The sequence below is a fragment of the Bufo bufo genome, chromosome 8 (genome assembly GCF_905171765.1).
Source record: "Bufo bufo chromosome 8, aBufBuf1.1, whole genome shotgun sequence".
NCBI lineage: Eukaryota > Metazoa > Chordata > Amphibia > Anura > Bufonidae > Bufo > Bufo bufo.
The window spans coordinates 68,381,946-68,454,034 of NC_053396.1; the positions used below are offsets into that span (position 1 = coordinate 68,381,946).

General features: G+C 44.9%; 1 long non-coding RNA gene across 1 annotated transcript; it reads left to right on the forward strand.

Moving 5' to 3' along the window:
* The first annotated feature begins 13,774 nt into the window (after positions 1–13,774).
* Positions 13,775–39,420, forward strand: LOC120977889. Its single transcript, XR_005773993.1, has 3 exons — positions 13,775–13,787; positions 21,170–21,174; positions 39,065–39,420. It is a non-coding gene; the product is annotated as an uncharacterized LOC120977889 (long non-coding RNA).
* Positions 39,421–72,089: the final 32,669 nt, after the last annotated feature.

Here is a 72,089-nt window from a genome sequence, read left to right on the forward strand (position 1 = left end):
CTTGTTAAATAGATATTATTTTATATATTAGCTATATTAGGCCTTGATTTTCAGATTGGGTGAATAAGCCATCTAATACTACTGTTATTGTGGTATCCACCTTGTTAAATAGATAAGCTATTCCCATTTGAATCCAGAGGGGAAAAAAAGCAATCTGGTGTGAAGTTTTTAATGTTTTGGAGCAGCACTTATACAAGCAGACAAACAACGCAAGTTTGAGCATTTGGGTTTGTATGACTTTAGATTTTGTGACTTGAGATTCAGGGACTTTAGGAGCGATCTACAGTAAGTCAGTTGCTTATCATTGCATTGTATTGTATTTTTTTCCCTTTCTCTTTTCTGGTGTAATCCCCATTACTAAGTATGAGCTCTATTATTTGCAGCTCAATCCAGTTCACATCTTGTCTAATGTATGCAGTCCTGGAACAGCAGTTTCAGGGTGCATATCTTTGTTCAAAATGTGAGCAAATTACTCATTTGGAATCGCATATTGTGTATCTAAACGAGCGAGTCTCAACATTGAGAAGCATTGTCAATTTGGAACAGAGTTTGTTGCTCACTGAGCAGGCACTCTATGGGGTATATGCGGGGCAGGGTGGTAGCATGGAGGCTTAGGAAAGTGACGTAGGTAGCTGGATAACAGTTAGAAAACTGGGTAGAGGGAAGAGTGCCAGGGAGGCTAGCCCTGATCTGACACACCCCAACAAGTTTGCAAGGTTGGCAGATGAGGGGCATGTTGGTTCAAGGGGAGCACTGCTGCAGCCAGACACTTCCTCTGCCAGTCAGGAGAGCAGGGCAGGCCAGACAGGTGCTGGTAGTGGGAGACTCAATTATTAGGGGTACAGATAGGGCGATCTGTCACAAAGACGGGATCGCCGAACGGTGTGTTGTCTTCCTGGCGCTCGAGTTTGACATATCGCGGATTGGGTTGACAGATTACTGGGAGGGGCTGGAGAAGGTCCAGCAGTCATTATCCATATTGGAACCAATGACAAAGTTCGAGGCAGGTGGAGCGTCCTTAAAAATGTTTTTAGGGATTTAGGTAACAAGCTTAGGGCAAAATACCTCAAAAGGTAGTGTTTTTCGAAATACTACCTGTACCACCAGCCACTCAAGAAAGTCAGTGGGAGATTAGGAAGGGTTACAAATGGCTCAAGAACTGGTGTAGGAAGGAGGGGTTTAGGTTCCTGGAGAACTGGGATGACTTCTCTGTCGGCTACAGGCTCTATCGTAAGGATAAGCTCCACCTCAATGGGGAAGAAGATAGCTAGAAGGTTGGAGGAGTGTTTAAACTAGGGACTGGGGGGGGAGTAATTACATTATAGGAGGAGAAGTGCAGATATAGACCTGGGGCCAGGTAATGGAACTGGGGGAGGAATGGAAGGAGGGACTAGAACGGTTCATAAGGAAAGGTGTAGGGTAAAAAATATACATAAACCTCTCAATTGTTTGTATACTAATGTCAGAAGCCTGACTAATAAAACTAATGAACTGGAATTATTGATGTGTGAAGAGGACTATGACATAGTGGGAGTAACTGAGACATGGCTAGATGATAGCTATGACTGGGCGGTTAACGTACAGGGTTACAGTCTGTTTAGGAAGGATTATTAAAACTGGGGAGGGGTTTACCTTTAAGTAAAATCAGGTCTAAAGCCCACGCTCCGGGAAGATATAAGTGAGGGACATGAACATGCGGAGTCACTGTGGGTAGAAATACATGGAGCCAAAAACAATAATAAAATACTAATAAAAGTTTATTATAAGCCACCTAATATACCAGAGTCCACAGAAAATGTACATCTAAACGATATAGATGAGACTACCCAGATATAGACTGTGAAACTGAAACCTGCACATCTCATAAAGGAAACAGGTTCTTGGCAATAATCAATGACAATTAAATTTCCCAACTGGTTCAGGACCCGACTAGAGGGACATCCATACTGGACTTAGTACTAACCAATAGACCAATAGATGTGCAGGTTGAGGGACACCTGGGAAATAGTGACCATAAAATAATAACTTTCCAATTGTCATTCAAAAGATTGTTTCTTCAGGGAGGAACAAAAATACCAGACTTCAAAAAAGCAAAATTTACCCAACTAAGAGAGGCCATAGGTCTAACTAAGGCTACTTTCACACTAGCGTTCGGGGCTCCGCTTGTGAGCTCCGTTTGAAGGGGCTCACAAGCGGCCCCGAACGCATCCGTACTGCTCTAATGCATTCTGAGTGGACGCGGATCCGCTCAGAATGCATCAATCTGGCAGCGTTCAGCCTCCGCTCAGCAAGCGTTCGGGTGTCCGCCTGGCCGTGCGGAGGCAAACGGATCCGTCCAGACTTACAATGTAAGTCAATGGGGACGGATCAGTTTGAAGATGACACAATATGGCTCAATCTTCAAACGGATCCGTCCCCCATTGACTTTCAATGTAAAGTCTGGACGGATCCGTCTGAACTACTTTCACACTTTTTTTTAAACTATAATGCTGACGGATCCGCTCTGAACGGATCCAAACGTCTGCATTATAGGAGCGGATCCGTCTGTGCAGATACCAGACGGACCCGCTCTGAACGCTAGTGTGAAAGTAGCCTAACTGAGACAAAGTCCTCAAAAATAAAAATACAGCCACAAAATGGGATATTTTTAAAGGCATCCTAAACTCTGATTGTGAGAGGTACATACCTTATGGGAATAAAAGGGTAAGGACCAATGTGGATAAATTAAACTGTAAAGAAAACAATAAATGACAAAGAGAAAGCATTTAAATAACTAAAAAGGAAAAAAATAGAATATGTAAAAAACAAATAAAAGCAGCCAAACTAGACAAAGAGAGATTCATTGCCAAAGAGAGTAAAACTAACCCTAAAATGTTTTTCAAGTATATAAATGGTAAAAAGTATAACTCTGAAGGTGTCGGCTCTTATCTATAGCATAGATGCCCGTGATGAGAACATATTCCTACTACTTTACAAATCATTAATCAGACCACACATGGAGTACTGTGTACAGTTCTGGGCTCCAGTGAACAAGGCAGACATAGCAGAGCTGGAGAGGGTCCAGAGGAGGGCAACTAAAGTAATAACTGGAATGGGCCAACTACAGTACCCTGAAACATTATCAAAATTAGGGTTATTCACGTTAGAAAAAAGATGACTGAGGGAGATCTAATTACTATGTATAAATATATCAGGGGTCAGTACAGAGATCTATCCCATCATCTATTTATCCCCAGGACTGTGACTGTGACGAGGGGACATCCTCTGCGTTTGGAGGAAAGAAGGTTTGTACACAAACATAGAAAAGGATTCTTTACGGTAAGAGCAGTGAGACTATGGAACTCTCTGCCTGAGGAGATGGTGATGGTAAGTACAATAAAGGAATTCAAGAGGGGCCTGGATGTATTTCTGGAGTGTAATAATATTACAGGATATAGCTACTAGAGAGGGGTCGTTGATCCAGGGAGATATTCTGATTGTCTGATTGGAGTCGGGAAGGAATTTTTTATTCCCCTAAAGTGAGGAAAATTGGCTTCTACCTCACAGTTTTTTTTTTGCCTTCCTCTGTATCAACTTGCAGGATGACAGGCCTAACTGGATGGACAAATGTCTTTTTTCGGCCTTATGTACTACACTGCTCAAAAAAATAAAGGGAACACAAAAATAACACATCCTAGATCTGAATTAATTAAATATTCTTCTGAAATACTTTGTTCTTTACATAGTTGAATTTGCTGACAACAAAATCACACAAAAATAAAAAAATGGAAATCAAATTTTTTAACCCATGGAGGTCTGGATTTGGAGTCACACTCAAAATTAAAGTGAAAAAACACACTACAGGCTGATCCAACTTTGAAGTAATGTCCTTAAAACAAGTCAAAATGAGGCTCAGTAGTGTGTGAGGCCTCCATGTGCCTGTATGACCTCCCTACAATGCCTGTGCATGCTCCTGATGAGGTGGCGGACGGTCTCCTAAGGGATCTCCTCCCAGACCTGGACTAAAGCATCTGCCAACTCCTGGACAGTCTGTGGTGCATAGAGCGAGACATGATGTCCCAGATGTGCTCAATTGGATTCAGGTCTGGGGAACGGGCGGGCCAGTCCATAGCATCAATGCCTTCGTCTTGCAGGAACTGCTGACACACTCCAGCCACATGAGGTCTAGCATTGTCTTGCATCAGGAGGAACCCAGGGCCAACCGCACCAGCATATGGTCTCACAAGGGGTCTGAGGATCTCATCTCGGTACCTAATGGCAGTCAGGCTACCTCTGGCGAGCACATGGAGGGCTGTGCGGCCCTCCAAAGAAATGCCACCCCACACCATTACTGACCCAATGCCAAACCGGTCATGCTGGAGGATGTTGCAGGCAGCAGAACATTCTAAACGGCATATCCGGACTCTGTCACGTCTGTCACATGTGCTCAGTGTGAACCTGCTTTCATCTGTGAAGAGCACAGGGCGCCAGTGGCGAATTTGCCAATCTTGGTGTTCTCTGGCACGTCCTGCACGGTGTTGGGCTGTAAGCACAACCCCCACCTGTGGACGTTGGGCCCTCATATCACCCTCATGGAGTCTGTTTCTGACCGTTTGAGCAGACACATGCACATTTGTGGCTTGCTGGAGGTCATTTTGAAGGGCTCTGGCAGTGCTCCTCCTGTTCCTCCTTGCACAAAGGCGGAGGTAGCGGTCCTGCTGCTGGGTTGTTGCCCTCCTATGGCCTCCTCCACGTCTCCTGATGTACTGGCCTGTCTCCTGGTAGCGCCTCCATGCTCTGGACACTACGGTGACAGACACAGCAAACCTCCTTGCCACAGCTCGCATTGATGTGCCATCCTGGATAAGCTGCACTACCTGAGCCACTTGTGTGGGTTGTAGACTCCGTCTCATGCTACCACTAGAGTGAAAGCACCGCCAGCATTCAAAAGTGACCAAAACATCAGCCAGGAAGCATAGGAACTGAGAAGTGGTCTGTGGTCACCACCAGCAGAACCACTCCTTTATTGGGGGTGTCTTGCTAATTTCCTATAATTTCCAACTGTTGTCTATCCCATTTGCACAACAGCATGTGAAATTGATTGTCACTCAGTGTTGCTTCCTAAGTGGACAGTTTGATTTCACAGAAGTGTGATTGACTTGGAGTTACATTGTGTTGTTTAAGTGTTCCCTAAATTTTTTTGAGCAGTCTATGTTACTATGTTACTATGAGGGGGGAGTTGCAGACTGCGATGAGGAGAAAGCAAAGCTATTAAATATTTTTTCCTCCGCTGTATTCACTGAAGAAAATAAACTGTCAGATGAAATGCAGAAAGTAAAGTAAATACCCCATTAACCCTTTCAACTTCGGGGCAGTTTTCACCTTTCTGCCCAGGCAATTTTTTGCAAATCTGACGTGTCACTTTGTGTGGTAATAACTTCAAAACGCTTTTACTTATCCAGGCCTTTCTGAGATTGCTTTTTCGACACATATTTTACTTCATGACTGAGGTAAAATTGAGTCCAAAAATGTCATTTTTATAATACCAAATTTACCCAAAATGTTGAAAAATTTGCACATTTCCAAATTTCAATTTCTCTACTTTTATAATAGTAATAACTCCAAAAATAGTTATTACTTTACATTCCCCATATGTCTACTTCATGTTTGAATTATTTTGTGAATGCCATTTTATTTTTTGGGGATGTTAGAAGGCTTAGAAATTTAGAAGCAAATCTTGACATTTTTCTGAAAATTTCCAAAACCTACTTTTTAAGGACCAATTTAAATCTGAAGTCACTTTGTGAGGCTTACATAATAGAAACTGTAACGGACCGTTTCAGCAGACAAGGGGTTAAAATCCGTTTAGGCGATATGCCCCTTTCTGAGAGACAGGCACAGCTACTGTAGAGCACCAAACTCCCGAACTGGATACAAAATAGCACTCCAAACTGGGACCTCACGAATAGCTGCTAGCAGACGAACAGGAATCAGCTTACACTCCTGGCAATCAGTCTCTAACAGCATACAGTGGATCCCCCCAATAACGAGACAAGGCTCCGTGTTGAGGGTCAAGCAGTGGTCTGAGGTGCTGGCACACCCAGCCTGGTTTTTATTACAGTTGTTGCAAATACAGGTCCGCCCACAGGGAGGTATAAAACAACCAAGCCCATCTGGTGTACACGCCCCTAGGGGACCAGAAGGAAGACTGGGACACAGGACAGATATGCAGCACTGCGGGATACACAGAGACAATACATCCCCACAATGCATCATGGTTTCCTCCTCTCTGCCCTGGAGACACCCGAGGAGTAATCCAATTATCTCTCAAGACAAAGGGAAATCACCAATACACATGTGGGGACAACAGAACAGAAATCACCATTTAAACATACAATGTCACAACCCTTTTCAATACACAGACATTTAACATCCCACAATGCCACAAATTAGACCAGGAGTTCAAGTTAGTTCAAGTCCTTTGTGAACAAATGAGGCTTGGCTGATGAGAGGGCCCATAGTCCTGGGGCAAGAGGCCAGCAGCCAGGCCCCTCCAAAACCCAGTGGCGAGGTTGGTTTCGCCACACATCTCCCCCTCCCAGGGAAGACTAACCAGGTACCTGAGTTAGTCTGGCAGTCCACCCACAACCCAATACTGGACCTGTTGGATTTGGTAGCCTGTCTCTGTCCAGTGAGTCCACCAAGGTTATGTTGGTAGCTGGTACTCCCGGTCTCTGTGTTGCTCCCTGGCTTGGAGTGGAGGTTGCTTTGTGGGCAGGTATCAGCGGTACTCTGCCCTGGTGCCAGCGTTACCATGGAAGAAGCTTGGTTGGAGCCTGGTTGTTGGAGGGGGAGACCGACTGTCTCTACCCCCTGTGCTGTAAGTGCAGAGACCACGGTCCCATCTGCACTGTGGTGGGGCTTACTGTCTCCCCCTGGTGCGTTAAGCTGCCGCTGGGGAGAGGGGGTAACGAGCTCCTCTCCCATACATACTTCCAGCCGCTGGGGAGGGCGACCGACCGTCTCCGCTCCCAATACAGTGTCCTGCTGCTGGGGAAAGGAGACTGGGCTCTCTATTCCCTGCTGGACACTCTGCCGCTGGGGGACAGGACCGACTGTCTCTGCCCCCTGTAACTCCGCCTGCCGCTGGGGAATGGAGACTGGGCTCCCAATTCCCAATAAATCACACGGCCGCTGGGGAATGGAGACTGGGCTCCCAATTCCCTGTACATCACTCGGCCGCTGGGGAATGGAGACTGGGCTCCCAATTCCCAAAAAATCATGCTGCTGCTGGGGGGCAGGAACAACTACCTCTGCCCCCTGTAACTCAGCCTGCCGCTGGGGAGGGAGGACGCTGCTCTCCTCTCCCTGCATTTCACACTGCCTTCCCGGCATATCACCCTGCTGCTGGGGGGCAGGAACAACTACCTCTGCCCCCTGTAACTCAGCCTGCCGCTAGGGAGGGAGGACGCTGCTCTCCTCTCCCTGCACTTCACACTGCCTTCCCGGCATATCACTCTGCTGCTGGGGGGCAGGAACAACTACCTCTGCCCCCTGTAACTCAGCCTGCCGCTGGGGAATGGAGACTGGGCTCCCAATTCCCTGCAATTCACACTGCCGCTGGGGAATGGAGACTGGGCTCCCAATTCCCTGCAATTCACACTGCCGCTGGGGAGAGGAGACTGAGCTCTCTCTGTCCCACAACTATAACTTCCGATGGAGGTCCACCCAACGTGGCAGCTGACCGTCACCTTCTGCCCGGTATAGTAGGGTCTTGAACACTAAACTCCTCACAAACTTCACGGATTTCTCAGCTGGATTGGGTCCGAAGAAGTTCAGCCGCAACCACATCATACGGTCAAATTCCTCCACAGAGTATCTGTACTCCACTGCTGGTTCCATCCTGGTGCTTTTAGGGTCGCTGTACTGAGACATGCGTTGCCCTTAAGTTGTAAAATCCAAAGAAATGGTGTCTCCTGTAGCTGTCCTTCTGGCTGTAGGAACGATCCCACTGCTTGCCACCAATGTAACGGACCGTTTCAGCAGACAAGGGGTTAAAATCCATTTAGGCGATATGCCCCTTTCTGAGAGACAGGCACAGCTACTGCAGAACACCAAACTCCCGAACTGGATACAAAATAGCACTCCAAACTGGGACCTCACGAATAGCTGCTAGCAGACGAACAGGAATCAGCTTACACTCCTGGCAATCAGTCTCTAACAGCATACAGTGGATCCCCCCAATAACGAGACAAGGCTCCGTGTTGAGGGTCAAGCAGTGGTCTGAGGTGCTGGCACACCCAGCCTGGTTTTTATTACAGTTGTTGCAAATACAGGTCTGCCCACAGGGAGGTATAAAACAACCAAGCCCATCTGGTGTACACGCCCCTAGGGGACCAGAAGGAAGACTGGGACACAGGACAGATATGCAGCACTGCAGGATACACAGAGACAATACATCCCCACAATGCATCATGGTTTTCTCCTCTCTGCCCTGGAGACACCCGAGGAGTAATCCAATTATCTCTCAAGACAAAGGGAAATCACCAATACACATGTGAGGACAACAGAACAAAAATCACCATTTAAACATACAATGTCACAACCCTTTTCAATACACAGACATTTAACATCCCACAATGCCACGAATAAGACCATGAGTTCAAGTTAGTTCAAGTCCTTTGTGAACAAATGAGGCCTGGCTGATGAGAGGGCCCATAGTCCTGGGGCAAGAGGCCAGCAGCCAGGCCCCTCCAAAACCCAGTGGCGAGGTTGGTTTCGCCACAGAAACCACCCAAAAATGACCCCATTTTAGAAACTACACCCCTCAAGGTATTCAAAACCGATTTTACAAACTTTAACCCTTTAGGTGTTCGACAAGAATTAATAGAAAATGGAGATTACATTTCCGAATTTCACTTTTTTGGCAGATTTTACATTTTAATCAATTTTATTCTAATAACAAAGCAAGAGTTAACAGCCAAACAAAACTCAATATTTATTGCCCTGATTCTGTAGTTTACAGAAACACCCCATATGTGGTCATAAACTGCTGTACGGGCACACGGCAGGGCACAGAAGGAAAGGAACGCCATATGGTTTTTGGAAGACAGATTTCACTGGGATAATTTTAAGTTGCCATGTCACATTTGAAGACCCCCTGATGCACCCCTAGAGTAGAAACTAAAAAAAAAAAACATTTTGGAAACTAAAGGATAAGGTGGCAGTTTTGTTGGTACTATTTTGGATACATATGATTTTTGCTTGCTCTATATTACACTTTTTGTGAGGCAAGGTAACAAAAAAAGCTGTTTTGGCACAGTTTTTTTTATTTTTTTTATTTACAGTGTTCATCTGACAGGTTACATCATGTGGTATTTTTTATAGAGCAGGTTGTTACGGACGAGACAATACCAAATAGTTTGTTTCAGTTTTACACAATAAAGCATTTTTAAAAAAATATATTGTTTAGTGTTTCCATATTCTGAAAGCCATAGTGTAAGGGCTCACTTTTTTTCGGTACAAGATGACGGTTTGATTGGTACTATTTTAGGGTGCATATGACTTTTTGATCGCTTGGTATTGCACCTTTTGTGATGTAAGGTGACAAAAAAATTATTTTTAGACACACTTTTTATTATTTATTTTTTTACGATATTCACCTGAGGGGTTAGGTCATGTGATATTTTTATACAGCAGGTTCTTATGGATGTGGCGATACCTAATATATATACTTTTTTTTATTTATTTAAGTTTTTCACAATAACAGCATTTTTTAAACAAAAAAAAAATCATGTTTTAGTGTCTCCATTTTCTGAGAGCCATATTTTTCTTTATTTGTTAGGCGATTGTCTTAGGTAGGGTCTCATTTTTTTGCAGGATGAGATGATGGTTTGATTGATATGACTTTGGGGTGCGTATGACTTTTTAAACGCTTGCTATTACACTTTTTGTGATGTAAGGTGACAAAAAAATGGCTTTTTGACACTGTTTTTATTTTATCTTTTTTACAGTGTTCACCTGAAAGGTTAGGTAATGTGGTACTTTTATAGAGCAGGTTGTTACGGGTGCGGCAATACCTAATATGTCTACTTTTTTATTTTTTACATTTAACACAATAACAGCAGTTTTGAAACAAAAAAAATCATGCTTTAGTGCCTCCATAGTCTGAGAGCCATAGTTTATTTTTATTTTTTGGGCGATTGTCTTAGGTAGGGGCTCATTTTTTGCATGATGAGGTGATGGTTAGATTGGTACTATTTTAGGGGGCATACACCTTTTTGATCGCTTGGTTTTGCACTTTTAGTGTTGTAAGGTGACAAAAAAATGTTTTTAGCACGGTTTTTATAAAAAAAAATTGATGGTGTTCAGGTGAGGGGTAAGGTCATGTGATATTTTTATAGAACCGGTCGATATGTAAACGGCAATACCTAATATGTCTACTTTTTCCCAATTTTTTTTAATTTTTTTTAACTTTATTTTGGGAAAAGAACGCTTTTTTTTACTTGAAACTTTTAATTTTTTTTGTAAAACATTATTTTTAAAACTATTTTTTTTACACTTTAATTTTTGTCCCACTCTGGGTCTGATCCCCTTTAAAATGCATCACAATACTTTTGTATTGTGATGCATTGGCTATAGGTGTATTACAGACTGTAATCAAAGGATGCTGTATTTCGTATCTGGACTTCTGTAAAGCATTTGACACTGTACCACATAAAAGGTTAGTATATAAAATAAGAATGCTTGGACTGGGAGAAAATGTCTGTATGTGGGTAAGTAACTGGCTCAGTAAAAGAAAACAGAGAGTGTGGTTATTGGTACTAGTGTTGAGCGACATGTCCCATATTCGAATTCGCGATATTTCGCGAATATTCGAAAGAATATTCGTCAAATATTCGCGAATATTCGAATTCGCTATTTTATCGCATATGCGATAATTTATTGCATATGCGATAATTAGAATTTAGATGCATTTAACATACTCCTCCCCGACAAGCGTCACTTCACTGTGTGGTTAGAATATACCATCGGATCTGAGTTTTCCATACGTTCGTGAAAACTAAGTTCCGACGGTATATTTTAACTACTGTGGCAGGGTTAATAGCATTTTTCTAAAATTCGCCTATTTCTTATATTCGCTTATTCGTTTATTCGCTAGTATCGCTACATAACACCACCCAAGTTAATAATAGTGTGATGCGTGCGTGCGCACGCATTATAGGCGTGGTTGAAAACTAAGTTCCGACGGTATATTTTAACTACTGTGGCAGGATTAATAGCATTTTTCAAATATTCGCCTATTTCTTATATTCGCTTATTCGTTTATTCGCTAGTATCGCTACATAACACCATACAAGTTAAAAATAGTGTGATGCGTGCGTGCGTGCGCACGTGCTCGCGCACGCAGTATAGGCGCGGTTTATCGCAAGTGCGTCAGATCCATTTTAAGAGTGAATCGATTCTTGACCAGAGAAAATGGTGGGCAGCAAATTCCACGATGAAGAGGATGAACTCCTGCTAACTGTAAGTACAACACTTCATGTGATAACTTTTTGAATGCATGTTCGAACCATATCTGTATAGTATAGTAATTATTAAGCAATAGTATATTTAAATATTCGCGCATGCGCAAGTATGCGAATATATGTACGCACTAAATATAACTTTATTTTTTATCATGTCTGATTAGATAATCATCATTGTTGTAATAAGTATTATTTTGATATCACAGCACTTTGTAGCAAGTATGTATGTATTTATGTATGTATGGACAGCAAAGAAATATCATGCACATTGCATATACATTTTCCTGCCACACACTGCATACCACACACTGCATACCACACACTGCATACCACACGCAAACACAAACGGGCCAGATTTATCATTACTCTGACAGCTCACTCCACTTTCACATGTCTAAAGTCAGTTTTAGCCAAGTCAGATTTATGATCGGCCATTTAAGACTGTAATAAATGTGGTTTGACGGTAGCAGTTTATCCGTCAGTAAGCAGCTTTACAAAAGTCGCACGTCCTTACGAAAAACTCGCATGTACTATTAAAAACTCTCATAAGATAAGCATGGTCCTCACTGGAGTGAACTAGCGCATTTTATTTCCACTTTTTTTCGACTTTTTAAATAGTCCCAATAGTAAACGTGTCTAGAGATTCATTTACATAAGAAAACACGCCCACTTTCAGAAAACTGGCGAGCATAGTGCAGAGCAGAAAAAAGTCGCAAATTTTTGCGCAGTTTTAGCGTTTGCGCATTTTCTTGAGACTTTTTCACTCCATTATTCGGACTTGAGCTAATGATAAATCTGGCCCCATGTCTTATTGGTCTTGAGAAAAATTAAACATTTCTTCCTGCCATTATTTGCTGGTTCATTTAGCGTTACCCAGGGTGCACCACGGGGAGGCGAACCAGATGTACACCCCATACCGTACCGTCACTTCACTAGACAGGTACATCTCAGCTCTGCTGGCCAATATCCGATTGCTCAGACCCCACACACATACAACAGGAAAACAATTTGATCTTATAACGTGAACATTAAATATAATATTTCCACCTTCTAAGGGCTCTTTCACACTTGTTCTTTTCCGGCATAGAGTTCCGTCGTTGGGGCTCCATGCCGGAAAAATCCAGATCAGTTTTATCCCCATGCATTCTGAATGGAGAGAAATCCGTTCAGGATGTCTTCAGTTCAGGACCGGAATGTTTTTTGGCTGGAGAAAATACCGCAGCTCTGGGCAAAAATCCTGAACACTTGCCGCAAGGCCGGATCCGAAATTAATGCCCATTGAAAGGCATTAATCCGGATCCGGCCTTAAGCTAAATGTTGTTTCGGCGCATTACCGGATCCAACGTTCAGCTTTTTCTGAATGGTTACCATGGCTGCCAGGACGCAAAAGTCCTGTCTGCCACGGTAAAGTGCAGTGGGGAGCGGGGGAGCAGCACACCCACCGTCCGCGCGGCCCCCGGGGCGCCCCAGAGCGACGCGAGGGCACCCCACGCGCATGGACCACGCAATCGCATGGATTACGCAATCCATGCGCATGGGGCGCCCCGACGCCACCCCGGAGCGCCCCAGGAGCCGCACGGGCGGCAAGCACACTGCTCCCCCGCTCCACACCACTACCATGGCAACCAGGACTTTAATAGCGTCCTGGCTGCCATAGTAACACTGAACGCATTTTGAAGACTGATCCGTCTTCAAATGCTTTCAGTTCACTTGCGGTGTTACGGATCCGGCAGGCACCTCCGGCAACGGAAGTGTATGCCGGATTCCAACAACGCAAGTGTGAAAGAGCCCTAACAAATACTTTTTGCTGTGTTTTGGATGATATTTATTAATAATCCTTGTATTTCCTAAATTTTGTAATACATGTTTGCATCTTTATCCTGCAGCGCATGTTGAAGAAGGGATATGACAGGACCCGGAAGCAGGCCGAGAAGAGGGCAATCGTCGTGGGGGTCGTCAACGTGTTAAAAAAAAAATTTGGACGGAGCCACGACGAATTGCAGATTGTGAAGAAGTGGTCTGATCTGAAGCGGAGGCACCCGGACTGGGTCGATGAGATCAGTCGCAGAGTCTGCCCTGGTACTTTTTTTTTTATCACCCGTTACAAATTATTACTTATTTTTACCTGTTGTGAAACATAGCAAATCATCCCGTTACCTCATACATCTCTCCCTCGCTGTGAGTGTATATATATATATATTTATCCACACAGCGCGGTAGTGATGTATGATGTAACCGGCTGATTTTGTACTTTGCACACACACATAATAATAAATATATGTGTGTGTGTGTATATCTAGATAAACAGCAATCATCAATCTGTATTAGGGCTGTTTCACATGAGCGGATGCCGTGTGTGACATCCGCTCCGTGAATGAGAGCCAAGACCCGATGCAGACAGCAGAAGCACGGATTGATAATGCTCTTTGCCTCTCTGTGATCTCTTTACTACGAAATCACAGTGAGATAAAGTTGTCATTGTGATTTCGTAGTAAAGAGATCACAGAGAGGCACGAAGCATTATCAGTCATATTACTGCTCCGTGCTTCTGCTGTCCGCATCGGGTCTTGGCTGTCATTCACGGAGCGGATGTCACGCACGGCATCTGCTCATGTGAAACAGCCCTTAGGCCCCTTTCACACGGACGGATTAGGTCCAGATACGTCCAGGGTGCGTTCAGTGAAACTCGCACTATTTTGTAAGAAAGTCAAATCTGCGATTGCGTTCAGTTTTTTTACACACGGGTGCAATGTGTTTTGATGCGTTTTTCACGTGCGTGATAAAAAACTTAAGGTTTACAAACCACATCTCTTAGAAACCATCAGTGAAAAACGCATCGCACCTGTACTTGCTTGCGGATGCAATTCGTTTTTCACGCACCCCTTTTCACTTCTTTGGGGCCAGGGTTGCTTGAAAAACGCTGAATATAGAACATGCTACGATTTTCATGCAACGCAGAACTGATACGTGAAAGACAACGCTCATGTACACAGACCCATTGAAATGAATGGGTCAGGATTCAGTGCGGGTGCTATTCGTTCATGTCACGCATTGCACCCGCGCGGAAAACTCGCTCGTGTGAAAGGAGCGTTACAACAAAAGTCCCCATCCATCATTACATTACATACATCCCCCACTTAGGTTAGTTTCAAAATAGCGGCATGGACGTCGCCAGGCTGTTCCGTCATGTGAACAGCTTGTCGGATCCGTCCTGCCGCTAGTGTACGTGTGGCCCCATACTACAGCTCCATCACCATTGACTTTCAAGGGATCGTGGCGTTATTCCTGGGCATGAACATCTGCAAACCATGACGACGTGTTGTAGTTTTATTCTGTGCACCTCTCGGCATGTTTTATCGTTGCAGACTTTGTATGACGCCCCGTTCCCACTACAGTCAATGGGTCCGGAGCGGTATTCCGGAGACACACGTACACTAGCGGCAGGACGGATCCGAGGATCCAGAGCTCTCTGCTGCTATTGTGAAAATAGCCTTACTTAGCATTTCTTATTAGTTCTGACTTGTTTCTCTAAAGGCCCATTCACACGTGCTCAATTTCATAATTTATTTTTCTGAACTGACTTGAGGACCCATTCATCTCTAAGGGGGCCGCAAGATGTGCGTCCCGTCTCCAGAAGAGCGGACCCGCATGTGGCGAAACCAACCTCGCCACTGGGTTTTGGAGAGGCCTGTTTATCCGCCTCTTGCCTCAGGATTATGGCCCATACTAACTTTTAAACCCCTGAACCTATTCAAGTGAATTTTGGATAGGTTTGTCCCCAAGTTATACTGTTTAAATTTATGTAAGTTATATGTATGGCCAATGTAAACTCACAAAGTTGGAACAATTTATAATAAGTGTAACTTGTCAGCTTGGGAGGAATATGCTGGGTGTGTTTCTATTGTGCCATTGTCCCATTGAGTGTTTAAAAGGTGATGTCTGTCCTGTTGTCTGCACATGTGTATTGGTGACTTCTCTTTGTCTTGAGAGATAATTGGATTACGCCTCGGGTGTCTCCAGGGCAGAGAGGAGGAAACCATGATGCATTGTGGGGATGTATTGTCTCTGTGTATCCTACAGTGCTGCATATCTGCCCTATGTCACAGGCTTCATTCTGGTCCCCTAGGGGCGTGTATACCAGATGGGCTTGGTTGTTTTATACCTCTATATACAAACTAAGAAGACAGGTTGGCATTAGCAGGAGGTGCTCAAACCCACATGCAGTTGTGCATATATATAGGGGAGCAAATCCTGCACTTGTGGCCCGTTGCTAATGGCAATCCCCAGCAAAATGCATACAATGGAGGATGCCCGCGGCGAACCACAAGTACCACAATAGACATCCTACACAAGGTAACAAGTGCGGATGTCATAATTAATATAACAATATAACAAAACAATAACAAACACAGGTGCACTCTGCAGTCTCACTAAATCCTCAAACTGATTTTAAAATTGAGAGATTAGTCAACATGTCCTACGGTGTAGAACATGTCTAAGACATGTTCTACACCGTAGGACATGTTGACTAATCTCTCAATTTTAAATCCTCAAACTGATTTTAAAATTGAGAGATTAGTCAACATGTCCTACGGTGTAGAACATTTCTAAGACATGTTCTACACCGTAGGACATGTTGACTAATCTCTCAATTTTAAAATCAGTTTGAGGATTTAGTGAGACTGCAGAGTGCACCTGTGTTTGTTATTGTTTTGTTATATTGTTATATTATTTATGACATCCGCACTTGTTACCTTGTGTAGGATGTCTATTGTGGTACTTGTGGTTCGCCGCAGGCATCCTCCATTGTATGCATTTTGCTGGGGATTGCCATTAGCAACGGGCCACAAGTGCAGGATTTGCTCCCCTATATATATGCACAACTGCATGTGGGTTTGAGCACCTCCTGCTAATGCCAACCTGTCTTCTTAGTTTGTATATATAGATTCCTGGAGGTGTATAAACTCCTATTTAAATGTGCCTGTTTTCCATCTACAGGTCACATTTAGGTGCACCTGTGAGGCCTGGGACATATCAGCAAGTCTTGAGTGGGACTCACAGACTCCTCCCTCCTCCCATTGCAAGCATGGCCACATGCTGGAGGTAACTGGTGAGTTGTTTGTGAGTCGGCCTTATGCTCCTGTAATTTGCCCACTGGCTCCTGGTATCGCCCATACGGCTCAGGTAGGAGAGTGTAGGGTCCCGGGCTACTTGAGAAACCTTGTCGTGGTGTCTGGGCTTAGACATGTTCTACACCGTAGGACATGTTGACTAATCTCTCAATTTTAAAATCAGTTTGAGGATTTAGTGAGACTGCAGAGTGCACCTGTGTTTGTTTTATACCTCCCTGTGGGCGGACCTGTATTTGCAACAACTGTAATAAAAACCAGGCTAGGTGTGCCAGCACCTCAGACCACTGCTTGACCCTCAACACGGAGCCTTGTCTTGTTATTGGGGGGATCCGCTGTATGCTGTTAGAGACTGATAGCCAGGAGTGTAAGCTGATCCCTGTTCGTCTGCTAGCAGCTATTCGTGAGATTCCAGTTTGGAGTGCTATTTTGTATCCAGTTCGGGAGTTGGTGTATCCTGCAGTAGCTGTGCCTGTCTCTCAGAAAGGGGCATATCGCCTAACCGGATTTTAACCCCTTGTCTGCTGAAACGGTCCGTTACATTGGTGGCAGCAGTGGGATCGTTCCTACAGCCAGAAGGACAGCTACAGGAGACACCATTTCTTTGGATTTAACAACTTAAGGGTAACGCATGTCTCAGTACAGTGACCCTAAAAGCACCAGGATGGAACCAGCAGTGGAGTACAGATACTCTGTGGAGGAATTTGACCGTATGATGTGGTTGCGGCTGAACTTCTTCGGACCCAATCCAGCTGAGAAATATTTGAAGTTCGTGAGGAGTCTAGTGTTCAAGACCCTACTATACCGGGCAGAAGGTGACGGTCAGCTGCCACGTTGGGTGGACCTCCACCGGAAGTTACAGTTGCGGGACAGAGAGAGCTCAGTCTCCTCTCCCCAGCGGCACAGTGTCCAGCAGGGAATCGGGAGCCCAGTCTCCATTCCCCAGCAGCAGTGTGAATTGCAGGGAATTGGGAGCCCAGTCTCCATTCCCCAGCGGCAGTGTGAAGTGCAGGGAGAGGAGAGCAGCGTCCTCCCTCCCCAGCGGCAGGCTGAGTTACAGGGGGCAGAGGTAGTTGTTTCTGCCCCCCAGCAGCAGAGTGATATGCCGGGAAGGCAGTGTGAAATGCAGGGAGAGGAGAGCAGCGTCCTCCCTCCCCAGCGGCAGGCTGAGTTACAGGGGCAGAGGTAGTTGTTCCTGCCCCCCAGCAGCAGAGTGATATGCCGGGAAGGCAGTGTGAAATGCAGGGAGAGGAGAGCAGCGTCCTCCCTCCCCAGCGGCATGCTGAGTTACAGGGGGCAGAGGTAGTTGTCCCTGCCCCCCAGCAGCAGAGTGATTTTTTGGGAATTGGGAGCCCAGTCTCCATTCCCTAGCGGCAGAATGTCCAGCAGGGAATAGAGACCCCAGTCTCCTTTCCCCAGCAGCAGGACACTGTATTGGGAGCGGAGACGGTCGGTCGCCCTCCCCAGCGGCTGGAAGTATGTATGGGAGAGGAGCTCGTTACCCCCTATCCCCAGCGGCAGCTTAACGCACCAGGGGGAGACAGTAACCCCCACAACAGTGCAGATGGGACCGTGGTCTCTGCACCTACAGCACAGGGGGTAGAGACAGTCGGTCTCCCCCTCCAACAACCAGACTCTAAGCCAGGGAGCAACACAGAGACCGGGAGTACCAGCTTCCAACATAACCTTGGTGGACTCACTGGACAGAGACAGGCTACCAAATGCAACAGGTCCAGTATTGGGTTGTGGGTGGGCTGCCAGACTAACTCAGGTACCGACCGGCGTAAGGTCAGGTATCTGGTTAGTCTTCCCTGGGGGGGGGAGATGTGTGGCGAAACCAACCTCGCCACTGGGTTTTGGAGAGGCCTGTTTATCCGCCTCTTGCCTCAGGATTATGGCCCATACTAACTTTTAAACCTCTGAACCTATTCAAGTGAATTTTGGATAGGTTTGTCCCCAAGTTATACAGGGAGTGCAGAATTATTAGGCAAGTTGTATTTTTGAGGATTAATGTTATTATTGAACAACAACCATGTTCTCAATGAACCCAAAAAACTCATTAATATCAAAGCTGAATATTTTTGGAAGTAGTTTTTAGTTTGTTTTTAGTTTTAGCTATTTTAGGGGGATATCTGTGTGTGCAGGTGACTATTACTGTGCATAATTATTAGGCAACTTAACAAAAAACAAATATATACCCATTTCAATTATTTATTTTTACCAGTGAAACCAATATAACATCTCAACATTCACAAATATACATTTCTGACATTCAAAAGCAAAACAAAAACAAATCAGTGACCAATATAGCCACCTTTCTTTGCAAGGACACTCAAAAGCCTGCCATCCATGGATTCTGTCAGTGTTTTTATCTGTTCACCATCAACATTGTGTGCAGCAGCAACCACAGCCTCCCAGACACTGTTCAGAGAGGTGTACTGTTTTCCCTCCTTGTAAATCTCACATTTGATGATGGACCACAGGTTCTCAATGGGGTTCAGATCAGGTGAACAAGGAGGCCATGTCATTAGATTTTCTTCTTTTATACCCTTTCTTGCCAGCCACGCTGTGGAGTACTTGGACGCGTGTGATGGAGCATTGTCCTGCATGAAAATCATGTTTTTCTTGAAGGATGCAGACTTCTTCCTGTACCACTGCTTGAAGAAGGTGTCTTCCAGAAACTGGCAGTAGGACTGGGAGTTGAGCTTGACTCCATCCTCAACCCGAAAAGGCCCCACAAGCTCATCTTTGATGATACCAGCCCAAACCAGTACTCCACCTCCACCTTGCTGGCGTCTGAGTCTCTCTGCCCTTTACCAATCCAGCCACGGGCCCATCCATCTGGCCCATCAAGACTCACTCTCATTTCATTAGTCCATAAAACCTTAGAAAAATCAGTCTTGAGATATTTCTTGGCCCAGTCTTGACGTTTCAGCTTGTGTGTCTTGTTCAGTGGTGGTCGTCTTTAAGCCTTTCTTACCTTGGCCATGTCTCTGAGTATTGCACACCTTGTGCTTTTGGGCACTCCAGTGATGTTGCAGCTCTGAAATATGACCAAACTGGTGGCAAGTGGCATCTTGGCAGCTGCACGCTTGACTTTTCTCAGTTCATGGGCAGTTATTTTGCGCCTTGGTTTTTCCACACGCTTCTTGCGACCCTGTTGACTATTTTGAATGAAACGCTTGATTGTTCGATGATCACGCTTCAAAAGCTTTGCAATTTTAAGAGTGCTGCATCCCTCTGCAAGATATCTCACTATTTTTGACTTTTCTGAGCCTGTCAAGTCCTTCTTTTGACCCATTTTGCCAAAGGAAAGGAAGTTGCCTAATAATTATGCACACCTAATATAGGGTGTTGATGTCATTAGACCACACCCCTTCTCATTACAGAGATGCACATCACCTAATATGCTTAATTGGTAGTAGGCTTTCGAGACTATACAGCTTGGAGTAAGACAACATGCATAAAGAGGATGATGTGGTCAAAATACTCATTTGCCTAATAATTCTGCAAGCAGTGTACTGTTTAAATTGATGTAAGTTATATGTATGGCCAATGTAAACTCACAAAGTTGTAACAATTTATAATAAGTGTAACTTGTCAGCTTGGGAGGAATATGCTGGGTGTGTTTCTATTGTGCCATTGTCCCATTGAGTGTTTAAATGGTGATGTCTGTCCTGTTGTCTGCACATGTGTATTGGTGACTTCTCTTTGTCTTGAGAGATAATTGGATTACGCCTCGGGTGTCTCCAGGGCAGAGAGGAGGAAACCATGATGCATTGTGGGGAGGTATTGTCTCTGTGTATCCTACAGTGCTGCATATCTGTCCTATGTCACAGGCTTCATTCTGGTCCCCTAGGGGCGTGTACACCAGATGGGCTTGGTTGTTTTATACCTCCCTGTTGCCGGACCTGTATTTGCAACAACTGTAATAAAAACCAGGCTGGGTGTGCCAGCACCTCAGACCACTGCTTGACCCTCAACACGGAGCCTTGTCTCGTTATTGGGGGGATCCGCTTTATGCTGTTAGAGACTGATTGCCAGGAGTGTAAGCTGATTCCTGTTTGTCTGCTAGCAGCTATTCGTGAGGTTCCCGTTTGGAGTGCTACTTTGTATCCAGTTCGGGAGGTTGGTGTCCTGCAGTAGCTGTGCCTGTCTCTCAGAAAAGGGGCATATCGCCTAAACGGATTTTAACCCCTTGTCTGCTGAAATTGACCGTTACACCGCACTTCTGGGTCCACATTTCAGTACTTAAAAAAAAAAGAACTAATATATTTTTGCACTAAATATAACTTCATCTTTTATGATGTCTGATTAGATATTCATCATTGTTGTAATAAGTATTGTTTTGCCATCACAGCACTTTTTCTGTAGCAAGTATGTATGTATGGACAGCAAAGAAATATCAAGCACATGCACATTGCATATACATTTTCCTGCCACACACTGTATACCACACACTGTATACCACACACTGTATACCACACACTGTATAGCACACGCAAACACAAACACATAGTCTATATATTAGAGTTTATGTCTTGTTGGTCTTGAGAAAAAATAAAAATTTCTTCCTGCCATTATTTGCTGGTTCATTTAGCGTTACCCAGGGTGCACCACGGGGAGGCCAACCAGATGTACACCCCATACCGTACCGTCACTTCACTAGACAGGTACATCTCTGCTCAGCTGGCCAATATCCGATTGCTCAGACCCCACACACATACAAAAGGAAAACCATTTGATCTTATAATGTGAACCTTAAATATAATATTTCCACCTTCTAACAAATACTTTTTGCTTTGTTTTGGATGATATTTATTAATATTCCTTGTATTATTATCCTCAATTGAGGCCAAGAATAGTCATATTATATTATTGCCGTTGATGTGCGGTCTTCAAAATGCGTCACGCACATTTCCGTTGTCCCTTTTTTTTTTTTGTGGGTGGATATGAAAAACACATTACGGACGTTTAAATAGAGCCTAAATCCGAACGTTGTGTGATTACAGGGCTTCCAGTGCCAACGGTCCGCCGCCGTATCACGACGGCGGATTTAGATGTGGTGGAGGTCTCCGCAGAGGAGAAGGAGGAGGATGAGCAGGCGGGCCCCTCCCACAGTCATGCAGGTGCCACCAACCCACCTGATGTGGGGAATGATGTGGAGGTGGCAGCTGATTAGCCCGGACCCTCAGAAGGGCCGAAAACATCAGGGCCAGCTCCTGCAGAGGAGGATATCCCCACCCCAGCTCCGGATGAAGAGGATGAGGAGTTAATTACCACCCCGCACCAGGAGGGTAAATATGTGCACACATCATTCTAATTATGTATACATCACATATTTAGAAACATTAACCCTCTGTACCCCATGCCCATTTTTACTTTAACGCTAATTTAAATTTTTTCTTAAATATGATAAGGTATCTATTTTTGTGCTAATAACTTTAAAATGAATTTACTTTTCACGGACATAGTTCTATCTTATCGTTACACATTGTACTTCATGACAGTGGTAAAATTTAGTCCAAATTTTAATGGCATCTTTGTACAAAAATTAACTAATGTAAAAAAATATTTGAAATAAAATTATTATATAATCAAAATAAAAATTTCACTTTATGCTACAATATAGATTAAGAGATTAATTAAATTTATAAGTTTACAATCGCCATATGCATATATCATGTTTAGATCATTTATTAACTGAAATATAATTCAATAACAGTTTGGTTATGAAGTCACTTTTTGTGGCCTACATAGTGTAAGCGACAAATAAATAACCCCATTTCAGAAACAACACACCCTCTATTTAATCCAAATTGATTCTATAAAGTTTGTTAATGATTTAATTGTCCAACGGTAATCTATTAAAATGTTAAAAAATAAAAAGAATTTGAACAAATTCTAAATTACAAACTATTTGATTTGAACACATTGTAGTGTTTAAATCATAAAAAAATCTTAAACGTATTACACAGAATATGTATATTTACAAACAGTTGTGCACAAAAACCTTAACTTTGGTCGCACAGCAGGCTTCAGACTGCAAGGAGCACAATATGGCTTTAGGCTAGAGGATTTAGATTAATGGTAATTGGGAGCTGTGTCGCATGTAAAGAGAAGACACCCTTATGTGACCCTAGAGTTGAAAACAAAACAAAGTGACTCAATTAGGCAAACTACACCCCTCAATGAATATACTAAGCAATTAGAATCAATCCGCAATTTTACATAATGAGGCAACGATTGTCTTATAAAAAAACTTTTCAAATTGAATATATAAAAAAAAGGGAATTACACACAGTTTTTTATTAAACAAGTGGTTACAGGACTAAATGCACCCCACATTTAGTTCCACTACTCGCCTATAATTCACCTGAACACCACCACATATGTGAATTTATGTCATTGGCTGTAGAGTTGTAACAGCCTATATCAGCTTTTTCATGGGAACAAAACACTGGTGTCCCCTGCTTCACCTCTAAGGAGACAGGTGCTGTCGTACAGTCTTGTTTAGCATTCGTCACCTCCACATGACACCTCCTTACCCCCCCCCTTCAGCTACGTAGCAGAAATGCTTATGTTTTTGTAATACGTCTAATAGGAGAGATCTAGACATCAGGTGTTTGTCAAAAACTTGAAAAGGCCTTATTTTATATAATCGGCTAGCTGCTCTGGACTAGTAGATCAGCTATTAGACCACGGTTAATGAGCCATTTTGTCCCCAGGGCAAATATTTTTTATTTGGCACAAAAATAGTATGGAGCAATTTTGAAAGTCATGAAACGCTGCACCCTACAATTATATAGCAGGTGATGAAGATTATAAAAGTAACAATAATAATGGGACAACAAAAACCACAGTAATATCAAACAACAGCCATGCACAATAACTCTTTAATCTACATAAACTAATATTATATAACACAACAAATTTAATTTTAAACTACTAAAATGTCACTAAATAATCTAATATATAACTACATTTATTATGGTATACTTTAAAAATGAAACTCAAATTCTCTGCACTTAACTACATACTACACAAAATTCTATAAATGACTCTTATTGTTAATTGATATATTTATTTCTTGTGTTTTCATAACAGTAATAAAGAAAATTTCTGCAAAAATTGCTCTAATGTAAAAGAGGCATGGGAAAATCAGGGAATTACGAGCCCACATCCAAAAATCCCAAAGAATGCTGCAGGAATTCGAAGGCCAATATGGGGAGGACCTGAAGGAACTCGCAAGCCTGCAGGAACAACTGCAAAAGTTGCCTTAATTTTATTCTAATATTTTTTTTATTAAAAAAGTTTTCTTAAGTTATATTGATTCCATACTTATTTTTCTATAAGGTTATGTTTTTGTATAATTTTAACTGCAGACTTATCAGTAAAGGAGCCTTTAGTCCACGTTGAAAGTCAGCAGGGTTCGGACAGACAACAGCAGTAAGTACATCTTAATAGTGTAGTATAAGGCCTACACATAAATATTTTTTTTCATGACAGCAGCAGCAGGTAGTGCTGTATTATGAGGCATATACATAACAAATCAACTTGATCAAGACAGCAGCAGCAGGTAGAGCTAATGTATTCTGAGGGCTACAAGTCACCTTTAAATGTACAGCAGCAGATATTTATAGTGTTGTATTATGAGGTATATACATAACAAATCAACTTGATCAGGACAGCAGCAGCAGGTAGAGCTAACGTTGTATTCTGAGGCATACAAGTCAGCTTCATCTGGACAGCAGCAGTAGGTAAAGTTAACATTTTCGGTTGATTAGTAAATTGAAAAATCAACTTTATCAGGACAGCTGACGTGTTGTATAAGGACTTCACATAGCTACCAAAGGACAAACAACTAGCTTGACATAACTCTGTATGATCATGACAGACAGCATCTGCAGCTGGTAGATATTAAAGGTCGAGTATAAGACCTAAACATATCTCATCCTAACTGAGCAGGACAGGCAGCAGCAGGTAATGTGGATTCTCAAAAGGCTGAATGCTAACTCGCCGTGATCAGAACAGACAGCATCAGAATCCGCAGTAGGTAGATATTAACAGTGGATTATACGGCCTACACATAACTCTCAATGATCAGGACAATAGAAGCAGTCATTGCTAATGGTGGAGTATAATGACTACACAGAACTCTGAAGTATCAGGCCAAGATCAGCATGCAATTGGTAAGTTAAAGTAGTATTCTAATTACTACACAAAGTTTGGCATAACTAAGCAGTAATAGAGAGTGTCAGGTTATTATATTGCAGCAGACAAAATTTTGTAACAGATGGGGCTGTGGAAGAGCGATTATAAAAGTATTTAAAAAAAGATTGAACACCCAACTACAGCATGTGTATTCATCGATTATATATACACTGTTGTCCAACAAAAATAAAATATTTAGAGCAAAAAAAATTTAACAGTTCATTATTATTATATGTTATTGAAAAGCCCAATATAACATTGTACAATAAATCATTTATCTAAAAAAAACGTAATTTATAATAGAAAATTATTGTTTAACGCACATTAATTATCCTTTGTGTGAACACACTATTACCTTTCAAATGTATTATTGAACAAAGCTTTAGATTACAAAATACAAATCTACATTCAAAATGTATTATATATAGAGAGTATCAACCAAATTTTAACAAAAAATAAATTGATACTTTTAAAAAAGTATCTTATTTTAAAAAAAATTATCCAACTATCCATACTTTGATCAAAATTTCAACCTCAATAAGACAGTATTGCATAGTAAAATTGTCTTAAGTTATATTAGTTCCATTATTTTTAAAAATTGTAAAGATCAAATGTGTCTGAAAAAAAAAAGTAAACAATTGACGAGTCAACAAAGAAATAACTAGCATGAATCTGATATAGTGTCCGTTTGCTTAACTGGACATGTCGGAGCATAGCTTCGTCAATAAAGACAACAACATGTGATGCAATGAGTAGAATCACTCACAAAATGGTGACATGGCTTCAAGATTATTATACTGTCAGCAGTTAAAGGGGTTGTCCAAGTTATATTTATTGATGACCTATCCTCAGGATAGGTCATCAATATCAGATCGGCGGGGGTCCGACACCCGGCACCCCCTCCGATCAGCTGTTTGAAGAGAAGGCGTGCGCGGTGTCAGCGCTGCCTCCTCTTCACTGTTTACCTTCTAGCCGTTGCATCTGCAGTGGTGAGAAGGTGTAATTACACCCAAGCCTTCCTATTGAAATGAATGGGACGGCTTGGGTGTAATTACACCTGCTCACCACTGCAGATGCAACGGCTAGAAGGTAAACAGTGAAGAGGAGGCAGCGCTGACACCGCGCACGCCTTCTCTTCAAACAGCTGATCGGAGGGGGTGCCGGGTGTCGGACCCCCGCCGATATGATATTGATGACCTATCCTGAGGATAGGTCATCAATAAAATAACTTGGACAACCCCTTTAATTTTGAAAGATTACAATCTGAAATTATATTACACTAGCATGTGAAAATAATCATTATATAATTGTCAAGAAGTAAGATTACATATAAATGTATATATCTATATATACATGTGGCAATAACGCTCCATTACCAAAACCGGATTACCACACGGATGAGTATAACGCCAGTAACACCCAACCATGTAGAGAGGTCAACACGGAAGCCAGGCATCCTTTCCAGGACAACCGACAACACCATGTTAGAACCTAAGTCAGTATTTAAATAATAAATAAAATAAAAAACTTTTATCAGGTTTATCAATCAGTCTTGTACAATGTTAAGTGCACAAAACCTTTTGAAAATGGAAGCCCACATGCGGTCCCCACCTTGCTAAAGTAAGAACCACAACATGGACGCCAAAAACCCAATTAAAGCAAAATAAAATTTCAAAATAAAACAAAATAAATTATTTTGGTGAATGAAGCGTAAAACCACATGAATTTATTAAATGAAAACGTTTTTATTCAATATATATTCAAATCGAATTCTTGACAATATACGATGAATAGTGCACATTCGCAAATATTAAACATGAACACCATTTTATGAAAATAATAATACTCAATACTTGTCATATTACAAGGGCTAATAAGTGCTCCATGCTAGTTCTCCTTTGCATGATCTCAACAAAAAAAATCCACAGTTAGATTTTAATAATTTACTATATTTCAGACACATTACTTGGCAGCATTAGGCCAGACAGTAGCAGTAAAATAGTAACGCAACAGTAGAAGGCATACAAATCAAAGGCCCAAACAATAAAGGATAACTACTGAAACTACCATTAAAATAGAAAAATCTGTTGTCTAAAGGACACACATAGCTAAACTAAACTCTGCAGGAACAGGGCAGACAAAAGCAGGTAAATGTAAACACCATAGTAAAAGGACTACACCAAGTTTGCCTAACCCTGCAGGACAGGCAGCATCTTAATGTAATGTTAAAATTTGAGAATAAAGAGTAATTATAACTACATCTTCAGGACAGACAGATTCAGCATCAACAAGGTCTACATAAAGTCTACACATAACTTGGCACAACTCAGTAGGAAATGCATAATCCACATTTAAATCTAATGATTTAGTGTAAGGACTAGAGTTGAGCGAACACCTGGATGTTCGGGTTCGAGAGGTTCGGCCGAACTTCCCGGAAATGTTCGGGTTTGGGATCCGAACCCGACCCGAACTACGTCCCGAACCCGAACCCCATTGAAGTCAATGGGGACCCGAACTTTTAGGCACTAAAAAGGCTGTAAAACAGCCCAGGAAAGGGCTAGAGGGCTGCAAAAGGCAGCAAAATGTAGGTAAATTCCCTGCAAACAAATGTGGATAGGGAAATGAATTAAAATAAAATAAATAAAAATTAACCAATATCAATTGGAGAGAGGTCCCATAGCAGAGAATCTGGCTTCATGTCAGCAGAGAATCAGTCTTCATGTCATAGCAGAGAATCAGGCTTCACGTCACCCAAAACTGGAACAGTCCATTGTGATATATTTAGGCCCTGGCACCCAGGCAGAAGAGAGAGGTCCCATAACGGAGATTCAGGCTTCATGTCAGCAGAGAATCAGTCTTCATGTCATAGCAGAGAATCAGGCTTCACGTCACCCAAAACTAGAACAGTCCATTGTCATATATTTAGGCCCTGGCACCCAGGCAGAGGAGAGAGGTCCCATAACAGAGATTCAGGCTTCATGTCAGCAGAGAATCAGTCTTCATGTCATAGCAGAGAATCAGGCTTCACGTCACCCAACACTGGAACAGTCCATTGTCAGATATTTAGGCCCCGGCACCCAGAAAGAGGAGAGAGGTCCCATAGCAGAGATTCAGGCTTCATGTCATAGCAGAGAAGATTCACGTGGCTTCACGTCACCCAAAACTGGAACAGTCCATTGTCATATATTTTGGCCCCGGCACCCAGACAGAGGAGAGAGTTCCCATAGCAGAGATTCAGGCTTCATGTCAGCAGAGAATCAGTCTTCATGTCATAGCAGAGAATCAGGCTTCACGTCACCCACCACTGGAACAGGCCATTGTCACATATTGTCCACATGTCCACGTATCTGTGGTTAGGTGGACCTTGCCACAGATGGCGTTGCGCAGTGCACACTTGATTTTATCGGATACTTGGTTGTGCAGGGAAGGCACGGCTCTCTTGGAGAAGTAGTGGCGGCTGGGAACAACATACTGTGGGCCAGCAAGCAACATGAGCTGTTTGAAGCTGTCTGTGTCCACCAGCCTGAATGACAGCATTTTATAGGCCAGTAGTTTAGAAATGCTGGCATTCAGGGCCAGGGATCGAGGGTGGCTAGGTGGGAATTTACACTTTCTCTCAAATGTTTGTGAGATGGAGAGCTGAACGCTGCCGTGTGACATGGTTGAGATGCTTGGTGACGGAGGTGGTGGTAGTGTTGGTGGTACATCCTCTGTTTGCTGGGCGGCAGGTACCAACGTTCCTCCAGAGGCAGAGGAAGAGGCCGAGGAGGCAGCAGCAGAAGAAGTAGCAGGGGGAGCCTGAGTGACTTCCTTGTTTTTAAGGTGTTTACTCCACTGCAGTTCATGCTTTGCATGCAGGTGCCTGGTCATGCAGGTTGTGCTAAGGTTCAGAACGTTAATGCCTCGCTTCAGGCTCTGATGGCACAGCGTGCAAACCACTCGGGTCTTGTCGTCAGCACATTGTTTGAAGAACTGCTACGCCAGGGTACTCCTTGAAGCTGCCTTTGGGGTGCTGGGTCCCAGATGGCGGTGGCCAATAGCAGACGGACTCTCTTGGCGGCGGGTGTTCTGCTTTTGCCCACTGCTCCCTCTTTTGCTACACTGTTGGCTCGGTCTCACCACTGCCTCTTCCTCCGAATTCTGAAAGTCAGTGGCACGACCTTCATTCCATGTGGGGTCTAGGACCTCATCGTCCCCTGCATCGTCTTCCTCCCTGACCTCCTGTTCAGTCTGCACACTGCAGAAAGATGCAGCAGTTGGCACCTGTGTTTCGTCATCATCAGAGACGTGCTGAGGTGGTATTCCCATGTCCTCATCATTAGGAAACATAAGTGGTTGTGCGTTAGTGCATTATATCTCTTCCACCCCTGGGGAAGGGCTAGGTGGATGCCCTTGGGAAACCCTGCCAGCAGAGTTTTCAAACAGCATAAGAGACTGCTGCATAACTTGAGGCTCAGACAGTTTCCCTGATATGCATGGGGGTGATGTGACAGACTGATGGGCTTGGTTTTCATGCGCCACCTGTGCGCTTTCTGCAGAAGACTGGGTGTGAGATAATGTGAACGTGCTTGATCCACTGTCGGCCACCCAATTGACTAATGCCTGTACCTGTTCAGGCCTTACCATCCTTAGAACGGCATTGGGCACCACCAAATATAGCTGTAAATTCTGCTGGCTACTAGGACCTGAGGTAGTTGGTTCACTAGGACGCGTGGCTGTGGCAGAACGGCCACGTCCTCTCCCAGCACCAGAGGTTCCACTAACACCACCACGACCATGTCCGCGTCCGTACTCCTGAATCTGAAACCAACAGGCCATGGTAAACCCATAAATAAAATATGACATGTCCGACAGCAGCACGTTCAAAATTGGCAGCAGCAATATGTAATCCTGAATGGGAAACCAACAGGCCATGGTAAGCCCATAAATAAAATATGACATGTCCGACGACAGCAGCACGTTCAAAGTTGGCAGCAGCAATATGTAATCCTGAATGGTAAACCAACAGGCCAGGTAAGCCCATAAAAAAAATATGGCATGTCAGACAGCAGCACGTTCAAAGTTGGCAGCAGCAATATGTAATCCTGAATGGGAAACCAACAGGCCATGGTAAGCCCATAAATAAAATATGACATGTCAGACAGCAGCACGTTCAAAGTTGGCAGCAGCAATATGTAATCCTGAATGGGAAACCAACAGGCCATGGTAAGCCCATAAATAAAATATGACATGTCAGACAGCAGCACGTTCAAAGTTGGCAGCAGCAATATGTACTCCTGAATGGGAAACCAACAGGCCATGGTAAGCCCATAAATAAAATATGACATGTCAGACAGCAGCACGTTTAAAGTTGGCAGCAGCAATATGTAATCCTGAATGGGAAACCAACAGGCCATGGTAAGCCCATAAATAAAATATGACATGTCAGACAGCAGCACGTTCAAAGTTGGCAGCAGCAATATGTACTCCTGAATAAGAAACCAACAGGCCATGGTAAGCCCATAAATAAAATATGACATGTCAGACAGCAGCACGTTCAAAGTTGGCAGCAGCAATATGTAATCCTGAATGGGAAACCAACAGGCCATGGTAAGCCCATAAATAAAATATGACATGTCAGACAGCAGCACGTTCAAAGTTGGCAGCAGCAATATGTACTCCTGAATGGGAAACCAACAGGCCATCGTAAGCCCATAACTTAAAAAAAATGCAACTCTGACAGCAGCAGGTATTCAGTGTGCTGAGGAAATGCGATGACATGCATAATAATTAAATATTTTGGCTTTCTAGAATGATTATTTTGATTATATTAAGATTTTGCTTCCACACCAAAAATTATTGATAAATTCAATACATTCAGCCTCACATTTTAAGTCTTATTCTGCACCATGACATGCAATAGTTCATCCAGGAAGCACATTGAACCCAAACGCCTGTGATACCCACAGCAGCCAGGTGAATAAAGCTGAGTCTTCGATGATGAGAAGGTGAACTAATCAAGGCGCATGAGCAGGGGACACTTCAAGACCCTGGCCCAGGAGAGCTGCCTCATCAGTGCCTTCTGTGCTCATACGGGTACAGGATGGATAGGTCCTGTCGTGGGCCTGGAGCACAGCGTGTGTGCGGTGAAGATCATGTATGGGTGTGGAGAGCGGCCATACCCATTACTCCTCACAGACAAAAGGAGGATGAGATAGCCGCTGATAAACACCATCACTACTAGTGCCCTCTGGCGTGTAGGAATCATCACACGGTTAGGCTGGCTGTGTAGCCGCAGTGTTCTGATACTGACTCAATATGCTTTAAAGAATAAATTGTTGACTACTGATGCATGCGTCGCGTCTACTTAATTTATCAATCAATTTAAGTCAAATTACATTAAGTAAATAAATGAATCTAATAATATACAAAATCATTAAAATAAATAATATTAAAATAAAAGCTTTCATTAAAAAGTAATATATACATCAATAATAAGATTTAATAATTCATCAATAATTTAATAATTCATAATTCAGACACAACAATAAATACAAATTAGACAAATTTCATAATTAAAAATTTCTAATATATAAATAAGTAAATATATAAATAAATATTTAATTTTTTTTTTAAAAAACAACATAGTTTAGGATGGAGAGACAAGGAGAGGGATGGACAAGGGACCCTTCAACGGCCTGAACCGACAGTGGGGGCCAAGAAGTCACTGCCGATCCAGGACTCGTTCATTTTAATGAATGTAAGTCTGTCCACTGAGTCTGTGGACAGTCCGTGACCACCCCACCTGCCGCGCTGAAAGTCCGCTCAGACAGTACGCTGGAGGGGGGGCAAGATAGTAACTCCAGCGCATACTGAGCGAGCTCGCGGCAGGTGTCCAGCCTGGCGACCCAGTACTCCATGGGGTCGTCGGTGCTCATGCTGTCGGAAGCACGAACGGACCCCATGTAGTCTGCCACCATGCAGGCCAGCTGCTGGTGGTGACTGCTGCTGCTGCTGCTACTGGGTCGCGCAGACTGGTAGAACGACCGCATCTCACCCATAAGGTCACCTGCTCACCTGCTCGGCTGGTGCTGCTAGTGCCAGCCACCTGCTGGGTGAGATGGGCGGGGATAACTGGAGCGTGAGGCCGAGGGTTGGCCTGCTCCAGCCACTTGATCAGACAGGCCCGCAGTTCAACCATCCGGGCCTGTTTACGGCTGGCTGGGATGAACTGCTCCAGTTTCCCCTTGCAGCGAGGGTCTAAAAGGGTGGCCAACCAATAATCTTCCCTCTCCTTGATTCTCTTGATCCGGGGGTCCCTCCGGAGGCATCGCAGCATGTGGGCAGCCATAGGGAAGAGGACAGCCCGCTGTGACTCTTCATGGCTGCCCAGGACCATGACCTCTTGGTCCTCCTGCTGCTGTTGCTGATGCTCCCGGTCGGAGCTGCCCCACCCCCGGACTAACGGTGCCCCCAACACCGTCTCTCCCTCCTGACCAGGCCCAGACTCCTGGACGTCCAAATCATCATCCTCCTCCTCGTCCTGGTGAAGCATTGCCTCCTCTTGCTCCACCAAGGCACTCTCCCCAGCCTCGAGCAGGCGATCTAGTGTCCTGTCCAGCAGGAACACTATGGGGAGCACGTCATTGAGGCCGACATGCTCCCCGCTGACCATCTTGGTCGCCTGCTCAAATGGGGCCAACACGTGGCAGACCTGCTGTATCTGCCCCCACTCCGCATTAGTGATGTATGGGAGTGGGTTGGTTGGCCCTGGAGTGCCTTGGTCCAGCAGGTATTCCCTCACCGCCCTTCGCTGCTCCCACAACCTCTCCAGCATGTGGAGGGTGGAGTTCCACCGCGTCACGCTTTCGACAAACAGCCTGTGAGGTGGCAGGCTGTTGTCCCGCTGCAGTCTGGACAGGGACGCGGAAGCAGTTGGGGAGCGTCTAAAGTGGCTGGCAATCCTCCGTACCCTTGGCACAAAGTCACTCAACCCTTCGTATGTTCTGAGGAATTTCTGCACAACTAGGTTGAGGACATGTGCCATGCAGGGTACGTGGGTAAGACTGCCAGCATGGAGGGCGGCGAGGAGGTTGCTGCCGTTGTCACAGACAACCATACCTGCCTGGAGCCTTCGGGGTGTCAGCCACTTCTGGACCTGAGCCTGTAGTGCGGCCAGAACATCAGGTCCAGTGTGTCTCCGTTCCCCTAAGCTCACAAGCTGGAGCACGGCCTGGCAGCGGACGTGCACCACACTTGCGTAGCTACGGGGACGCTTGCTGGGGGGCTCAGCAGCAGTGGAGACAGTGGCTTGTGAGGGGAGAGCAGCAGTTCTCCCCTGGACACCCCGGGGCGGCACCACAAAGTCAGATGCCGCCGTTCCCTCCCCGGCGCCTCGGAGGGAAACCCAATGGGCAGTAAAGCTGATATAGCGTCCCTGCCCATGCCTGCTGGTCCAAGCATCCATTGTGAGATGCACCCTGTCGCTGACAGCATGATCCAGCGACAGGGATACATTCTGCACAATGTGCTGGTGTAGCGCAGGGACGCCAGTCCTGGCAAAGAAATGGCGGCTAAGGACACGCCATCTGGGTTGTGCCTGCTCCAACATCTGCCGGAATGGATTGCTGTCCACAAGATTGAAGGGCAGCAGATGTTGGGCGATAACCCTTGCCAGGAGCCCATTGAGTGAACGCACACGTCGGTCCCCGGGGGCATAGGGCGCGGTGCGTTCAAAAAGGTCAGCAACCGTGGGCTGGCGCCGGACGGCAGTGGAGGACATAGAGGAGGGTGCGGTGGAGGCAGAGGTCTGGATACCGGTACCAGTACCTCTAGGAGAGGGAGCGGGGGAGTGGGAACGCCTTGTTGGAAGTGGTTGGGGTGGCTGCAGAACAGTGGCAGGAGCTGCTGTCCCCTGCGCACTGCTGGTGGCACCACTGCTGTGACCACCCCGCATCTGTTCCCACTCCCGCCAGTGGTTGACTCGTATGTGCTGGGTGAGGGCAGTGGTACCCAGCCGAGCCGCAGACCTCCCTCTCCTCACCCTGGCATGGCACAGATTACAAATGCCAATTGTGGCATCATCTGGTGCCAGGGTGAAATAAGCCCAAACAGGCGACTTACGCACCACCCTCCTGTCAGATGGGGCGGTGCTGATTTGCGCCTGCTTGGGCTCGGTGCGGACAGGTGGAGGTGGCTGCTGCTGCCTCCTCCTACTGCCATTACCAGTCGAGCCCCTGACTCTGGGCTCACTGGCAACCTGTCGCACCATTTGCCTCTGGTGCCTACCTTCCTCCTCATCAGTGCTGCTGATGCCTGACAAGGGAGGTGGCACCCATTCTCTATCACCCTCCTCTTCGTCCCCCGATATGTCAGACACAGGCCCAACCAGTGGTGGACTGAGGCGAACAGCAGACGTGGGACCCCTGATCTGGCTCCTCTGTCCCCTCGCTGACGCCTGGGTCTGACTAGGTGTGGAGTTTCGCTGGCTGAAACCGCCCGCACCTGTTGGAAGGGATGTCACTGGGGTACATACAGGTGGTAATCCCTCCATCTCCTCCTCCATCCCTTCCATAAGGTCCTGACCCTCAGGACTGAAGTGCAAATCAGCCTCCTGCATTACCTCCCCCAAGGTGTCCCTCTCACTGTCGCTGTCAAACAGGAGCAGGGACGATTCTTGGGGGCTGGAGGTTGGTCCTACAGGAGACGAACTGCAGCTGCTGCTCGGAGCCGGGGCAGAGGACTCTGTGGCAATGGCTTGTGCCACGAGAGACATAACTTCTTCGGCATCCTGTGAGGTAATTCTCCTGCTGCCAGTCCCAAAAAAATCACGAATAAGGCGGACGCCCCTGACACCTGTGTCCGCACCTCGTGGGTAGAGGAGCGGCCCCGTGCTGGCAGCTGTCCAGCACTGGGACCAACTACTCTCCTACCCCTGCTGTTTGATCGTGAAGACCTCATTATTTTTTTTTTTTAATTTATACAAAAATTAAATTATATAATGTGATTTAGGGAAAAAGTTTATTGGGATGGGGACTGTCGTACAATAAAGAAAACCAAATTTATATATAATAAATCAACGAAAATATTTTTTTTTGTCTTTTTTTTTTTTTAACTAACAAAGGACGTAGACACTGACACGACACAAACTAAACAGTAATAAACGTAAACTAATAAACTTTTTTTTGTCTTTTTTTTTTTTTAACTAACAAAGGACGTAGACACTGACGCGGACAATACACCGAATAACCAGTAAAAGAAAAACACTAAAACTAATAAACTTTTTTTGGTCTTTTTTTTTTTTTAACTAACAAAGGACGTAGACACTGACACGACACAAACTAAACAGTAATAAAGGAAAACTAATAAACTTTTTTTACAGACATGAAACTAAACTAGAAAACTAAAAAAAACAACTAAAGCCTACACTATAACTAACCTACACCCTTCACTAGAAACTATCAGCTACACTAATCTATTCACTAACCTAAATAAATTATTATATTTCTCCTAACTATGCCCTACACTGCACTCTGCACTAGAAACTATCAGCTAACTATTCACTAACCTAAATAAATGATTATATTTCTCCTAACTAGGCCCTGCACTGCACCCTGCACTAGAAACTATCAGCTAACTATTCACTAATAGAGATGGCCCGAACTATCCGACGGCGAACAGTTCCCGGCGAACATAGCTTGTTCGCGTTCGCCTCTGCCGGGCGAACACATGCGATGTTCGGTCCGCCCCCTATACATCATCATTGAGCAAACTTTGACCCTGTACCTCACAGTCAGCAGACACATTCCAGCCAATCAGCAGCATACCCTCCCTCCCAGACCCTCCCACCTCCTGCACAGCATCCATTTTAGATTCATTCTGAAGCTGCAGTCTTAGTGAGAGGAGGGAGACTGTAACTGCTGCTGATTTAATTGGGAAATCGATAGCTAGGCTAGTGAATTCAGTGTCCACTCCAGTCCTGAAAGACTCATCTGATCTCTGCTGTAAGGACAGCGTCCTGACAGCACCCCAAAAAGCCCTTTTTAGGGCTGCAACATTAGTCTGCTTTTTTTTTTTCCTTTATATACATATTGCAGTTGCCTGGCCTGCCTGTGTGTGAGGAGCTGCAGGCCCACAGACTGTAGTGTGCCCACTGCCAGTGCTCACCCCTGTCATTCCGTGTGGCACAGGACTTTGCTTAAAAAAAGGCACTTAATTTTTACACTTTAATCTAAGGTTAGTTGCCTGCCAGTGTGTGTCAGGCTGACTTCCACTGACTGTAGTGTGCCCACTGCCAGTGCCCACCACTCATACCGGCTGGCACAGGACTTTGCATAAAAAAGGCATTTAATTTTTACACTTTAGTGTAATTTCAGCTGCTTGCCTGCTGCTAGTGTGTGTCAGGCCGACTTCAACTGACTGTAGTGTGCCCACTGCCAGTGCCCACCCCTGTCATACCGAGTGGCACAGGACTTTGCTTAAAAAATAGGCACTTAATTTTTACACTTTAATCTAAGGTTAGTTGCCTGCCAGTGTGTGTCAGGCTGACTTCCACTGACTGTAGTGTGCCCACTGCCAGTGCCCACCACTCATACCGGCTGGCACAGGACTTTGCTTAAAAAAGGCATTTAATTTTTACACTTTAATGTAATTTCAGCTGCTTGCCTGCTGCTAGTGTGTGTCAGGCCGACTTCAACTGACTGTAGTGTGCCCACTGCCAGTGCCCACCCCTGTCATACCGAGTGGCACAGGACTTTGCTTAAAAAATAGGCACTTAATTTTTACACTTTAATCTAAGGTTAGTTGCCTGCCAGTGTGTGTCAGGCTGACTTCCACTGACTGTAGTGTGCCGACTGCCAGTGCCCACCACTCATACCGGCTGGCACAGGACTTTGCATAAAAAAGGCATTTAATTTTTACACTTTAGTGTAATTTCAGCTGCTTGCCTGCTGCTAGTGTGTGTCAGGCCGACTTCAACTGACTGTAGTGTGCCCACTGCCAGTGCCAACCACTGATACCGGGTGGCACAGTAGCTTGCCGATAAATAAGGCATTTAATTTTTAGACAGTAGTCTAAATTCAGTTGCTTGCCTGCTGCCAGTGTGTGTCAGGCCCGCTTCCACTGACTGTAGTGTGCCCACTGCCAGTGCCAACCACTGATACCGGGTGGCACAGTAGCTTGCCGATAAATAAGGCATTTAATTTTTAGACAGTAGTCTAAATTCAGTTGCTTGCCTGCTGCCAGTCAGTGTGTCAGGCCCTCTTCCACTGACTGTAGTGTGCCCACTGCCAGTGCCAACCACTGATACCGGGTGGCACAGTAGCTTGCCGATAAATAAGGCATTTAATTTTTACACTTTAGTGTAATTTCAGTTGCTTGCCTGCTGCCAGTGTGTGTCAGGCCCGCTTCCACTGACTGTAGTGTGCCCACTGCCAGTGCCAACCACTGATACCGGGTGGCACAGTAGCTTGCCGATAAATAAGGCATTTAATTTTTAGACAGTAGTCTAAATTCAGTTGCTTGCCTGCTGCCAGTCAGTGTGTCAGGCCCTCTTCCACTGACTGTAGTGTGCCCACTGCCAGTGCCAACCACTCATACCGGGTGGCACAGTAGCTTGCCGATAAATAAGGCATTTAATTTTTACACTTTAGTGTAATTTCAGTTGCTTGCCTGCTGCCAGTGTGTGTCAGGCCCGCTTCTACTGACTGTAGTGTGCCCACTGCCAGTGCCAACCACTGATACCGGGTGGCACAGTAGCTTGCCGATAAATAAGGCATTTAATTTTTAGACAGTAGTCTAAATTCAGTTGCTTGCCTGCTGCCAGTGTGTGTCAGGCCCTCTTCCACTGACTGTAGTGTGCCCACTGCCAGTGCCAACCACTCATACCGGGTGGCACAGTAGCTTGCCGATAAATAAGGCATTTAATTTTTACACTTTAGTGTAATTTCAGTTGCTTGCCTGCTGCCAGTGTGTGTCAGGCCCGCTTCTACTGACTGTAGTGTGCCCACTGCCAGTGCCAACCACTGATACCATCTCCCCGTTCGAAAAATCTATTCAATAAATGGCACCCAGATTGGGGACGTTAGAGGGATTAAACTGATGAGAATAGTACTACAGAAAATACCACTCATATCGGGTGTGACAGTAAATTGCACGGCGCAGACGCAGTCACCGTGGATAAAAACAAAGGGGAGGGAGCCAGCGTTTTTTTAACCATCTCCCCGTTCGAAAAATCAATTCAATTGACCTTTCGGGGACCCTTGGTGTTGTACGTGGCTGGGTGGAGGAAGAAACCTTCAATGACATCACCGGGACGTGGCTAGCTTGGTATCCAACCTTGTGCAAATGGGGAGTTTGCGGTTGTGCAAATGAACTGTTTGCGGTGCATTAAAAGGGGAGTTTGGTCTGTCAATGTCTGTGATGCGGGCGTAACCCTTACACTACCTGATCGATACAACATCATACCTGATCGTATACACACACTGGATGTTTTAAAGCACGTTATTCCAAACAATTTAGGAATGTTAGTTGATTTATGCCCTTTATGGATTAAAACCCGACTCTGCGTCCACTACGTAATTTTCCATGGGAGTTTTGCCATAGATCCCCCTCCGGCATGCCACAGTCCAGGTGTTAGACCCCTTGAAACAACTTTCTCATCACTATTGTGGCCAGAAAGAGTCCCTGTGGGTTTTAAAATTCGCCTGTCTATTGAAGTCTATGGCGGTTCGCCCGGTTCGCCAGTTCGCGAACATTTGCGGAAGTTCGTGTTCGCTGTTCGCGAACTGAAAATTTTATGTTCGCGACATCACTATTCACTAACCAAAATAAATGATTATTTCTCCTAACTAGGCCCTACACTGCACCCTGCACTAGAAACTATCAGCTACACTAATCTATTCACTAACCTAAATAAATGATTTTTTTTCTCCTAACTCTGTACCCTAATCTTTAACCTATCAGCTACACTAAACTACCCTATCTAAAACTATCAGATTCAACAAATAATTCGATTTAGAATTTGCTTTTAAAAAAGCAAAGCACTGCACAGTTCCAAGCTCCTCTCTCAATCACCACCACATGAAACTGCACAAAATGGCTGCCGTGACAAAATCTTATATAGTAATGGGGTGGGCAACTTTCTGATTGGTTGCTAGGGATGTTGCTAACCTGTTGGACTCCTTCTCATTGGCCCACAATCTAAAATGAGGGAGGGATTAGTGTCCTCACGAAGAGCCGATATTCGCATGTGCGCTAATATAATCGCCTTACGAAGATTCGCAACTCAATTCACTAATGTATGAATGCAAAGTCCTTTGCCTCTGTTCTGGGACAATGGCAGATATTCGCCTATGCGCTAATATAATCGCCTTACAAAGATTCGCACCTCAATCACTTTCTCGGCAATGAGTAAGATCTGAGCTTTTGGGAATCAATCAAGATACAGTGGGGGGTGATGACAGTAGTTGACAGAGTACAGCTCAATGTAATCTGTACGGTGGAAACTAAAATAAAAAATATGAATATTCGTAAATCGAATTTTTCGAAGTTCTAAATATTCGCGAATATGGTGCTATACTATATGAATGCACAGGCCTTTGCCTCTCTGTTCTGGGGACAAGTGCGGATATTCGCCTGTGCGCTAATATAATCGCCTTACGAAGATTCGCAACTCAATTCACTAATGTATGAATGCAAAGCCCTTTGCCTCTGTTCTGGGACAAGTGCAGATATTCGCATGTGCGCTAATATAATCGCATTACGAACATTCGCACCTCAATCACTTTCTCGGCAATGTGAGTAAGATCTGAGCTTTTGGACCTTTGGGAAACAATCAATTATATGTGTACTGTAATTTTGTTAAAAAAAACAAACGAATATTCGTTTTTACGAATATATAGCACTATATTCGAAATATTCGCGAAATCTCGAAATTGCGATATTCGCAAAAAAAAAAATCGCTTTTCGAATGTTCGCGTTCAACACTAATTGGTACACACTCAGATTGGGTCACTGTACGTTAACTAGTGGGGTAACACAGGGGTCAGTGTTGGGCCCTATTCTCTTCAATATATTTATTAATGATCTTGTAGAAGGCTTGCACACGTTTGTGCAGATGGCACTAAACCGTGTAATGTAATTGACATGAAAGAGGACAGTGTACAGCTACAGAGGGATCTGGATAAATTGGAGGCTTGGGCAGAGAAGTGGCAGATGAGGTTTAACACTGACAAATGTAAGGTTATGCACATGGGAAGTAAAATTACATGCCACCAGTACATACTAAATGGTAAAACATGGGTAACACTGGCATTGATAAGGACTTAGGAATTTTAGTAAACAGCAAACTTAACTGCAGAAACCAGTGTCAGGCAACTGCTGCCAAGGCCAATAAGATAATGGGTTGGATCAAAATGGTCAAAGATGCCCGTGATGAAAACATAGTCCTGCCACTTTACAAATCACTTGTCAGACCACACATGGAGTTCTTATAGATAAGCCATTTCTTTAGGCCTTGATTCTCAAATTGGGGTGAATAAACTGTCTATTATTACTGTTATTGGGGTGCCCGCCTTGTTTCATAGACAAGCAATTCCATTAGGCCTTGATTCTCAAATTTGAGTGCATAAGCTTTCTCGTCTAACTGTTATTTGGGGTGTCAATCTTGTTAAATGGATAAGCAATTTCATTACACATTGATTGTCAAATTGGGGTGAATAGGCTGTCTAATACTACTGTTATTGTGGTATCTACCTTGTTTAATAGATAAGCAATTCCATTAGGCCTTGATTCTCAAATTGGGTTGAATAACCTGTCTTGTTCTACTGTTATTGGGGTGTCCACATTGACATTGAATAACTTTTTTTTATATATACAGTTACTGTACAGTATGTCCAGCAAAGAGGTTCCAGGGCCCTCCAAAGAGGTTCCAGGGCCCTCCAAAGGAACGGGCAGTGGAAAAACTGTTGCTGTAGCTGACAGAAGTAGCAGCAGTCCCTCCCTTTTCATGTGGTTGACTCTGCACATTTCAGTTAACTGATCTACGTACGTACAGCAGAAGGTGGGCCAATCCTTGAGCTTGTCAGTGTCTGGTATAGTTCATGGCAGCGCCGATGTGTGGAGCTGAAACTATGGTCAAGAACAATATATGTCTTTTACGGCTCACTGGGTACATGTCCTACCCAGGCACACCAGCAACTTGGCCAGGTGCTGGCAATACCGTGTCATGCCGTGATTGCGGCACCAATTTCCTCCTCTGCCTCCTAATCCTCCTCCTTGTCCTTAGCCTCCATTGTAGGCACAGTTCAGAGTGATTCTACAGCATACCACCTATGCAGAGCATGGCAGTGTCATGCTGTTCTGCACCTGTCCAGCCTGGGTGAACGGATTCACACCGGAGAGGAACTGCTCTGCGTCATCAACCAAGAACCAAGAAATCAAATCCTGGCTGTCTCCTCGCCAAGTTTAAAATGTCACAGATAACGGGAAGAACATTATGACAGCGCTGCGTCAAAGATGGCTGACCCATGCGCCATATATGGTGCTTGCCTTTAATCTGGTTGTAACCAGATTCCTGAAGTCTTCCGCCCAGCTGCAAGATGTCTTGAAAATGGCCCAGAAACTGTGCATGCACTTCAACCTATCTTACCGTGCAAAACACTTCCTCATTGAGCTGCAAAGGCATAATACTGTTCCCCAATATTGTCTCATATTCAACGTTTTTACATGTTGGAATTCCACCCTCCACATGTTGGACTAACTATACATTTCTTGATGTTGCAGGCTTTTTTCCACCAGCTGTGAGATATGATTAACTGAACTACTATCAAGACATCCTATGTAGTTGGTTAGTCATTGCGACATCATACATCCCCATGAAGGTCTGACCGGGGGTAGGGGGGGAAACCCCTTGCGCTTACGCTTCACTGCCATGACTGCTGGAGGGGGATAGGTGGGCAGGAGCAGTACCAGCTGCATCAGCAGCAACTAAGGTATTGAGTCTCTAATGAGCCGCCTACTGAAGAAACCACTCAGCAGCAGCAGGACATGGAGCAGAAAGTGAACCAGCAGGTGGTGGCATACTTGGAATGCACTCTGATCCAAGATCCCCTGGACTACTGGGAAGCCAATCTTAAATTGTGGCTGCAACTGGCCTAGTTTGCCCTGGACAAGCTTTCCTGTTCGGCCAGTAGTGTGGCATCAGAGTGGGTGTTCAGTGTGGCGGGGGTCATAGTTACCCCAAAAAGATCTTGCCTTTCAAACACAAAATGTTGAGAGATTAACTTGCATAAAGATGAATCAGGCGTGGATCAGCTAGGATTTCTGCACACCAGTGCCTGATGCATCAGACTAGATCATTTTGGCAGTAATATTCTGACTGCATTGTGCTGCCACACCAGAACATTGAAAAATGGACCGATAATTCTGGCCACGTGCTTCAGCCACTATTCTGATATTGTCATCCACCAGATGCCACACACCTGCTGCCATCTTCTCCTACTGCCACCATCTTGTGCTGTTACTGCCACTACTGATGCCCCCCCACTTCCCCACTTTGTGACTGGGCCACTATATTGACTCCTATCACTTCTGCCACCCTCCCCACTCTGTGACTGGGTCACTATGTTGACTCCTCTTGCTGTTGCCACCTTCCCCACTGTGACTGGGCCACTATGTTGATTCCCCTCACCACTCTGTGACAGGACCACTAGTGTCCCTGTTTGGCCTTGTTTACATCACTGTTTATCATGATTTGGAAGTCAAAAGCAGGAGTGGGTCCAAAACACAGAAGATATGCAAATATTTCAATCATGTGTCATCTCTGTTTTGGACCCACTCCTGTTTTTGCCTTGCCAATACTGATCAATTACTAATCAAATACTGACGTGTGAAGGGGAATTCTCAAGACAGGTTTTGTTTTTTGTTTTTTTTGGTTGTTCTTCTGATGGATCAGAAGAAGGGAAAAATAAACAGTGACATCAACACAAGCTTGCTGCTGACACCCTCCCCACTCTGTCATGGGGCCACTACTTGTATCAGTCTCTAACAAAATAGGTTTTCTGTCAATCTATGTGGATACATTAGAATCTTGGGCCACTGAACAGTTAAGTAGAGTACATTATACCTGACTCTAACATTAACCTGTAAGGCTTACATTTCAGTTATTTGGACAGTTAATATTCCATCAGTTACTGTAAAGTGAGCCAAAATCAGTAGCCTATTCTGCCCTCAGATAAGGTATCATGAAAAGATCTGCACCGATTCTGTGTTTTTGACCCATAACTAAACAATTAAGAGAAGTGTGAACGGAGTCTAAGAGTGACGCCTGTCATACTGACACACAGTAACTATTCCACTACCACAAAGGACTAGCTATGCATGTTGCTGCAATGCAGTGATGTAAACCTAGATACATTCTTCCTGCAGGCCGGGATATACGTGCTTAACGTGCTTCGTGATTAATTCGGAAAAATGAAAATTTTTGGAAAACATTTGGCAGTGTCCGAATCGAATTTTTGAAAACTTCGCTCATCTCTAATCATATCCATTGCATTATAGCAGAAGCATTTTACAGCAATAACATAATCTGTGTGAAGCAAAAGCAATTGTAGCAAAAGCAATAATGTCATTTTTCTGCCAGCGAAATTGAACATAAATTACACTGTGCACAGTTCAAGTCTTGGTGCGTGGGGGGAAGTGTAGAACACGTCTTTTACAATACAAAGGGTACTGTTTTAAATATCTTAAACGCACATGAACTAATAGTCCAAAATCTGTGATAGGTCTTCTCTAGACAGTTCAAGTGTTGGTGGGGTGCAACATGTTCTACAATCCAGAGAGTGCGGTTTTAAATCTGAAAACACCTGAAATAGTAGTCTGAAATCTGTTCCAGGACATCTCCAGACAGTTCAAATGTTGGTGTAGGGGGGAATAATTTCATAGTAGGTTGACAACTTGTGTTTTATACTAGACAAAGTTTTTTTTTCTGAATTTACGGTATTTACCCTGAAAGATTATCAAAATTAGGGTTATTCACTTTAGAAAAAAGACGACTTAGGGGAGATTTAATTACTATGTATACACATATCAGGGGTCAGTACAGAGAACTCTCTCATCATCTTTTTATCCCCAGGACTGTGACTGTGACAAGGGGACATCCTCTGAGCCTCGAGGAAAAAAGGTTTGTACACAAATATAGAAGAGGATTCTTTACAGTAAGAGCAGTGAGACTATGGAACTCTCTGCCTGAGGAGGTGGTGATGGTAAGTTCACTAAAAGAGTTCAAGCTGAGCCTGGATGTATTTCGAGAGTGTAATAATATTACAGGCTATAGCTACTAGAGATGGGTCGTTGATCCAGGGAGTTATTCTGATTGCCTGATTGGAGTCGGGAAAGCCAAACTGGATAGACAAATGTCTTTTTTCAGCCTTATATACTATGTTACTATGTTACTTATATATAGCTGCCATATTCTGCAGCCCTTTAAAGATATTAGCATCACTCTGTCCCCAACGGGGCTTACAATCTAAGTTCCCTATTGGTATGTCTTTGTGGTGTGGGAGGAAATCAGATTGCCTGGAGGAAACCCACACAAATATAAATGTCCTTGGTCGGAGTCAAACCTAGGACCTCAGGCTAACCACTGAGCCAACGTGCTGTGTGCTGTGTATTTGAACGCACATAAGACATTAGGCAGCCCAATTCTGCTACTGGTGCCAATACTGAATTATTTTCTAAGTAAATTGTCAATAGCGGTGTCTTCAGTGTGTTTGTAGAAAGGGAAAGACATTTGTCTTTAAATTCCAGAAAATAGACTTACAATCCATTCCATACCTTGTGTGACTGTGTACATTAGGTCAAATGTCTGGAATACGGAAGGGTTCCAAACTAAAGACTCAGGGTGATACCTTGTCCTCCCAGAGCCAGAATGTGGGTAGTAGCAGCACCAGCTATCCAGCCAGAAGTAGTAGTAGGCCACAGTTCTCCCTGGCCTCAGAAACATTATCATTGAGAAGAAAGAGGAGGAGATTGGGGATTGGGGGATTGAATGGCTCACTCCTCCGCTTAGTCTGAAACCAAGAGCCAAGGGTCACAGCATTCCTCCTCCTAGCAGCACCAGCAAAGACTGTCAGCAGCGTCCTGGCACTGGCATCTGTAGGCACGGTAGTCACAGTAGGGGCAGTGGTAGCGACTGTTGCACTCTGGGCAAACACAAAGCCGGGAGTTGGGAGGGGGAAAAAGGTGCTGACCATGAAATATCAGTCTGATAAAAGTGGCAAGAAGGGTACTATAGTAGAGGACAGTACCTGGGAGCTGTAATGGGGTGCTGAGGAGGAATTAATATTAGAGGAGGAGAGCAATAAAGAGCAGAGGTGACATATGGCTAGAATTTCCCAAAGCATAGCCAGGGCCAGATCTGCTTTGTGATCTAAGGATGCTGCAAATAGTGTGGGGACATGCTAGAGCTTAGACAAATTAATTGGCAGCTAGATCTATGTGAATTGCACGAACATCTGCAATCTGGCAGTTTATTTCACGCTGACAGAAGACAGCAGCACTGCCCTGTGTAAGCTCCACAAGAGTTAAATGAGCCATGGGCAGTCAAAAACAAACATAGGCACTAGAAATGAGCAAATTTTTCAAAGATTTTATTCGCCGGTTCTCCGAATTTCTTGGGAAAAATTTGGTTAGATACGAATAGAGTTGAGCGGACACCTGGATGTTTGGGTTCGACGAGTTCGGCTGAACTTGAAAAAAAGTGAAAAAATTTTGGGCACTAAAATGGCTCTAAAATAGTCCTGGAAAGGGCTAGAGGGCTGCAAAAGGCAACAAAATGTGCTTAACCGCTTTACGTCCGCCCATAGGATATAAACGTCCTATGGGTGGACGTCTATTTCTGAACAGACGTTCCAGAACGTCCGTTCAGAAAGTGCAGCTGCACGCTAATCGTGCAGCTGCTGATCGGGTTGCCCGCTGTCAGTGACAGCAGGGCAACCCTAAGACAAGGCAGGGACAGTGCCCAGGTGTCCCTGCCTTCTAGATCGCTGCAGACACAGCGCTCACCGAGCGCTGTGTCTGCAGAGAAGGAAGCGCTATGCGCTTTCTGTTCCGGCCCGGCGGTCATGTGACCGCCGTGACCGGAGAGTGCAGGAGCTGTGTGAGGTCTATCAGAGACCTCGATCAGCCCTGCCCTGAGCTGTACAGCGCTGGATTGCTGCTGTACAGCCTCTCTAGGGGTGTATTTGTCCTGTAACTGGGGCTACTATGTCAGCCCCAGCCAGTTACAGGAGAAATCAACAGTGAAAAAAAAAAAAAAAAAAGTGAAGTAAATGTCCCCCAGAGGTCTTGTATGACCTTATGGGGGACAAAAAGTGTAAAATAAAAAAAATAAAAGGTTGAAAATAAAAAAATAAAAAAATAAAAAAAAGTTTCACATGTAAAAAAAAAAAGTCCCCAAGTAAGGAATGAAAAAAAAAAGTTAAAAATAGAAAAAATTAAAAAAAGTATACATATTAGGTATTGCCGCGTCCTTAAAAAACAGCTCTATAAAAATATCACATGACCTAACCCCTCGGGTGAACACCGTAAAAAAAAAAAAAAAAAATTCTCAAAAAAAGCTATTTTTGTCACCTTGCATCACAAAAGGTGCAACACCAAGTGATCAAAAACGCGTATGTCCCACAAAATAGTACCAATAAAACCGTCACCTCATCCTGCAAAAAATGAGCCCCTACATAAGAAAATCTCTCAAAAAATAAAAAAAACTATAGCTCTTAGAACATGGAGACACTAAAACATCATTTTTTTGGTTTCAAAAATGCTATTATTGTGTTAAAGTGAAACAAATAAAAAAAAGTATACATATTAGGTATTGCCGTGTCCGTAAAAACCAGCTCTATAAAAATATCACATGACCTAACCCCTCGGGTGAACACCGTAAAAAAAAAAAAAAAAAAAACGGTCTCTCAAAACAAGCAATTTTTGTCACCTTGCATCACAAAAGGTGCAACACCAAGTGATCAAAAACGCGTATGTCCCACAAAATAGTACCAATAAAACCGTCACCTCATCCCGCAAAAAATGAGCCCCTACATAAGAAAATCTCTCAAAAAATAAAAAAACTTTAGCTCCCAGAACATGGACACATTAAAACATAATTTTTTTGCTTCAAAAATGCTATTATTGTGTAAAACTTTAATAAATGAGAAAAAGTATACATATTAGGTATCGCCACGTCCGTAACAATCTGCTCTATAAAAATGTCACTTGACTGAACCCCTGAGGTGAACGCTGTAAAAATAAATAAATAGAAACTGTGCTAAAACAACCAATTTTTTGGTCACCTTGCCCCATAAAGTGTTATAATGAATGATCAAAAAATCATATGTACCCAAAAATAGTACTAATAAAACTGGCACCTTATCCCCTAGTTTCCAAAATGGGGTCACTTCTTGGGAGTTTCTACTGTAAGGGTGCATCAGGGGGCTTCAAATGGGACATGGCATCTAAAAACCATGTGGAGTTCCTTTTCTTCTGCGCCCTGCCGTGTGCCCATACAGCAGTTTATCATTTTTAACAAACAAATGGATCCCACAGGAGGTTGCCACGCTAACAATTCAAACAAATGAGAAATAATCATCAGGTGGTCTCTAGGACCTAGCGTGTTTGTGCAGCCTCACCGGCAGTACATTAAAACTAATCTTTATTGTTTTCACTACTAAAAAAACATACAAGTCTAGGGATCAAAAAGGATTAAAACTATCAGGAAGCGGTCATGTTCAGGATATCAATCTCTGTGGCTAAGGTGTGTTTCACTTCTAACACCTGTGTGACCCTGTGGATATGGATCCCACACTCAGTGCCAACTTTTCATAATAAAGGATCCCTGCACGACCTTCCTGCCTAAAAACTGAAGCCTGCTTCCCTACATGTTTCGCCGAGCGATTCGGCGTCTTCAGGGGAAAACTCACAGGTTCAAATGTTGGGGGCGGGGTCTAGGTATTTGACTCCTCGGTTTTCACAAACTAGCGCCGTCGGCCAATCACAGTGGCTGTCTCTCATAGGACGCTCATCGTCATGTGTGCTTCACTAAAATCGGGGCTATAAAAATGTCACTTGACTGAACCCCTGAGGTGAACGCTGTAAAAATAAATAAATAGAAACTGTGCTAAAACAACCAATTTTTTGGTCACCTTGCCCCATAAAGTGTTATAATGAATGATCAAAAAATCATATGTACCCAAAAATAGTACTAATAAAACTGGCACCTTATCCCCTAGTTTCCAAAATGGGGTCACTTCTTGGGAGTTTCTACTGTAAGGGTGCATCAGGGGGCTTCAAATGGGACATGGCATCTAAAAACCATGTGGAGTTCCTTTTCTTCTGCGCCCTGCCGTGTGCCCATACAGCAGTTTATGACCACATGTGGGGTGTTTCTGTAAACCGCAGAATCTGGGTAATAAATATTGAGTTTTGTTTGGCTGTTAACCATCGATGTGTTAAAGAAAAAAATTGATTAAAATGGAAAATCTGCCAAAAAAGTGAAATTTTAAAATTTGATCTCCATTTTCCTTTAATTCTTGTGGAACGCCTAAAGGGTTAACAAAGTTTGTAAAATCGGTTTTGAATACCTTGAGGGGTGTAGTTTCTACAATGGGGTCATTTATGGGGGTATCCACTATGTAGGCCCCACAAAGTGACTTCAGACCTGAACTGGTCCTTAAAAAGTGGGTTTTGGCAATTTTCTAAAAAATCTTCTAAACTTCTAAGCCCTCTAACGTCCTAAAAAAATAAAATGACATTTCCAAAATGATGCCAACATAAAGTAGACATATGGGGAATGTTAAATAATAAATATTTTATGAGGTATCACTTTCTGTTTTAAAAGCAGAGAAATTGAAATTTAGAAAATTGCGAATTTTTCAAATTTTTGGGTAAATTTGGGATTTTTTCATAAATAAAGGTGAAATATTTTGACTCAAATTTATGACTATCATGAAGTACAATGTGTCACGAGAAAACAATCTCTGAATGACTTGGATAAATAAAGGTGTTCCAAAGTTATTACCACATAAAGTGAGATATGTCAGTTTTGCAAAATTTGGCCTGGTCAGGAAGGGGGCAAATGCCCCAGATGGCAAGTGGTTATGAGCATAGCAACTGCTCTGCAAACAAATGTGGATAGGGAAATGACTTAAAATAACATAAAATAAAGAACATTTTTAAAAATAATCTGGATCTAGGAGTAGGAGGATCCAGTCAGTACGTGTAGGAATGTGCACAGGTACTGTTCCACCATGTTGCTCATATGCTGCCTCCTGCTAAGACGTTCCATATAAGCTGGTGGTGCCCGTTGTTGTGGCGACGTGACAAAGCTTTTTCACATGTCGGCCATGCTAACCCTGCTTTCTGAGATGCTGGCGGTGACCCAGTTGCATTGGCGACCTCTTCCTCCTCCTCCTCTGCCTTCACCTTGTGCTTCCACTTGTCCCCCGGTGTCAGTTGGGAATGCTCTTAGGAGCTTGTCTACCAGCATGCGCCTGTGGTTGCGCATCATCCTATCACGCTCCAGTGAGGGAATAAAGGACGGCACGTTGTCTTTGTAACGGGGATCCAGCAGGATGGCCACGCAGTAGTCTGCACACGTTACAATGTGGGCAACTCTGCGGTCGTTGCGCAGGCACTGCAGCATGTAGTTGCTCATGTGTGCCAGGCTGCCCAGAGGTAAGGACAAGCTGTCCTCTGTGGGAGGTGTATGGTCTGTGTCCTCCATATCCCCCCCAGCCACACTCCAGTGATGGCCACGAGCTGCATTTGGTGCCACCCTGCTGTGAACATGGTTCCTCCTCCTCCTCATCCTCCATAACTGTGCCCTGGCTGGCCAAATGTGTACCTGGCCTCTGTTGGTGCAGGAACCCATCCTCTGAGCCACTTCTAAATGACTGGCCTGAAACCCTTTGAAATTACCCCTCTTCCTCCTCCTCCTGTGTCACATCTTCTTCCATCATCGCCCTAAGTGTTTTCTGAAGGAGACATAGAAGTGGTATTGTAACGCTGATAACGGCATCATCGCCACTGGCCATGTTGGTGAAGTACACGAAACATGATACACAGGTCACTCATTGGTGGTGAAGTGGTGCTGTTCCGCAGAGCGACTGACCCGTGCGTGCTGCAGCTGAAACTCCACTATCGCCTGCTGCTGCTCGCAAGGTGGAGTTCCAACTGTTGGGCACGTTGCATATGAGGTGGTGAGTGGGAAGGCCGAATTTACGCTGCAGCGCAGACAGGCGAGCAGCAGCAGGATGAGAACAGTGAAAGCGCACACAGACGGCCCGCACTTTATGCAGCAGCTCTGAAATGTTGGGCTAGTTGTTAATGAATTTCTGCACCACCAAATTCAGCACATGCGCCAGGCAAGGGATGTACATCAAACCGGCTAGTCCCAGAGCTGCAACGAGATTTCGCCCATTATCGCACACCACCAGGCCGGGCTTGAGGCTCACTGGCAGCAACCACTCATCGGTCTGTTCTTCTATACCCCTCCACAGCTCCTGCACGGTGTGGGGTTTGTCCCCCAAACACATCAGTTTTAGAACCGCCTGCTGACGTTTACCCTTGGCTGTGCTGAAGTTGGTGGTGAAGGTCTTTCGCTGACCGGATGAAGAGGTGGTAGAAGAGGAGGAGGAATCCGAGTAGGAGGAGGAGAAAAATGCCCTGTGATCCTTGGTGGTGAAGGACATGCGCCAAACCACCATCGGCCTGGGGCCCAGCCGCCACTACATTTACCCAGTGTGCAGTTAGAGAGTTATAGCGAACCTGCCCGTGCTTACTGGTCCACGTATCTGTGGTTAGGTGGACCTTGCCACAGATGGCGTTGCGCAGTGCACACTTGATTTTATCCGCCACTTGGTTGTGCAGAGAAGGGACAGCTCGCCTGGAAAAGTAGTGGCGGCTGGGAACGACATACTGTGGGACAGCAACCGCCATTAACAGTCCGTCTCCACCAGACGGAATGACAGCATTTCAAAGGCCAGTAGTTTAGAAATGCTGGCATTCAGGGCCAGAGATCGAGGGTGGGTAGGTGGGTACTTCAGCTTTCTCTCCAGGGTTTGGGAGATTAAGAGCTGAACGCTTCCATGTGACATGGTGGAGATGCTTGGTGACGGAGGTGGTGGTGCTGGTGGCACATCCTCTGTTTGCTGGGCGGCAGGTGACAATGTTACTCCAGAGGTGGAGGAAGAGGCCGCAACAGCAGCAGAAGAGGGAGTAGGAGGGGCCTGAGCCCTTTCTTGGTTTTTAAGGTGCTTACTGAAGGGTTAAATAGAATAAGCTATTTGATCTGTATGCGGGACAGGATGCTGGGTTACATCATTCTAGAGGGAGAATATTTTTACATTAGCCTTATGTCCATATAGGGAATGGAGTCTGCCCAGCAACAGTGAATATGTGAATCACATCTGTTTCCAATATGTGTGGAAGAATGTCTATAAAGGTGCTGAATTCCTAGAATTAAATCAGAACGGTTTCAGAAACACGCCTGTGTGTATCTTATTGAGACTAGTTCTCCGGGTACCTATTGTGACAAACAAAGGAAGAACCAGAGTGCATTAACCTCTTAAGGACATAGGGCGTACAGGTACGCCCTTGTGCCCTGGTACTTAAGGACACAGGGCTTACATGTACGCCCTGTGTATTTTCGATCACTGCCGTGCGGCTGGCAGTGATCGGAACCCGGTGCCTGCTCAAATCATTGAGCAGGCACCTAGGCTAAATGCGCGGGGGGGGTCCCGTGACCCCCCCATGTCGGCGATCGCGGCAAACCGCAGGTCAATTCAGACCTGCGGTTTGCTGCGATTTCTGCAGTTTCTGATCTCCGCGGTCCCTGACCGCGGGGATCAAAAACTTTATATGCCTAAAATAAGGTTTTATTAACCCCCCCTGCACCCCCGAATGATTTTATGGTGGCGGGAGGTGCAGGGGGAGGGTTGCGGGCGGTGCGGGAGGCGGGCGGTGCGGCAGGCGGGATCGCGATCCCCCGCCCGCCTCCCCTTGTATAATCGTTGGTGTCTAGTGGGTATACCAGGGTGCCAGCACATTGCTGGCACCCTGGTATAAACGGCTGACATCTGCGATGCGATGTCAGCCGTTTAACCCTTTCCATACAGCGGTCCGTACGGACCCCTGTATGGAAAAGGTTAACAGCGCAGGGAGCTCCCTCCCTCTCCCATCGGGGGGCTGCTGGGGATCTGCCGATGGGGAGGGAGAGAGCCCCCAGACAGCCCCCCGACAGATCCCCTCCTTACCCTTACCCTCTCAGGCGTCCTGCTGTCCATGGTGCTGAACAGATCTGTGCTAAAAGCATGGATCTGTTCAGTGTAAGTAAAATACAGTTCAGTACAATATATATTGTACTGTACTGTATTATACAGACATCAGACCCACTGGATCTTCAAGAACCAAGTGGGTCTGGGTCAAAAAAAAAGTGAATAAAAGTGAAAAAAATGTAAAAATCAAAAAACACATTTATCACTGATTAAAAATGAAAAAAATAAAAATTCCCTACACATGTTTGGTATCGCCGCGTCCGTAACGACCTGATCTATAAAACGGTTATGTTACTTTCCCCGAACGGTGAACGCCATAAAAATAAAAAATAAAAAACTATGATGAAATTGAAATTTTGCCCACCTTAGTTCCCAAAAAAGGTAATAAAAGTGATCAAAAAAGTCGCATGTACGCCAAAATTGTAACAATCAAACCGTCATCTCATCCCGCAAAAATCATACCCTACCCAAGATAATCGCCCAAAAACTGAAAAAACTATGGCTCTTAGACTATGGAAACACTAAAACATGATTTTTTTTGTTTCAAAAATGAAATCATTGTGTAAAACTTACATAAATAAAAAAAAAGTATACATATTAGGTATCGCCGCGTCCGTATCGACCGGCTCTATAAAAATATCACATGATCTAACCCCTCAGATGACCACCGTAAAAAAATAAAAATAAAAACGGTGTAAAAAAAGCCATTTTTTGTCATCTTACGTCACAAAAAGTGTAATAGCAAGCAATCAAAAAGTCATATGCACCCCAAAATAGATGCCAATCAAACCGTCATCTCATCCCGTAAAAAATGAGACCCTACTTAAGATAATCGCCCAAAAACTGAAAAAACTATGGCTCTTAGACTATGGAGACACTAAAACATTTTTTTTGTTTTAAAAATGAAATCATTGTGTAAAACTTACATAAATAAAACAAATTGTATACATATTAGGTATCGCCGCGTCCGTGACAACCTGCTCTATAAAATTACCACATGATCTAACCTGTCAGATGAATGTTGTAAATAACAAAAAAAAAAAAAACGGTGCCAAAAAAGCTATTTCTTGTTACCTTGCCGCACAAAAAGTGTAATATAGAGCAACCAAAAATCATATGTACCCTAAACTAGTACCAACAAAACTGCCAACCTATCCCGTAGTTTCTAAAATGGGGTCACTTTTTTGGAGTTTCTACTCTAGGGGTGCATCAGGGGGGCTTCAAATGGGACATGGTGTAAAAAAAAACTGTCCAGCAAAACCTGCCTTCCAAAAACCGTATGGCATTCCTTTCCTTCTGCGCCCTGCCGTGTGCCCGTACAGCAGTTTACGACCACATATGGGGTGTTTCTGTAAACTACAGAATTAGGGCCATAAATAATGAGTTTTGTTTGGCTGTTAACCCTTGCTTTGTAACTGGAAAAAAAATATTAAAATGGAAAATCTGCCAAAAAAGTGACATTTTGAAATTGTATCTCTATTTTCCATTAAATCTTGTGCAACACCTAAAGGGTTAACAAAGTTTGTAAAATCAGTTTTGAATACCTTGAGGGGTGTAGTTTCTTAGATGGGGTCACTTTTATGGAGTTTATAATCTAGGGGTGCATCAGGGGGGCTTCAAATGGGACATGGTGCCAAAAAAACAGTCCAGCAAAATCAGCCCTCCAAAAACCAAACGGCGCACCTTTCACTCTACGCCCCGCTGTGTGCTAGTACAATAGTTTACGGCCACATATGGGGTGTTTCTGTAAACAGCAGAGTCAGGGAAATAAAGATACAGTCTTGTTTGGCTGTTAACCCTTGCTTTGTTAGTGGAAAAAATGGGTTAAAATGGAAAATTAGGCAAAAAAATTAAATTCTCAAATTTCATCACCATTTGCCAATAACTCTTGTGCAACACCTAAAGGGTTAACAACGTATGTAAAATCAGTTTTGAATACCTTGAGGGGTGTAGTTTCTTAGATGGGGTCACTTTTAGGGAGTTTCTCCTCTAGGGGTGCATCAGGGGGGCTTCAAATGGGACATGGTGTAAATAAACCAGTCCATAAAAATCAGCCTTCCAAAAACCAAACGGCGCACCTTTCACTCTACGCCCCGCTGTGTGGCCGTACAGTAGTTTACGGCCACATATTGGGTGTTTCTGTAAACGGCAGAGTCAGGGCAATAAAGATACAGTCTTGTTTGGCTGTTAACCCTTGGTTTGTTAGTGGAAAAAATGGGTTAAAATGAAAAATTAGACAAAAAAATGAAATTCTCAAATTTCCTCCCCATTTGCCAATAACTCTTGTGCAACACCTAAAGGGTTAACAACGTATGCAAAATCAGTTTTGAATACCTTGAGGGGTGTAGTTTCTTAGATGGGGTCATTTTTGGGTGGTTTCTATTATGTAAGCCTCGCAAAGTGACTTCAGACCTGAACTGGTCCCTAAAAATTGAGTTTTTGTAAATTTCTGAAAAATTTAAAGATTTGCTTCTAAACTTCTAAGCCTTATAACATCCCCAAAAAATAAAATATCATTCCCAAAACAATTCTAACATGAAGTAGACATATGGGGAATGTAAAGTCATCACAATTTTTGGGGGTATTACTATGTATTACAGAAGTAGAGAAACTGAAACTTTGAAATTTGCAAATTTTTCCAAATTTTTGTTAAATTAGGTATTTTTTGGTGCAAAAAAAATATTTTTTTTTACTTCATTTTACCAGTGTCATGAAGTACAATATGTGACGAAAAAACAATCTCAGAACGGCCTGGATAAGTCAAAGCGTTTTAAAGTTATCAGCACTTAAAGGGACTCTGGTCAGATTTGCAAAAAATGGCCTGGTCCTAAGGTGTAAAAAGGCTGTGTCCTTAAGGGGTTAAGAAGCAGATTTCTTTCAGCTGGGGGCTCTGTCCGGGATAGAACAATACAGCATCTCGGGTAAGTACGGAATATTCCTGTCTTTAATGACTGGGGACATTCCAATGCTTTCCGAACAAAGACATGCTGTTGCTTCTATTTTGAATCCACTTCAGACACGCTGAAAGGAATAGTACCTATCTTTAGGCAAGATAGACTATAAATAGACTACTGGCCAAGTCTAACAGATAAATTCTTTAGGGAAGAATTTAAAAGAGTAATTCTTTAGAGAAGGATTTAAAAGAGGAATTCTTTTGGGAAGAATTCAAATAGTGTCTGCACCCTGTTTTTTTTTTTTTTTCTCTTGTCAGCCAATTTCTATTGCTTCTTATCTGTCGCTTTCTTTATGCTCTCTTGTATTTTATGATGTTATGAAGCATTAAGTAATTTTATGCTGAAGGTAAGCAGCAAATGATACTGTGAAAACTGTACTAACTTTATTGTGTGTGTCCTGGATAACTGTAAGACGCACCACTACTTTGGCGAGGGGAAACCCGCTAACCCAAAACTAGTGAACTCAAGTGACAGTTTGAAGGGATAATACTAACAATCCGTTGAGGAGGAAGTTGAGCATAGACATAAGTCCTTTAACCCAGTTTACAGGATTGTCGGAGCGTTCACGGTTCAGTACAGCCAGTTCTGGGGAGAAATCAGCTCTGCTTCCGTCTCAATTCAGTTATAAGAAATGGGTGCAAAGCAAGGAAAGGTCTCTCCACCCCCTCCGAATGTAGGAGAAACATGTAAGGATTATGTAGCCCGGGTCTGTGGTACTGATTATTATTTAGTTACTCCCTGGGTGGATAATATGGCAGGATGGACAGAGGGGATGAAGAGTATAAATTAGTTCCCTCATGAAGGGGCTAATGACACCTTCCATATGGACATGGTAAAAGGGTTATGTTTGGCTGATGTCCACAAGTTTGTTGATCGCGCTGTCTTTCTGAGTGCAAAAGTTCCATCGCCCCTGACGAAGCTGGACTGGCGAAACCCAGGTCGGGTGGATCTGTGATGAAAAAGACTTGTTTTTATGACTGAGATTTTAGACCTTTTTGTAAGTAGAATAAAACCTGCTGATTGCGATAAATACCTGGTGGAACTTCACTATTTGTACTAATACTTCCCTCTAGGGTGCAGGTGTACATGAGTGCACCTAGCCTCTGGTAACCGTTTGTGTGGCTACAAAGTGAAACAACCTGAGCATTGGAGAAAAAAGAGGGTCTGGGATTGGAACTTTTGCACTCAGAAAGGCAGCACGATCAACAAACTTGTGGACATTTTAACTGTGAAGCGACCTATACTTACGTCACTTGGTGGATCTGCAGCGCCGATAAGTACACCAAAAATTGGAGATATATTGTTTTTATATTGTTTATTTATGTTTGGGTGACACTGAAGCTTACCCATATTATGGTCCAGACCCCCAGTGGGACCTGCAGTATATGAAGTTGGGAGGGGAAAATTGGCTTACTTATGCACCATATTGGTATGATAGACCAAATAAAAAGGTTAAGAAACAGAAGGCAGAGAACCAGGAGAAACATAAAAAGAATATAAAAATATAGTATAAGAATAAAAAGTAACATGAGTTAGAAAAAGAATTGACAAGGGGTTCACCTCAGAAGCCCCCTCCTCCATATTTAGTAAATATCCCACGGATATATCCATTCCTTCCAAAAGATGACTTAGATTAAAAGGGCAGTACTTTGAGGCCCAGGCATTATTTCATTGGCTCAAAAGGAGAAGAGATAACACTATAGCATCCTTTCACAGTGCACACATTTTCTTCAAAGCATCTGTTGGGAGATAGTAGACTAACCATGCCCACAGTGCAGCTCTCTGCCCCCCTTCCTCTCCTCATAGCATTGCATAGACAGAGCTCGAGTAACAGCAGAAAGGGGAGGGGGGAGGCTCCTGAGATTAGAAGAAGTTTGTAACAACTTGAGATTCACCAGTTACAGTCCTAGAGATACAAAAAAAATGTGGAATGAAATTCACACATATCTAACGCTAGGGATGTCATAGCTCCCATGTGCCTTAGATCACAAAAGTATTTTCCCAAACCTGAACATATACCTCTTAATGATGAGGACAGTGACCTTGAGGAACAGTTCACTTCTATGACTGTAGGGGACACATTGTTAGAGAAACCTATTTAGTAGATGATTTTAATAAGATTGTTATTATACCCATAGTCCCTGTGGTTCTCTGCTATCAGCTATTCCTGCCCATGCAGAGTTTTTCTCTGTTATTGATTTAAAAAAGGAGACACGGCCACTTTTTGCTTCTACATTAAAATTTTGCCAGTATACCTGGTGTAGAATGCCTCAGGGTAATGTAGACTCCCCATTCTACTCCATTGTCCTCCAAGTTACACTGCGCCCTTGGACTGCCCCTCATGGTTCTGTCCTTCTACAATATGTGGACGATCTCCTCATATGTAGTCCTACTCGGGAGGCCTGCCAGGCAGACTGTGTTAGTTTATTACTGTGGTTATGTGAATGTGGTCACAAAGTTTCTAGGAAGAAATTACAATGGTGTATGGAAAGTGTTGAGTATTTGGGCTTTGTTCTCAGTAAAGGTGAGTGGAAAATCAGCCATGCCAGAATTACCTCCGTACTGGGTCTGCCCCGCCCACAAACCAAGAAAGACATGTTGACCTTTCTTGGCATGATTGGTTACCGCCGCCAATGGATTGCTGATTGTTCCTAATATGACAATATTCTGAGACAAGCCACTAATACTGAGATGCCTGACTTGATTAAATGGTCTGATGAAATGTTACAAGTTTTTAGTCATTTGAAATGTGCGATGGTTTCAAGTCCTGGTTTGGGCCTACCCGACTATGGCGTGATGTTTCACTTATTTGCCAGGCACAATTGTAAAACCATGGCAGGAGTCCTGGCGCAAGATCATGGAGGCAAATTCCGCCCTTTTGCTTTTTTCTCTAAAGTGGTTCCCGTACAGGTTCAGGGCATGCCTGCGTGTCTCAGGAGTTTGGCAGCCTGTGCTATGGTCGCTGAGATGGCTACGCCTATCACCCTAGGTCCCCCACCACATCTGCTGTGACTTTATGGTCCTTGTAGTTCCACAAGAACTTCTCCTGTTTGCACTCTGGAAAGTGCTCTCAAAAAGAACCCCTCCCATCATGTATTCACATCCCCGTCCTGTGATCTTACTGAAACCCTCCCTCAGGAATTCAGGGTTGGGGGGGGCTGGTAATTGGTAATGCATCTGCAGACTGTGAAAATACTAATGAGCGTTATCTATAGATCTTCCAGCCAAGGCTCCAGCATTGGATAAGATCCAATGATGTTTGCAAATAATCTTTCCAAATTGTATGTTACACTAGTTAAGGAAGTGCCCGCAGTGATTGCTCCATGATGCCAATTGGAAGTGTCCAATCCTATCAATCTAAGGTTGCACCTATTCTATGTCCTTATTCAGATATGAGTGAAAGTGTAGGGATGTCTGCATCATTGTATGATGTATGACATCTACCACACCCAGTAGTAACATAAATTTTGCCCTGATGAATAGAATTCCGAATTCAGAGTACTTATGCTGCTTTATAGAAAATTAGTTAAAATATGGAGAGTTTTCTCATATTATTGGTGAGATTTGGAATATTTAGTCCAATGTGGAGCTGGGGATTTACTGCATAGTGAAGATTGTTGAGTCTAGGTGGAAGCGTTTAGGTCATCAGTCAGTCACATGCATCAGGACAGAGAGTGTGGAGAAAGTTTTCACTAGACTCTAGGAAAGTTGGGTGGATTTGGATATTTGAGCTTTCTTTGGCTATGCATGAGAAAATCCTAAGTGCTGCCTTTGTGGATGATCTTAAGAATCATCCGGGAAGGTCTAGTGTTGGCCAGGCTTGACTGAAGTTCATTTTGTCCCTCCATGTTGTTAAAGGTGTATTGAACAAAGACCTAAGGCGGGCATGGCTGCCTATCAGTCCTCCCCACTAGAGGGGGAGGAAAGACTTTGTATGTACTTGCCCACTTTCTCGCCCAAGGGAGGAGCTACAAATGTTCAGCCTCCAAATGCAACGCCCATAAGGAATTAACAACCCACAATCAAATTATGGATCCCTATTATCTATACAATCCTTAGGATCTGTTTCTATTGCCTCATAGCAAACATGTTCCATGATCTTTCATGGCTAAGAGTAGTATCACATGTGTACGAGTAGATAGTAATGCAATTCCTACTCCTCTCACCAATTAATCACTTAATGGTCTCTTAAGGGTGTACAAAATTAGATCCAACTACTCTGCTGCATCTGGGGGGGGGGGGGGGGGGGGGAGGCTGGGAGTAGTGAAAAAAAAACCTTTTTCCCACTTCTGTGAATAGAAATAAAATGTGCTTTTTGGGAGTAATAAATAAAAATAACAAATTCAAATTCGAATTTAATATCTCCAATTATTAACAAAATTTTTGAGTTTCTGGTAGATAATTTCAGGTTCTTGGAAGATGGATCATCTCGGACACGATATGCTATTCCTACTTAATCTGATGTTTTCAAGATAGAACCACTTCTTCCAGCAATGTTAGTGCAGGAGACAGGGCTGAGGATCCATTGTCAGGCACATACTGGTCTCCAAATCCACATAGTTAAAGGGAATGCCCTAGGTGATCAGGCAGCAACAATTCAAATACCCTCCCTAGTTCCAGGCCTTACCCTTACTGACAATCTATTGCTCAGCCTCCAGGATTTGGCTACCAGTTGTGACAAAATAGAATGGCAGTCGGTAGGTGCAGTACAAGACCCTATTACGGGTCTTATCTGCAAAGAGGGGTAACCATGTATCCCAGTTGCAAGCACCCCGATTTTAATTGCACAATATGATGGTCTTGGCCATAGAGGAGCACAGGCAACCACTGACCTCATTCAGAGAGATTTTTTTTATACCAGGTCTTAAATAAAAATGAACAAGATGTTGCTCGTGCCTCTCCTTTCTCTCCACAGGAACCTACGCATCCTTTCCAACCAGGAGACATGGTGATAGTCCAGCGCCTGGCAAAAGGACGAAAACAGACTGAGTTCGCGTTAGGACCACCCACCCGAGTGGTAGCAGTCACCAGAACAGCGATTCTCACAGAAGTGGCTCCAATCTGGATTCACGCTAGCAGAGTGAAAAGGGTCCCTGAGGCTTCTTCTCCGGTGACAGACAAAGACAAAGAGGGTGAAGCAGGTGTGAATTCCCTGAACAAAGAGGGGAGCTCAGAAGAAGTTTCCCTGAAAAGTGCCTTGCCACAGGCTGAAGATGATGACCCCACAATATTCTGGGAGATTTGTTTGTCTGCTGATAATTATTCATCTATGTGTTTTCTTGCCAGTCTGGCTTATTACTACATGTATTTATCACCCAGAGGAGATGAGTTTCTTCTGCGGTGCAGCAAATAATCAGTCAGTAAATAAAAGAGCTCAGGAGCAAGATCCCTTTGCTCCCGTCCCCTTTTATTCTGAACAGAATAGTATAGTCAGGATGGCAAATGCCCTAAATTTTAGTTCATTGTGCCTTAAAGACTTACAGAGCCCACGGGATCTTATACAAACAAGTGTTATTGCTGTGCCTACACCCAATGAATCCCTCTTTGAAGTCTGGTCAAAGGCTAACAATACACAATCTTTTATTCCCTTGTATGACTTCTGTGGGGAGTGTCAGAAATTAGGAAATACTATTAATGTGACTGCAGCAGAGACTTGTTTACTTTTTCCCAGGATATGACTTTATATTGTGATGGTAGAGACATAAAAAGTGGATTACCTAAGAATAGTGTATATGATTATATTGATGACACCTGTAAAAAGAATAGTAGACTTGCTAGCTCCCTGAATAATTCCATGAGTTGTAATAAGACCATTGTGACTCCCAGTTTTATCTATAATATAATGCTCCCTAAGGGATGGTTTTTGTGTTGTGGTAACAGCACCTACAATTACATTTCTGCTAATGTTATTGGAGGTCCCTATGCGTTATCCAGGCTGACTTTGTCCCTTCCCAGTCAACCCCCTATCAGGAGAGCTCACAGATCGGTTACCAAGACTTTATCAGAAGACTGTGACTCTACTTTACCCCTTCTCAGCCGTACAGAATATACAAGTTTGGGCTCTTCTATATTAGGAGTGCCTGGACTGGCTATAAATTCTATTGCATGTGACTTAGCTAAATCTCTGAATCATACCTCTATCGCCTTATCAGATATGCTTTTAGATATACAAGGCATAAGAGGAGCAGTGCTAGAAACTAGATTTGCTGTGGATTATTTGTTACTTAAACATAATATAGGATGTTACTTACCTCTCTATGAGAGAAAGAAGATAAGTCATATTCATGACTTAAGAGGGGATTTAAGGGTTAAATAGAATAAGCCATTTGATCTGTATGCGGGACAGGAGGTTGGGTGACATCATTCTAGAGGGAAAATATGTTTACATTAGCCTTATGTCCATATAGGGAATGGAGTCTGCCCAGCAACAGTGAATATGTGAATTAAATCTGTTTCCAATATGTGTGGAAGAATGTCTATAAAGGTGCTGAATTCTGAAAATAAAGGCAGAACGGTTTCAGAAACACGCCTGTGTGTATATCTTCCTGAGACCAGTTCTCCGGGTACCTGTCTGTGACAAACAAAGGAAGAACCAGGGTGCATTAAGAAGCAGATTTCTTTCACTTACTCCACTGCAGCTTGTGTTTCACATGTAGATGCCTGGTCATGCAGGTTGTGCTCAGGTTCAGAATGTTAATTCCTCACTTCAGACTCTAATGGCACAGCGTGCAAACCACTCGGGTCTTGTCATCAGCACATTGTGTGAAGAACTGCCATGCCAGGGAACTCCTTGGAGCTGGCTTTGGTGTGCTCGGTCCCTGGGTGCAGTGGTCAGTAGCAGGAGTACTGTCTTTGAGACGGCTGCTCTGCTTTTGCACTGCCTCTTCCTTCGAACTATGAAAGTCACGGGCATGACCTTCATTCCATGTGGGGTCTAGGACCTCATCGTCCTCCACATCATCTTCCACCCAGTCTCCCCCCCCCCTGCCCTCCTTGTCGGTCTGCACACTGCAGAAAGCCGCAGCAGTTAGCACCTGTGTTTCGTCCTCATCAGAGACTTGCTGCGGTGGTATTCCCATGTCCTCACCCTGAAACATAAGTGGTTGGGCATCAGTGCATTCAATGTCTTCCACTTCTGGGGCAGGGCTATGTGGATGGCCCTGGGAAACTCTGCCAGCAGAGTCATCAAAAAGCATAAGAGACTGCTGCATGAATTGGGGCTCAGACTGCTTGGCTGATTTGCAAAGGGGTGAGGTGAAAGACTGATGGGCATGGGCTGCAGGTGCCAACTCTGAGCTTTCTGCAGAGGACTGGGTGGGAGATAATGTGAAGGAACTTAATCCACTGTCAGCCGCCCAATCTACTAGCGCCTTTACTTGTTCTGGCCTCACCATCCGTAGAGCGGCATTGGGGCCTGCCAAATAACGCTGCAGGTTCTGGCGCCTACTCGCACTTGGAAGTGTAGCTGGCGCAGAACAGCCACAACAGGAGCTCCACCAACACCACCACGACCATGTCCATGTCACTTATTTGATGTTCTCCTCATTATTTGCATTCACCCACCAGGTGTCAATTAAACTGCCAATAGTCAACAATTAATTTCCTTAACAGCTTGCCGTCACGGTAACGCCAATAGGCATCCGGACGGCAGCGCTCTCAGGTCTCAGTAACACCTATTAGCGTCATGTTGCGAGACCTGAGATTTCCTGTGAACACGCGCTCACAGGAGCGCGCGTTCACAGGATTGCGCAGTATTCAAGTTTAACTACAGCCTGCCAGCGCTGATCATTGGCTGGCAGGCTGTAGATTTTTAAAAGAACCAATCAAATAGGTATATCAGATGCTATTTTGTAAATAGCGTCTGATATACCTGCTACCTGCTCCTCTGGTGGTCCCTTTTGCTTGGATCGACCACCAGAGGACACAGGCAGCTCTGTAAGTAGCACCAAGCACCACACACACATTACACCCCCCCTGTCACTTATTAACCCCTTATTAACCACTGATCACCCCATATAGACTCCCTGATCACCCCCCTGTCATTGATCACCCCCCTGTAAGGGTCCCTTATCACCGCCAGTTAGTTAGCTACTTGTTAGGTAGTTAGCGCCCAGCCCACCGCACCGCAGTCACGGATTAGTCGCTGATTAGCGTCATCGCTGTCGCTAATCAGCACTAGTACTATATAGTATCTGTAAGTGATCAAGACTGATCGCAATCAGATCTATATCAGTACATTAGGGTCACCTTAGGCTCTACAAAAAACGCAGTGTTCGCCCGATCAGGCCTGATCTTGTGCCCACACTTGCGTTCAGTCCGCCCCACCGCAGTGATAGAATTAATTTTTTTCTGATCACTGCAAAAACACAGTAAAATCGCTGCGCCGCTATAAAGACCACTTTTGAGCTTTTTGGATCTTTATTAGCGATCGCAGCATTACTTCGCAAGCACTCCTTTTTACTATGCAGGTGTGCTCTTTTTCCTGGGTAGTCTCAGAGGAAAACCCCCTAAATTTAGTTAGCCCAAAATTTCAAAAAAGGGGTATTCCGCTGAAGAGGCATACAGGATTCTGGCCGTGATGGATGAAAGCGATGGGGACGCCTCACCCGCTGAATCCAGTGGTTCAGAATATGAACCTGTGAAATCCTAAAGGTACTCATTGGAATTTGGGCCCCTTTGTGCACCTAGGCTGCAAAAAAGTGTCACACATGTGGTATCGCCGTACTCAGAAGAAGTAGGGCAATGTGTTTTGGGGTGTATTTTTACATATACCCATACTGTGTGTGAGAAATATCTCTGTAAATGACAACTTTCAATTTTTTTTTATACAAAGTTGTCAATTTACAGAGATATTTCTTTCACCCAGCATGGGTATATGTAAAAATACACCCCAAAACACATTGCCCTACTTCTTCTGAGTACGTCAATACCACATGTGTGACACTTTTTTGCAGCCTAGGTGCGTAAAGGGGCCGAAAGTCCAACGAGTACCTTTAGGCTTTACAGGGTTGCTCACAATTTAGCCCGAACAAACAACAAAATTCCAGAACAGTAAACACACCCCACAAATGACCCCATTTCGGAAAGTAGACACCCTAAGGTATTCACTGAGGGGCATAGTGAGTCCGTGGGAGATTTTTTATATTTTTTTTCCAGAATCTAGCAGAAATGGAAACTTTATTTTATTTATTTTTTCCTCAGAAAGTGTCATTTTTCGCTAACTTGTGAAAAAAATTAAATCATACATGAACTCACCATGCCCCTCCGCGAATACTTTGGGGTGTCTTCTTTCTAAAATGGGGTCATTTGGGGGGTATTTATACTATCCTGGCATTCTAGCACCTCAAGAAACATGACAGGTGCTCAGAAAGTCAGAGCTGCTTCAAAATGCAGAAATTCACATTTTTGTACCATAGTTTGTAAACGCTATAACTTTTTATACACTTATTGGATTTTTTTTTATCAAAGACATGTTGCACAATAAATTCTGACACAAACTTGTATACAAATGTAATTATATTTGAACAATTTTACCAGAAAAAGTTAAAAATACACTTTTTGTTGAGAAAATTGAGGACTTTTTTGATTAATATAAGAAAAACGAAAAATCTCAGCAGCAATCAAATACCACTAAAAGAAAGCTCTATTTGTGAGAAGAAAAGGAGGTAAAATTCATTTGGGTGCCAAATTGCATGACCGAGCAATAAACCGTTAAAGTTGTGAAGTGCCGATTTGTAAAAAAGGGCCTTGTCACTAGGGGGGTATAGTTCCCTTGTCATAAACAGAATACATTTCTTTAGGTCACACAACAGTGTAACAGAGCAATTTAATACAATTACTTCACTATCACCAAAAGTTTTAATTTTCAAACCAACAATTTAACTGCAGAAGATAACGGTTTAATTTGACTGTCAGAAACGTAGCATATACCAAAAATTTACAATCTACCACAAAACCAGTGTTTATTGCAAACAAGTTGGTAAGGCTGAGGTTCAGTCTGCATTTGTGGGAGGGGCTTGAGCCTATTTAAACCCCCACTTACCTCATCACAGTGGGCGTTCCGGTTCTTGGTGATTCACTGGCTAGTGTTCGTGTGTTTCCTGGTACCTACGGTCAGAGCTCGTGTCTGCAGAGCTCGTGTCTCCTGGTGGTAAGTAGGGGGGGGGCTCTTTCGCAGGGCAAGGACTGCGGCGGTCTGGCACCCTCCCTCCGCCTCATGCTACCGGTGCGTTCCAGCGTGGAACGCACGGGCTTCCGGGTCCCCTCCTCCGCTCGTCTCCCTGTGTTTCCTGGCGGTATGGCGTCAGGGAGCGCACCCGGCAGCCGGCCCGGCTCATCCATGCCGGGAAAGGGGGGGGGGGTTCTCACTGGTCTGGCCGGCCTCACCTCGTTCCCGGCACGGCTGCACGAAGGCGTGCGTTCCAGGGTGGAACGCACACACTTCCTGGTCCCGGTCCCCGCCCGCTCCACTAGCTTTCCGGCGGCAGCAGGGACGTACCTGCGCTATCCGGCATCTACCCGATCGTCGGGGGGGGGGGGGTTGTGTTCCTGGGCGAGGCTGCACCTCGGGTCCGGCATAGAAGCCGGTGCACATAGGCGTGCGTTCCAGGCTGGAACGCACTCCTCTTCCGGCGCTTCCAGTGACGTCACCCGCCCCCTGCCCGGTCTCCCTGGCTGCAATGTCAGCTTGCGTTCCACGCTGGGCACGGGCTCACGGGCAGCCAGGCCAGACGGGGAGAGGGGAAAGAAAATAGAAAAGAAGTATAAATAAATAAATAAAATAAATAAATTAATATAAGTGTGTACAGCAAACCCGCTACATAGTCTGTGTCGACAGAAAAAATAAATAAAAAAAGGAATGAAAATAGAAGTACGTTCTGCAAAACTCGCCATAAAGTCCGCATAGACATAAACGTAAAAAAAAAATCAAAAAAAAAAATCTATATATATTGAAGTATTTACAGCACAAAACCTGCCATATAGTCGGTATCGACAAAACCTGCAATAAAAGAAAAATAATAATAGTATATAGAAGTATTTACAGCACAAAACCCGCCATATAGTCGGTATTGACAAAACCCGCAAAAAAAAATAAAAAATAAAGAGATTTCCCCTGTTTAGACAAGGATGGGTGTCCCACGTAGGACCGATCTGGCTCCATCCCACCTCGGGCACCTGGTTACGTCCAGGGTGTCTGGTCTTCCTGGTTCGTCCCAGGCCACCGTGTTTGGTCATGTTGCCAAGTCTTTTTCGGCCGGTCACAGTCGGGTGTCCGGTCACGGTTTGGTGGCGCCTCCTCCTTCCCTGGTATGCCATGGGCTCGGTTCACTCCTGGTACGCCCAGGTCTTCATGTTTTTTCCTTGTCTATCACACGGGTTCACGCACCTGTCCTTCGGCTTTCAAGTCTTCCAAAGGGGCCGTCCTCGGCTTCTCCCCTGGTCATTCTTGCTTTCCGTAACTCCTAGGTTCATGGCTTACCACTGCCCTTCGCGGGCCGCTGCTACGCGCAGCCTCTATTTCATGGCTACGCGCCTTCTCTCCTGTCAAACCGCCTGGTACGCTCAGGTGACTCTCTTTTCGGTCAGGTGTCCGATCCGATGCGCTCGGATGGTCACTTGTCCTTAGGGTGAGCCCCAGCCTGGCCAGTTCGCCTGGTTCCGCAGGTTGGTGGGCACCCGTGTCCTCTGCACTTTCAAATGTTTTTCGCCTGTTGCTTTATTTACAGAAGTTTGTTCCCAGTTCTCCGTTCCTTTCGGTCCTGTTCAGGTAAGTTCGCACTGGCACCACCTCGGTCCCAGTCAAGTCATAACCACGCGTTAATTGTCTTCGTCTGTTCGGTTAGGCCAGGTTAGAATGAGCCGTCTTGTGAATTCCGTTACTGGTACGTGTCTCTCTGTCGTGCACCAATCCAAATTCCAGTACGTCGTCACCCTCTTTTTTTTTTTTTTTTTCCTTTATTTTGTCATGCCTTGTATTTTTTAGCTGCTCTGCCATGTCTCGAGCCTCGGACATGGAGGACGGCCTTTCCATCTCCGGCTCGATCGTGTCAAGCCGAGCGGGTCCTTCATCCCTTAGGAGCTGGACCATCCCAAAACTGTTGGCCGAGTTAAACCGAAGAGGCATTCCACACCCGGCCACCGCAAGAAAGGCAGAGCTATATAAACTGCTCATGACCATCCCCAGCACCGCGGCAGGGCAGCCGGAGGCGTCGGCCATCCAGTTGTCCCTGGTGCAGCTACAGGCGACCCTGAATTCCCTGGTGGACTCGATGGCGGATGTTCGGGCAAGGGTTTCGGAGCTCGAATCCCGGCCACCCGTTGTACCCCCGGCTCCCGTTCCGCTGATGACTCCCTCTACATCAGGCTGGCTGGCTACAGGTACGCCAAGACCCATTCCACAAGTGTCCCCCTCTCACTTCATTCCTGATAACCTTAAGAGAGACATCCTGGCGGGGAAAGATGTCAATCTGGCATCAATCCTTATTGCCGCTCAAGATATTCCCGAGAACCGGGTCATCAACTGTGGCGATGTGTCGGTGGTCCTTCGGGCCAAGGATTCGCGGCTCAACCGCAAGTTGACCATCCCGGAATTTGTCCTGGCCTTCAGCCTCTTCAGGAACATCGTCTGCACCGCACAGCCAGAGAGAAGAGAGGAGCTGGACAGCTATTTGTACCTGGTCACTGACCTAGGACACAAGTATGGTGGGTCGGCCTTCTATGACTACCACCGTTCCTTTGCAGCTAAGGCGGCGGCAGCTCTGGCCCAGTTCCAGTATGTCACCAGCTGGTCCTTGATTGACACCGAGCTCTTCTGCCGTCACTTCGCTGGCCTCAGGGCTCCCAACTGTGCGACGTGACAGTCGATTTTCCACTCCTCTGAATGGTGCCCCAATACCGCGCACCCGTCTCAGGACAGGGCCATCCCGGGGACCGACGGGTCATTTCCATCCAACCCCTCCACGGACAAGCTCGGCAGACCTATTGTCTACCTGGGGAAGAGCCAGGTCTGCAATAACTTGAATTCAGGGGGGTGCTCATATGCCAGCTGCAGGTCACTCCACGTCGGCTCCCTGTGCTTCAGGGCCCACCCACGGTCCCAAGAAATCTTCCAAAGGTTCCTGTCTAGCGGACATCAACGTGGACCTCTTGGCGGCACTCCTTCGCGATCACCATGATCAGGACTTCGTGGCGTTCCTGTTGGCAGGCTTCCACCAGGGCTCATCACTCTGCCGCAGGTGCCCTGGGAGGGCAGCAATCTGCTGTCCGCCACCCTGGACCCTCCAGCAACTAGCGAGTTGCTCCAGTCGGAAGTATCCAAGGGGTTCCTCATAGGCCCGTTCCCACGCATCCCGTTTTCCTCATGGCGCATTAACCCCATCGGCTTAGTGGCAAAGAAGAACACCAATAAAAAAAGATTAATTTATTATCTGTCCGCCCCTCATGTGTCCGGTATTCCGAGCCTTAATTCTCTGATTCCCTCGGAAGAATTTTCCATGCGTTATTCCTCAGTGGACGACGCCATCCAGGCCATCCTGTCGCATGGTAGGGGCGCTTGGCTGGCAAAGGTTGACATTGCGGATGCATTTAAACTCCTTCCCATCCTGCCGCAGTTATGGCAATTCTACGGCATTGAGTGGGCCGGCCAGTATTTTTTCGCCAACAGGCTCACGTTTGGATCCAAGAGTAGCCCATGGTTATTCGACCAGCTGGCCAAGGCGCTACATTGGATCCTGATCCATCATGGGGGCCTCCGGTCGGTCATCCACTACCTCGACGATTTTCTTGTTGTCGAGGATCCGCAGGGCGGGTCTGGCATACTCACCGTCCTCCTCGGATTGTTCGCCAGTCTGGCTGTTCCGATCGCGGAGTCGAAGACTGAGGGTCCTGCCACGAGGGTCTCATTCTTGGGCATCGTCCTGGATTCGGTTCTGTTGCAAGCCAGCCTACCGGAGGAGAAACTCACTCAGTGTCGGGAGGTTATTTCCCATGCAGCAGCCACGGGATGCCTCACTAGAGTCGAGTTGCAGTCTCTTCTGGGGCGGCTCAACTTTGTCTCCAGGATTATGCCCCAGGGAAGAACCTTCGTGTCAAGGCTGCTCCAGCTTCTTCCCTCGGCACCTGAACAGGACAGCATCATCCGATTAGACGGCCAGGCCATGGCAGACCTGGCCATGTGGGAGTTGTTCCTGTCCCGATGGAACGGCGTCTCCTTTTTCGTATCACCTTGATCTTCCTCCTGCCCGATCATTTTTTCAGACGCAGCTGCATCTTGCGGCTACGCTGCCATTTGGGGTTCCCAGTGGCTAGCGGATCGTTGGCCCAGTACCATCTTAGAGGAGGCTGAATCCATCCGCACCTCCTCTCTGTTGGAATTGTACCCCATCGTGGCAGCTGCTCAGGCATGGGGCCACCTCTGGGCTAACTTGCCGGTGATGTTTGTGACAGATAACCAGGCCTTTGTCGACATCTTGGCCAAGGGCAGGGCCACGTCCCCCAAGATCATGGCGCTGTTGCGCCAGCTGGTTTGGCTGGCCCTGTCACATAACTTCCACGTGCATTGTAGCCACATCCCGGGGGAGAGGAATGTAGCAGCCGACGCGCTGTCTAGATTTAATTTTGAACTCTTTTTCCAGGTCATGCCGGAGGCCGAGCCGTGCAGATATCCCACCCCGCCTTTCAGTTCCCTGACAATGGACTAGGCATGCTCGTCTCTTCAGCAAGGGACCTGGCGCAGCAGTCCCTTGCCCCAAACACGGCCAGGAACTACCTTTCAGGCCTGAAAACCTTCCAGGAGTTTTCAAGTCTGCACCCGCAGGCTGGCCTGGCGGACGTTCCTTACATCATGGCCTTCATCGCCCATTGCCACCACCAGTTACACCTCTCCTACAACACCATTAAGTTGTACCTAGCGGGCGTCCAACACCACACCATGCTCCACAACCCAGGGGGCGGGTCCATTTTTTCTGCGCACGCAGTCAAGGCCACCTTACGGGGGGTCCAGAAGGGTGGGTCCAATCCCCTGTCCCGCAGGCAGGGCGTCACGGGGGAGATGTTCCGGAAATTATCTTCAGCCCTGGATGGTGCTCCTTTTGGGCCCTTTCCCAGCTTAATCATCAAAGCTGCCATGTACTTAGCATTTTACGGCTTCCTTAGGCCAGGCGAGTTCACGTGCAGTACGGCGGGACGGTGCAGCCTGCACAGAGAGCAGCTGGTGAGGGTGGTTGACCATTACGCGCTTAAGATAATTACCACCAAAACCAGTCAAACTGGCCCCCCGGTGGAGGTCCAGTTTTTTCCCACTAATAATGAATGGTGCCCGTTACAGGTGTTTGACCAGCTCATCCTCGCCCTCCGGGATGCGCCACCTCGCAGCCCTCTGCTACCCCATCTGAAGGGAGCTCTCACCACGGCGCAATTCATCAGCCACATCCGCACGGTGGCTGCTGGCTTAGGATTGGACTCAGGAGCGATATCCGGTCATTCCTTCCGCATTGGTGCAGCCTCCGCGGCTTCCCAGCGGGGGGTCCACGCCCACGTCATCCGAAAGATGGGGAGATGGCGTTCGTCTTGCTTCACCAGATACATACCTAGCCCGCAAGTGGAGATTTTGCAGGCATTTCGGTCTTTGGTGTTATAAGGTAATAAAGTCTTGCACCTTAACTATATTGTTGTCATTTTGCCCCCTTTTAGGCTACTCTCATACCCGGCTCCAGGCACACCCCAGCCGGTTTAGGTTCCAGGCAGGCACGCTGCCCAAGTTTCGTATTTAGCCTTGACCACAAGTTGGTAAGGCTGAGGTTCAGCCTGCATTTGTGGGAGGGGATTGAGCCTATTTAAACCCCCACTTACCTCATCACAGTGGGCGTTCCGGTTCTTGGTCCCACCCACCCATTCCCTTCATTTCAAGGGTCCTCCTTAGGGTAGCCCCCTTTTAGGCTACTCTCATACCCGGCTCCAGGCACACCCCAGCCCGTTTAGGTTCCAGGCAGGCACGCTGCCCAAGTTTCGTATTTAAATGCAGTATTTCACAGGTAAATTCTAAAATAGTTAATGCTGCATTGTACGCAAAAGTGCTCTGGGGCAATAGTATAGTGTTTTTTGGCTACCAACTGTGTAAATGCAGATTTCCACTGGTTACTTCACATGAAAGAAAGGGTAGGCCTCAGATCTGCTATGTAGTCCGAAACCAGTGTTTATTGCAAACAACTGTAGAAATGCAGTATTTCACTGCTTAATTATAAAATAAGTAATACTGCGTTGTACGCAAAAGTGCTCTGGGGCAATAGTACAGTGTTTTTTGGCAACCAACTGTGTAAATGCAGAGTTCCACTGGTTACTTCATATGAAAGAAATACAGGGTAGGCCTCAGATCTGCTATGTAGGCCGAAACCAGTGTTTATTGCAAACAACTGTAGAAATGCAGTTTTTCACTACTTAATTATCAAATAGGTAATACTGCGTTGTACGCAAAAGTGCTCTGGGGCAATAAAACACTTTTTTTGGCAACCAGCTATAGAAATGCAGTATTTCACTGCTTAATTATGAAATAGGTAATACTGCGCTGTACGCAAATGTGCACTGTGGCACTAAAACATAGAAACATAGAAACATAGAATGTGTCGGCAGATAAGAACCATTTGGCCCATCTAGTCTGCCCAATATATCTGAATCCTATTAATAGTCCCTGGCCCTATCTTATATGAAGGATAGCCTTATGCCTATCCCATGCATGCTTAAACTCCTTCACTGTATTTGCAGCTACCACTTCTGCAGGAAGGCTATTCCATGCATCCACTACTCTCTCAGTAAAGTAATACTTCCTTATATTACTTTTAAACCTTTGCCCCTCTAATTTAAAACTGTGTCCTCTTGTGGTAGTTTTTCTTCTTTTAAATATGCTCTCCTCCTTTACCGAGTTGATTCCCTTTATGTATTTAAAAGTTTCTATCATATCCCCTCTGTCTCTTCTTTCTTCCAAGCTAT